This window comes from Pristiophorus japonicus, unplaced genomic scaffold (genome assembly GCF_044704955.1).
Source record: "Pristiophorus japonicus isolate sPriJap1 unplaced genomic scaffold, sPriJap1.hap1 HAP1_SCAFFOLD_467, whole genome shotgun sequence".
NCBI lineage: Eukaryota > Metazoa > Chordata > Chondrichthyes > Pristiophoridae > Pristiophorus > Pristiophorus japonicus.
Window position 1 is genome coordinate 271,351 of NW_027254371.1, and position 72,089 is coordinate 343,439.

At 51.1% G+C, this 72,089-nt stretch overlaps 1 protein-coding gene across 1 annotated transcript; it reads right to left on the reverse strand.

Moving 5' to 3' along the window:
* Window positions 1-40,339: 40,339 nt before the first annotated feature.
* LOC139252422 (probable G-protein coupled receptor 139) lies at window positions 40,340-51,008 on the reverse strand (the record flags this gene model as incomplete). Its single annotated transcript, XM_070873408.1, has 3 exons — window positions 40,340-41,271; window positions 49,399-49,565; window positions 50,968-51,008. Coding segments are annotated over 3 exons (1,140 nt in total), but the record flags the coding sequence as incomplete, so codon positions are not given.
* Window positions 51,009-72,089: the final 21,081 nt, after the last annotated feature.

The following is a 72,089-nucleotide window of genomic DNA, read 5'->3' on the forward strand; positions in this document are numbered from 1 at the left end:
TTCTCTCTCTCTATCGTTCCCTCGCTCGCTGTCTATCTATTTTTCTCTCCCTTTTGCTCTGTCCCTCTCTCTCTCTCTCTCTGTATCTCTCCAGGACTTTATCTCTGCCTTTCCCTCTCTCTCTCAATCAATCTCTCTCTCTCCCTCTCTCTCCCACTCTATATATTTCTCTCTCTATCTCTCTCTCTCTCTCTTTCAGTCTCTGTATATCTCTCCCTCTCTTTCTCTGTCTCTCTGAAGCTCTCCCAGAACCACAGTGACAATGCACACACCGATCTTCAGTCATCCATTTTACATTTGTTAATGGTCGCCATTTTATGTTAACACTGGGAGATTGATTACAGAGACCGACTACTCTCTAATTTAACGTTAGCTGCTTAAAGGTGTACCTGCCCTGGGAGTGTTTGATGGGACAGTGTAGAGGGAGCTTTACTCTGTATCTAACCCCCTGTACCTGCCCTGGGAGTGTTTGATGGGACAATGTAGAGGGAGCTTTACTCTGTATCTAACCCCCTGTACCTGCCCTGGGAGTGTTTGATGGGACAGTGTAGAGGGAGCTTTACTCTGTATCTAACCCCGTGCTGTACCTGCCCTGGGAGTGTTTGATGGGACAGTGTAGAGGGAGCTTTACTCTGTATCTAACCCCGTGCTGTACCTGACCTGGGAGTGTTTGATGGGACAGTGTAGAGGGAGCTTTACTCTGTATCTAACCCCGTGCTGTACCTGACCTTGGAGTTTTGATGGGACAGTGTAGAGGGAGCTTTACTCTATATCTAACCCCGTGCTGTACCTGCCCTGGGAGTGTTTGATGCGAGGATATCTTCGCAGGGCATTAAATGGAGAAGGAAGTTTTGTTGGTTTGAATAAGGTGTAAATTCCATTGTGTCGCCCCCTCACAGATACACAGGATTGAAGGTTATTCCCATCAATCCCAAAACTAATCCCACTGCCTCGCTCTCTCCCCATAGTCCTGTATCAATTCCCAAACTACTCCCACTGCCCCGCTCTCTCCCCATAGTCCTGTATCAATCTCCAAACTAATCCCACTGCCCCACTCTTCCCATGGCCCTGTATCAATCCCCAAACTAATCCCACTGCACCGCTCTCTCCCCATAGTCCTGTATCTATCCCCAAACTAATCCCACTGCCCCGCTCTCTCCCCATAGTCCTGTATCAATCCCCAAACTAATCCCACTGCCCCGCTCTCTCCCCATAGTCCTGTATCAATCCCCAAACTAATCCCACTGCCCCGCCCTCTCCCATTAATCCTGTATCAATCCCCAAACCAATCACACTGCCCCGCTCTCTCCCGATAGTCCTGTACCCATCCCCAAACTAATCCCACTGCCCCGCTCTCTCCACATAGTCCTGTATCAACTCCCCAAACTAATCCCACTGCCCTGCTCTCTCCCCATAGTCATGTATCAATTCCCCAAACTAATCCCACTGCCCCGCTCTCTCCCCATAGTCCTGTATCAATCTCCAAACTAGTCCCACTGCCCCGCTCTCTCCCCATAGTCCTGTATCTATCCCCAATCTAATCCTACTGCCCCGCTCTCTCCCCATAGTCCTGTATCAATCCCCAAACTAATCCCACTGCCACGCTCTCTTCCCATAGTCCTGTATCAATCCCCAAACTAATCCCACTGCCCCGCTCTCTCCCCATAGTCCTGTATCAATCCCCAAACTAATCCCACTGACCCGCTCTCTCCCCATAGTCCTGTATCCATCCCCAAACTAATCCTACTGCCCCGCTCTCTCCCCATAATCCTGTATCAATCCCCAAACTAATCCCACTGCCCCGCTCTCTCCCCATAGCCCTGTATCAATCCACAAACTAACCCTACTGCCCCGCTCTCTCCCCATAGTCCTGTATCAATCCCCAAACTAATTCCACTGCCCCGCTCTCTCCCCATAGTCCTGTATCAATTCCCAAACTAATCCCACTACCTCGCTCTCTCCATAGCCCTGTATCAATCCCCAAAAGTAATCCCACTGCCCCGCTCTATCCCCATAGTCCTGTATCAATCCCCAAACTAATCCCACTGCCCCGCTCTCTCCCCATAGTCCTGTATCCATCCCCAAACTAATCCTACTGGCCAGCTCTCTCCCCATTGTCCTGTATCAATCTCCAAACTAATCCCACTGCCCCGCTCTCTCCCATTAATCCTGTATCAATCCCCAAACTAATCACACTGCCCCGCTCTCTCCCGATAGTCCTGTATCAATTCCCAAACTAATCCCACTACCCCGCTCTCTCCATAGCCCTGTATCAATCCCCAAAAGTAATCCCACTGCCCCGCTCTCTCCCCATAGTCCTGTATCAATCCCCAAACTAATCCCACTGCCCCGCTCTCTCCCCATAGTCCTGTATCCATCCCCAAACTAATCCTACTGCCCCGCTCTCTCCCCATAATCCTGTATCAATCCCCAAACTAATCCCACTGCCCCGCTCTCTCCCCATAGCCCTGTATCAATCCACAAACTAATCCTACTGCCCCGCTCTCTCCCCATAGTCCTGTATCAATCCCCAAACTTATCCCACTGCCCCGCTCTCTCCCCATAGTCCTGTATCAATCTCCAAACTAATCCCACTGCCCCGCTCTCTCCCCATAGTCCTGTGTCAATCCCCAAACTAATCCCACTGCCCCGCTCTCTCCCCATAGTCCTGTATCAATCCCCAAACTAATCCCACTGCCCCGCTCTCTCCCCATAACCCTGTATCAATCCTCAAACTAATCCCACTGCCCCGCTCTCTCCCCATAGTCCTGTATCAATCACCAAACTAGCTCTCTCTCTGTCTCCCCCCCCTCACTCTCTTTCTCTCTCTCTCTCTATCTCTCTCTCTCTTTCTGTCTCTCTGTTTCTCCCTGTCTCTATCAGTCTTTCTCCCCCTCTCTCTCGCTCTCCGTCTTTGTTTCTCTCTTTCTCTCTCTCTGGCTCTCTCCCTCTCTGTCACACTCTCTCTCTCTCCGTCTCTCTCTCTCTCTCTCACTCTCTCTCTGTGTTTCTCTCTCTCTGTCTCTATTTCTGTGTTACTCATTCGCTGTCTCTATTTCAATCTCTCTATCTCTCTGTCTTTCCCTCTCTGTCTCTTTCTCTCTCTCTCTCTCTGTCTCTCTCTCTCTCTCTCTCTCTCTCTCTCTCACTCTCTATCTATGTTTTTCTCTCTCTGTCTCCATTTCTGTGTTACTCATTCTCTGTCTCTATTTCTATCTCTCTATATTTCTGTCTTTCTCCCTCTGTCTCTTTTTCTGTCTCTCTCTCTCTGTCACCCTCTATTTCTGTCTCTCTCTCTCTCTCTGTCACCCTCTCTTTCTGTCACTCTCTCTCTGTCTCGCATTCTCTCTGTATCTCTCCATGTCTTTATCTCTGTCTTTCCCTCTCTCTCTATCAATCTCTCTCTCTATCAATCTCTCTCTCTGTGTCAATCTTTGTCTCTCTCTGTCATTCTCTCTCTCTGTCTCTCTATCTGTCTCTCTCTGTCTCGCTTTCTCTCTCTCTCTATCACTCTCTGTCATCCTCTCTCTCTGTCTTTCTTTCTCTCTCTCTCGCTCTCTGTTTCTCTCTCTCTCTCTCTATTTCTGTCTCTCTCGCGCCCTCTCTCTGTCTATCTGTATCTCTCCCGGTCTTTATCCCCATCCTTCACTCTCTCTATCAATCTCTCGCTCTGTCTCTTTCTCTCAATGTGTCTCTCTCACTCTGTATCTTTCTCTCTCTCTCACGCTGTCGGTCTCTCTCTCTCTCTCTCTCTCTGTCTGTCTCTCTGTCTCTCTCTCTCTCTCTGTTTCACTCTCTCTCTCTCTTTCCCTCTCTGTCCCTCTCTCCCTCTCGCTCTGTCTCTCTCTCTCTCTGTGTCTCTCTATCTGTCTTTCCCTCTCTCTCTCTGTCTCTCTCTCGCTCTGTCGCTCTCTCTGTCTGTCTCTCTGTCTCTCACTCTCTTTCACTCTCTCCCTGTCTCTCTCCCTCTCGCTCTGTCTCTCTCTCTATCTGTCTTTCCCTCTCTCTCTCCGTCTCTCCCTCTCCCTCTGTCTTGCTGTCTGTCTGTATCTCCCCACAATTCTGTCTCTCTGTCTTTCTCTTTCGATCTGCCTATCTCTGTCTCTCTCTCTATCTGTCTGTCGATCTCTCTCAGTCTCTCTCTCTGTCTCTCTCTGTCTCTCTTTCTCTCCATCTTTCCCTCTCTCTCTGTATCTCTCTCTCTTTCTCTCGATCTCTGTTTTTGTTCTTCTCTCAATTTTTCCCTCTCTCTCTCCCTCTCTCACACTCTCGCTCTGTCTCTCTCTCTATGTTTCTGTTTCTCACTCCATCTTTCCCTCTCTCTCTCTCTCACACAGTCTCGCTCTCTCTATCTCGCTCTCTCTGTCTCTCTCTCTGTCTCTCTCTCTGTTTCTGTTTCTCTCTCCATCTTTCCCTCTCTCTCTGTCTCTCTTTCACTCTCGCTCTGTCTTTCTCTCTCTCTGTCTCTCTGTCTCTGTCTTTCCCTCCCTCTCGCTATCTCTCTCTCTCTCTCTCTGTCTTTCTCTCCATCTATCCCTCTCTCTGTATCTCTCTATAATTATGTCTCTCTCATTCACTCTGTCTGTCTGCCTATCTCTGTCTCTCTCTCTGTGTCTCTGTTTCACTCTCTCCCTCTCTCTCTCTCTCTCTCACTCTCTATATCTCTGTCTCTCTCTCTCCGTGTCTCTGTTTCACTCTCTCCCTGTCTCTCTCTGTGTCAATCCCCAAACTAATCCCACTGCCCCGCTCTCTCCTCATAGTCCTGTATCAATCCCCAAACTAATCCCACTTCCTTGCTCTCTCGCCATAGCTCTGTATCAATCCCCAAACTAATCCCACTGCCCCGCTCTCTCCCCATAGTCCTGTATCAATCCCCAAACTAATCCCACTGCCCCGCTCTCTCCCCATATTCCTGTTTCAATCCGCAAACTAATCCCACTGCCCCGCTCTCTCCCCATAGTCCTGTATCAATCCCCAAACTAATCCCACTGCCCCGCTCTCTCCCCATAGCCATGTATCAATCCCCAAACTAATCCCACTGACCCGCTCTCTCCCCATAGTCCTGTGTCAATCTCCAAACTAATCCCACTGCCCCGCTCTCTCCCCATAGCCCTGTATCAATCCCAAACTAATCCCACTGCCCCGCTCTCTCCCCATAGTCCTGTATCAAACCCAGAATCTATACAGAAAGAGAGAGAGAGTAGGGACACACACATTCTCTCTCTCTCTCTATGTATCTCACTCTTTGTCTCGCTCTCTGTCTCTCTCTATGTCTGTCTCTCTCCCTCTCTCTCTCTCCATCTCTGTCTCTGTCTCACTCGATGTCTCTCTCCCTCTCTCTCTCTCCCTCTCTGTCTCTCTCTCTCTATGTCTGTCTACCTCTCTCTCCCTCCCTCTCTTTCTCTTTCTCTCTCGATGTCTCTCTATCTCTCTCTCTCTCCCTCTCTGAGTATCTTTCTGCCCGCATCATCCGTGACCTGACAATGAATTGACACCGCGCGGATAGGGTCAAGAGCAGAGGCCAGAGGTCGGGAGTTAGAAAATGTAATCCCAAATGACACATTGTAAATCCCAGTGAGACTGTAAATAAACGGATACAAATATAAAATGTGAGAAGACTTTAATAAAAAGTAAACGCAGACAGCAGCTCCATCCCCGCCCTTTCTCATCACTGCCCCGCTCCTTTGTATTAAAAAGCAGCAATAAGTTGTGCTCTGAAAGTGAGCACATTGCTCAGGTATCAGCACCACGCACCATTTGTGATGGGTAATAAACAAACTATCTCTCTTCACGGAGACCCGGAGTTTGTAAACCTTCGCTTTAAAGGGCTGAATGTTCACATTTCCTCCGTGCGGGGTGTAAACCTGGAGCCGATCCCCCAACACCCGAGTTGTGGGAGGTAAAAGTGAGAATTCACCCCAGAGTGTTTAACCCTCCCTTGTAGCCCATTGTAGACCACTGACAGTCAGGAGATGGGGATACTGAGCTGGGCAAAGGTCTGTAAAGTTTTACAGTACAATATCACCTGCTGCTGGTGTACATCAGTACTGCAGTAATACCAACATTGGAGAAACATTCGCTTCATTTCACAATTCAGGCAAGGTCTTTCTTCAGAACTGAGAGATAATTGGATCAGAGAGAAGGTAAAATAAACAGGGGCCTGGAAAGCTGTCATTAAATCCCCTCACCTTTCTGAGTACATAACTCACTCAGAGAATTGTGAACCTGCAGAATTCTCTGCCTGACTCCAATGACTGAGTGAATCACTTCCCACACTCAGAGAGGTGAACGGCCTCTCCCCAGTGTGAACTCGCTGGTGTATCAGCAGGTGGGATAACTGAGTGAATCCCTTCCCACACTCAGAGAGGTGAACGGCCTCTCCCCAGTGTGAACTCACTGGTGTATCAGTAGGTGGGATAACTGAGTGAACCCCTTCCCACACTCAGAGAGGTGAACAGTCTCTCCCCAGTGTGACCTCGCTGGTGTATCAGCAGGTGGGATAACTGAGTGAATCCCTTCCCACACTCAGAGGTGTGAACGGCCTCTCCCCAGTGTGAACTCGCTGGTGTATCAACAGGTGGGATAACTGAGTGAATCCCTTCCCACACTCAGAGAGATGAACAGTCTCTCCCCAGTGTGACCTCGCTGGTGTATCAGCAGGTGTGATAACTCAGTGAATCCCTTCCCACACTCAGAGGTGTGAACGGCCTCTCCCCAGTGTGAACTCGCTGGTGTATCACGAGGTGGGATAACTGAGTGAATCCCTTCCCACACTCAGAGAGGTGAACGGCCTCTCCCCAGTGTCAACTCGCTGGTGTATCACAAGGTGGGATTACTGAGGGAATCACTTCCAACACTCAGAGGTGTGAACGTCCTCTCCCCAGTGTGAACTCGCTGGTGTATCAGCAGGTGGGATAACTGAGTGAATCCCTTCCCACACTCAGAGAGGTGAACGGTCTCTCCCCAGTGTGAATTCGCTGGTGTATCAGTAGTTGGGATAACTGAGTGAATCCCTTCCCACACTCAGAGGTGTGAACGGTCTCCCCCCAATGTGAACTGGCTGGTGTATGAGCAGGTGGGATAACTGACTGAATCCCTTCCCACACTCAGAGGTGTGAACGGCCTCTTCCCAGTGTGAACTCGCTGGTGTATCAGCAGGTGAGATAACTGAGTGAATCCCTTCCAACACTCAGAGGTGTGAACGGCCTCTCCCCAGTGTGAACTCACTGGTGTATCAGCAGGTGGGATAACTGAGTGAATCCCTTCCCACACTCAGAGAGGTGAACAGTCTCTCCGCTGTGTGAACTCGCCGATGTGTTTCCAGCTGGGATGGGTAGTTGAAACATTTCCCACAGTCCCCATATTTACAGGTTTTTTCTCCAGTGTGACTGCACTTGTGTCTCTCCAGGTTGGATAATCGGCTGAATCCTTGCCCACACACACAGCACGTGTACAGTTTCTCCCCGCTGTGAACAGTGTTTTTTGCTTCCATGGTCAAAGGCCGAAGATATTCAGGTCCCGATGAATCGAATCACTCCATCAAGTCTGGATGTGATGTTAGGTTCGAGCCTCTGGTCGACAAATCCTCCCCGTTTAATACCCTGTAAAGTGAACTTCTGTAAAGTAAAGTGAAAGAATAACATTAGAACATAAGAAATAGGAGCAGGAGTAGGCCATACGGACACTCGAGCCTGCTCCACCATTCAATAAGATCATGGCTGATCTGATCATGGACTCAGCTCCACTTCGCTGCCCGCTCCCCATAAACCTTTACTCCCATAATCGCTCAAAAATCTGTCTATCCCCGCCTTAAATATATTCAATGTGCCGTCTTCCACAACTCCCTGGGACAGGGAATTCCACAGATTTATAACCCTCTGAGAATAAATTCCTCCTCATCTCAGTTTTAAATGGACGACCCCTTACTCTGAAACTATGCCCCCTCGTTTTAGTTTCCCCTATGAGTTGGAACATCCTCTCTGCATCCACCTTGTCAAGCCCCCTCAGTATCTTTTATGTTTCAATAAGATCACATCTCATTCTTCTTAACTCCAGTGTGCATAGGCCCAGCCTACTCAACCTTTCTTCATAAGTCAACCCCCTCACCTCAGGAATCAACCCTGTGAACCTTCTCTGAACTGCTTCCAATGTAAGTATATCCTTCCTTAAATACAGAGACCAAAACTGCACGCTGTACTCCAGGTGTGGCCTCATCGATACCCTGTACAGTTGTAGCAGGACTTCTCTGCTTTTATACTCTATCCCCCTTGCATTCCCAGCTTCTCCAATCTATCCAGGTAACTGAAGTCCATCATCCCTGGAATCATTCTCGTAAATCTTTCCTGCACCCTCTATAAGGCCTTCATATTCTTCCAAAACTGCGTTGCACAGAGATGGGTCTGGATCACTGGTCCCTGAGGCTGCTGGTCACTCACACACTGAGCCTCACATTCACACACACTTCAGCTGGGTCTGGATCACTGGAACCTGAGACTGGTCCCTCACACACTGAGCCTCACATTCACACACACTTCAGCTGGGTCTGGATCACTGGACCCTCATTCTGCTGGTCCCTCACACACTGAGCCTCACATTCACACACACTCCAGCTGGGTTTGGATCACTGGACCCTGAGGATGGTCCCTCACACACTGAGCCTCACATTCACACACACTTCAGCTGGGTCTGGATCACTGGACCCTGAGACTGGTCCCTCACACATGAGCCACACATTCACGCACACTTCAGCTGGGTCTGGATCACTGGACCCTGAGACTGGTCCCTCACACACAGGGCCTCACATTCACACATACTTCAGCTGGGTCTGGATCACTGGACCCTGAGACTGGTCCCTCACACACTGAGCCACACATTCACACACACTTCAGCTGGGTCACGATCACTGGACCCTGAGACTGGTCCCTCACACACTGAGCCTCACATTCACACACACTTCAGCTGGGTCTGGATCACTGGTCCCTGAGAGTTGTCCCTCACACACTGAGCCTCACATTCACACACACTTCAGCTGGGTCTCGATCACTGGAGCCTGAGACTGGTCCCTCACACACTGAGCCTCACATTCACACACACTTCAGCTGGGTCTGGATCACTGGACCCTGAGAGTAGTCACTCACAAACTGAGCCTCACATTCACACACACTTCAGCTGGGTCTGGTTCACTGGACCCTGAGACTGGTCCCTCACACACTGAGCCTCACATTCACACACACTTCAGCTGGGTCTGGATCACTGGATCCTGAGACTGGTCGCTCACACACTGAGCCTCACATTCACACATACTTTAGCTGGGTCTGGATCACTGGACCCTGAGACTGGTCCCTCATACACTGAGCCTCAAATTCACACATACTTCAGCTGGGTCTGGATCACTGGACCCTGAGACTGGTCCCTCACACACTGAGCCTCACATTCACACACACTTCAGCTGGGTCTGGAACACTGGATCCTGAGACTGGTCCCTCACACACTGAGCCTCACATTCACACACACTTCAGCTGGGTCTGGGTCACTGGACCCTGAGGCTGGTCAATTACAAACTTAGCCTCACATTCACACACACTTCAGCTGGGTCTGGATCACTGGACCCTGAGACTGGTCCCTCACACACACTGAGCCTCAAATTCACACACACTTCAGCTGGGTCTGGATCACTGGACCCTGAGACTGGTCCCTCACACACTGAGCCTCACATTCACACACACTTCAGCTGGGTCTGGATCACTGGACCCTGAGGCTGGTCCCTCACACACTGAGCCTCACATTCACACACACTTCAGCTGGGTCTGGATCACTGGACCCTGAGACTGGTCCATTACACACTGAGCCTCACATTCACACACACTTCAGCTGGGTCTGGATCACTGGATCCTGAGGCTGGTCCCTCACACACTGAGCCTCACATTCACACACACTTCAGCTGGGTCTGGATCACTGGATACTGAGACTGGTCCCTCACAAACTGAGCCTCACATTCACACATACTTCAGCTGGGTCTGGATCACTGGACCCTGAGGCTGGTCCCTCACACACTGAGCCTCACATTCACACACACTTTCAGCTGGGTCTGGATCACTGGAACCTGAGACTGGCCCCTCACAAACTGAGCCTCACATTCACACACACTTCTGCTGGGTTTGGATCACTGGATCCTGAGACTGGTCCCTCACACACTGAACTTCACATTCACACACACTTCAGCTGGGTCTGGATCACTGGACCCTGAGACTGGCCCCTCACACACTGATCCTCACATTCACACACACTTCAGCTGGGTCTGGATCACTGGACCCTGAGGTTGGTCCCTCACACACTGAGCCTCACATGCACACACACTTCATCTAGGTCTGGATCACTGGACCCTGAGACTGGTCCCTCACACACTGAGCCTCACATTCACACACACTTCAGCTGGGTCTGGATCACTAGACCCTGAGGCTGGTCCCTCACACACTGAGCCTCACATTCACACACACTTCAGCTGGGTCTGGATCACTGGACCCTGAGCCTGGTCCCTCACACACTGAGCCTCACATTCACACACACTTCAGCTGGGTCTGGATCACTGGATCCTGAGACTGGTCCCTCACACACTGAGCCTCACATTCACACACACTTCAGCTGGGTCTGGATCACTGGACCCTGAGGCTGGTCCCTCACACACTGAGCCTCACATTCACACACACTTCAGCTGGGTCTGGATCACTGGACCCTGAGCCTGGTCCCTCACACACTGAGCCTCATCTCACACACACTTCAGCTGGCTCTGCATCACTGGACCCTGAGACTGGTCGCTCACACACTGAGCCTCACATTCACACATACTTCAGCTGGCTCTGGATCACTGGACCCTGAGACTGGTCCCTCACACACTGAGCCTCACATTCACACACACTTCAGCTGGGTCTGGATCACTGGATCCTGAGACTGGTCCCTCACACACTGAGCCTCATATTCACACACACTTCAGCTGGGTCTGGATTACTGGACCCTGAGACTGGTCCTTCACACACTGAGCCTCACATTCACACACACTTCAGCTGGGTCTGGATCACTGGACCCTGAGACTGGTCCCTCACACACTGAGCCTCACATTCACACACACTTCAGCTGGTTCTGGATCACTGGACCCTGATACTGGTCCCTCACTCACAGCGCCTCACATTCACACATACTTCAGCTGGGTCTGGATCACTGGACCCTGAGACTGGTCCCTCACACACTGAGCCACACATTCACACACACTTCAGCTGGGTCACGATCACTGGACCCTGAGACTGGACCCTCACACACTGAGCCTCATATACACACACTTCAGCTGGGTCTGGATCACTGGACCCTGAGACTGGTCCCTCACACACTGATCCTCACATTCACACACACTTCAGCTGGGTCTGGATCACTGGACCCTGAGAGTTGTCCCTCACACACTGAGCCTCACATTCACACACACTTCAGCTGGGTCTGGATCACTGGACCCTGAGACTGGTGCCTCACACACTGAGCCTCACATTCACACACACTTCAGCTGGGTCTGGATCACTGGACCCTGAGAGTAGTCCCTCACACACTGAGCCTCACATTCACACACACTTCAGCTGGGTCTGGATCACTGGACCCTGAGACTGGTCCCTCACACACTGAGCCTCACATTCACACACACTTCAGCTGGGTCTGGATCACTGGATCCTGAGACTGGTCGCTCACGCACTGAGCCTCACATTCACACACACTTTGCTGGGTCTGGATCACTGGACCCTGAGACTGGTCCCTCACACACTGAGCCTCACATTCACACACACTTCAGCTGGGTCTGGATCACTGGACCCTGAGACTGGTCCCTCACACACTGAGCCTCACATTCACACACATTTCAGCTGGGTCTGGATCACTGGAGCCTGAGACTGGTCCCTCACACACTGAGCCTCACATTCACACACACTTCAGCTGGTTCTGGATCACTGGACCCTGAGACTGGTCCCTCACACACTGAGCCTCACATTCACACACACTTCAGCTGGGTCTGGATCACTGGACCCTGAGGCTGGTCCCTCACACACTGAGCCTCACATTCACACACACTTCAGCTGGGTCTGGATCACTGGACCCTGAGCCTGGTCCCTCACACACTGAGCCTCATCTCACACACACTTCAGCTGGCTCTGCATCACTGGACCCTGAGACTGGTCGCTCACACACTGAGCCTCACATTCACACATACTTCAGCTGGCTCTGGATCACTGGACCCTGAGACTGGTCCCTCACACACTGAGCCTCACATTCACACACACTTCAGCTGGGTCTGGATCACTGGATCCTGAGACTGGTCCCTCACACACTGAGCCTCATATTCACACACACTTCAGCTGGGTCTGGATTACTGGACCCTGAGACTGGTCCTTCACACACTGAGCCTCACATTCACACACACTTCAGCTGGGTCTGGATCACTGGACCCTGAGACTGGTCCCTCACACACTGAGCCTCACATTCACACACACTTCAGCTGGTTCTGGATCACTGGACCCTGATACTGGTCCCTCACTCACAGCGCCTCACATTCACACATACTTCAGCTGGGTCTGGATCACTGGACCCTGAGACTGGTCCCTCACACACTGAGCCACACATTCACACACACTTCAGCTGGGTCACGATCACTGGACCCTGAGACTGGACCCTCACACACTGAGCCTCATATACACACACTTCAGCTGGGTCTGGATCACTGGACCCTGAGACTGGTCCCTCACACACTGATCCTCACATTCACACACACTTCAGCTGGGTCTGGATCACTGGACCCTGAGAGTTGTCCCTCACACACTGAGCCTCACATTCACACACACTTCAGCTGGGTCTGGATCACTGGACCCTGAGACTGGTGCCTCACACACTGAGCCTCACATTCACACACACTTCAGCTGGGTCTGGATCACTGGACCCTGAGAGTAGTCCCTCACACACTGAGCCTCACATTCACACACACTTCAGCTGGGTCTGGATCACTGGACCCTGAGACTGGTCCCTCACACACTGAGCCTCACATTCACACACACTTCAGCTGGGTCTGGATCACTGGATCCTGAGACTGGTCGCTCACGCACTGAGCCTCACATTCACACACACTTTGCTGGGTCTGGATCACTGGACCCTGAGACTGGTCCCTCACACACTGAGCCTCACATTCACACACACTTCAGCTGGGTCTGGATCACTGGACCCTGAGACTGGTCCCTCACACACTGAGCCTCACATTCACACACATTTCAGCTGGGTCTGGATCACTGGAGCCTGAGACTGGTCCCTCACACAATGAGCCTCACATTCACAAACACTTCAGCTGGTTCTGGATCACTGGACCCTGAGAGTAGTCCCTCACACACTGAGCCTCACATTCACACACACTTCAGCTGGGTCTGGATCACTGGACGCTGAGGCTGGTCCATTACAAGCTTAGCCTCACATTCACACACACTTCAGCTGGGTCTGGATCACTGCACCCTGAGACTGGTCCCTCACAGACTGAGGTACACATTCACAAACACTTCAGCTGGGTCTGGAACACTGGATCCTGAGACTGGTCCCTCACACACTGAGCATCACATTCAACACACACTTCAGCTGGGTCTGGATCACTGGACCCTGAGGCTGGTCCATTACAAACTTAGCCTCACATTCACACACACTTCAGCTGGGTGTGGATCACTGGACCCTGAGACTGGTCCCTCACACATACTGAGCCTCAAATTCATACACACTTCAGCTGGGTCTGGATCACTGGATCCTGAGACTGGTCTCTCACTCACTGAGCCTCACATTCACACAAACTTCAGCTGGGTCTGGATCACTGGATCCTGAGACTGGAACCCTCACACACTGAGCCTCACATTCACACACACTTCAGCTGGGTCTGGATCACTGGACCCTGAGACTGGTCCATTACACATTGAGCCTCACATTCACACACACTTCAGCTGGGTCTGGATCACTGGATCCTGAGGCTGGTCCCTCACACACTGAGCCTCACATTCACACACACTTCAGCTGGGTCTGGATCACTGGATACTGAGACTGGTCCCTCACAAACTGAGCCTCACATTCACACATACTTCAGCTGGGTCTGGATCACTGGACCCTGAGGCTGGTCCCTCACACACTGAGCCTCACATTCACACACACTTTCAGCTGGGTCTGGATCACTGGAACCTGAGACTGGCCCCTCACAAACTGAGCCTCACATTCACACACACTTCTGCTGGGTTTGGATCACTGGATCCTGAGACTGGTCCCTCACACACTGAACTTCACATTCACACACACTTCAGCTGGGTCTGGATCACTGGACCCTGAGACTGGTCCCTCACACACTGATCCTCACATTCACACACACTTCAGCTGGGTCTGGATCACTGGACCCTGAGGTTGGTCCCTCACACACTGAGCCTCACATGCACACACACTTCATCTAGGTCTGGATCACTGGACCCTGAGACTGGTCCCTCACACACTGAGCCTCACATTCACACACACTTCAGCTGGGTCTGGATCACTAGACCCTGAGGCTGGTCCCTCACACACTGAGCCTCACATTCACACACACTTCAGCTGGGTCTGGATCACTGGACCCTGAGCCTGGTCCCTCACACACTGAGCCTCACATTCACACACACTTCAGCTGGGTCTGGATCACTGGATCCTGAGACTGGTCCCTCACACACTGAGCCTCACATTCACACACACTTCAGCTGGGTCTGGATCACTGGACCCTGAGGCTGGTCCCTCACACACTGAGCCTCACATTCACACACACTTCAGCTGGGTCTGGATCACTGGACCCTGAGCCTGGTCCCTCACACACTGAGCCTCATCTCACACACACTTCAGCTGGCTCTGCATCACTGGACCCTGAGACTGGTCGCTCACACACTGAGCCTCACATTCACACATACTTCAGCTGGCTCTGGATCACTGGACCCTGAGACTGGTCCCTCACACACTGAGCCTCACATTCACACACACTTCAGCTGGGTCTGGATCACTGGATCCTGAGACTGGTCCCTCACACACTGAGCCTCATATTCACACACACTTCAGCTGGGTCTGGATTACTGGACCCTGAGACTGGTCCTTCACACACTGAGCCTCACATTCACACACACTTCAGCTGGGTCTGGATCACTGGACCCTGAGACTGGTCCCTCACACACTGAGCCACACATTCACACACACTTCAGCTGGGTCACGTTCACTGGACCCTGAGACTGGTCCCTCACACACTGAGCCTCATATACACACACTTCAGCTGGGTCTGGATCACTGGACCCTGAGACTGGTCCCTCACACACTGATCCTCACATTCACACACACTTCAGCTGGGTCTGGATCACTGGACCCTGAGAGTTGTCCCTCACACACTGAGCCTCACATTCACACACACTTCAGCTGGGTCTGGATCACTGGACCCTGAGACTGGTGCCTCACACACTGAGCCTCACATTCACACACACTTCAGCTGGGTCTGGATCACTGGACCCTGAGAGTAGTCCCTCACACACTGAGCCTCACATTCACACACACTTCAGCTGGGTCTGGATCAATGGACCCTGAGACTGGTCCCTCACACACTGAGCCTCACATTCACACACACTTCAGCTGGGTCTGGATCACTGGATCCTGAGACTGGTCGCTCACGCACTGAGCCTCACATTCACACACACTTTGCTGGGTCTGGATCACTGGACCCTGAGACTGGTCCCTCACACACTGAGCCTCACATTCACACACACTTCAGCTGGGTCTGGATCACTGGACCCTGAGACTGGTCCCTCACACACTGAGCCTCACATTCACACACATTTCAGCTGGGTCTGGATCACTGGAGCCTGAGACTGGTCCCTCACACAATGAGCCTCACATTCACAAACACTTCAGCTGGTTCTGGATCACTGGACCCTGAGAGTAGTCCCTCACACACTGAGCCTCACATTCACACACACTTCAGCTGGGTCTGGATCACTGGACGCTGAGGCTGGTCCATTACAAGCTTAGCCTCACATTCACACACACTTCAGCTGGGTCTGGATCACTGCACCCTGAGACTGGTCCCTCACAGACTGAGGTACACATTCACAAACACTTCAGCTGGGTCTGGAACACTGGATCCTGAGACTGGTCCCTCACACACTGAGCCTCACATTCACACAAACTTCAGCTGGGTCTGGATCACTGGATCCTGAGACTGGAACCCTCACACACTGAGCCTCACATTCACACACACTTCAGCTGGGTCTGGATCACTGGACCCTGAGGCTGGTCCATTACAAACTTAGCCTCACATTCACACACACTTCAGCTGGGTCTGGATCACTGGACCCTGAGACTGGTCCATTACAAACTTAGCCTCACATTCACACACACTTCAGCTGGGTGTGGATCACTGGACCCTGAGACTGGTCCCTCACACATACTGAGCCTCAAATTCATACACACTTCAGCTGGGTCTGGATCACTGGATCCTGAGACTGGTCTCTCACTCACTGAGCCTCACATTCACACAAACTTCAGCTGGGTCTGGATCACTGGATCCTGAGACTGGAACCCTCACACACTGAGCCTCACATTCACACACACTTCAGCTGGGTCTGGATCACTGGACCCTGAGGCTGGTCCATTACAAACTTAGCCTCACATTCACACACACTTCAGCTGGGTCTGGATCACTGGACCCTGAGACTGGTCCCTCACACACACTGAGCCTCAAATTCACACACACATCAGCTGGGTCTGGATCACTGGATCCTGAGACTGGTCTCTCACACACTGAGCCTGACATTCACACACACTTCAGCTGGGCCTGGATTACTGGATCCTGTGACTGGTCCCTCACACACTGAGCCTCACATTCACACACACTTCAGCTGGGTCTGGATCACTGGACCCTGAGGCTGGTCCCTCACACACTGAGCCTCACATTCACACACACTTCAGTTGGGTCTGGATCACTGGACCCTGAGACTGGTCCATTGCACACTGAGCCTCACATTCACACACACTTCAGCTGGGTCTGGATCACTGGATCCTGAGGCTGGTCCCTCACACACTGAGCCTCACATTCACACACACTTCAGCTGGGTCTGGATCACTGGATCCTGAGACTGGTCCCTCACAAACTGAGCCTCACATTCACACATACTTCAGCTGGGTCTGGATCACTGGACCCTGAGTCTGGTCCCTCACACACTGAGCCTCACATTCACACACACTTCAGCTGGGTCTGGATCACTGGAACCTGAGACTGGTCCCTCACACACTGAGCCTCACATTCACGCACACTTCTGCTGGGTCTGGATCACTGGACCCTGAGACTGGTCCCTCACACACTGAGCCTCACATTCACACACACTTCAGCTGGGTCTGGATCACTGGACCCTGAGGTTGGTCCCTCACACACTGAGCCTCACATGCACACACACTTCATCTAGGTCTGGATCACTGGACCCTGAGACTGGTCCCTCACACACTGAGCCTCACATTTACACACACTTCAGCTGGGTCTGGATCACTAGACCCTGAGGCTGGTCCCTCACACACTGAGCCTCACATTCACACACACTTCAGCTGGGTCTGGATCACTGGATCCTGAGACTGGTCCCTCACACACTGAGCCTCACATTCACACACACTTCAGCTGGGTCTGGATCACTGGACCCTGAGGCTGGTCCCTCACACACTGAGCCTCACATTCACACACACTTCAGCTGGGTCTGGATCACTGGACCCTGAGCCTGGTCCCTCACACACTGAGCCTCATCTCACACACACTTCAGCTGGCTCTGCATCACTGGACCCTGAGACTGGTCCCTCACACACTGAGCCTCACATTCACACATACTTCAGCTGGGACTGGATCACTGGACCCTGAGACTGATCCCTCACACACTGAGCCTCACATTCCCACACACTTCAGCTGGGTCTGGATCACTGGATCCTGAGACTGGTCCCTCACACACTGAGCCTCATATTCACACACACTTCAGCTGGGTCTGGATCACTGGACCCTGAGACTGGTCCCTCACACACTGAGCCTCACATTCACACACACTTCAGCTGGGTCTGGATCACTGGACCCTGAGACTGGTCCCTCACACACTGAGCCTCACATTCACACACACTTCAGCTGGGTCTGGATCACTGGAGCCTGAGACTGGTTCCTCACACACTGAGCCTCACATTCACACACACTTCAGCTGGGTCTGGATCACTGGACCCTGAGAGTAGTCCCTCACACACTGAGCCTCACATTCACACACACTTCAGCTGGGTCTGGATCACTGGACCCTGAGACTGGTCCCTCACACACTGAGCCTCACATTCACACACACTTCAGCTGGGTCTGGATCACTGGATCCTGAGACTGGTCGCTCACGCACTGAGCCTCACATTCACACACACTTTAGCTGGGTCTGGATCACTGGACCCTGAGACTGGTCCCTCACATACTGAGCCTCACATTCACACACACTTCAGCTGGGTCTGGATCACTGGACCCTGAGACTGGTCCCGCACACACTGAGCCTCACATTCACACACACTTCAGCTTGGTCTGGATCACTGGAGCCTGAGACTGGTCCCTCACACAATGAGCCTCACATTCACAAACACTTCAGCTGGGTCTGGATCACTGGACCCTGAGAGTAGTCCCTCACACACTGAGCCTCACATTCACACACACTTCAGCTGGGTCTGGATCACTGGACGCTGAGGCTGGTCCATTACAAGCTTAGCCTCACATCACACACACTTCAGCTGGGTCTGGATCACTGCACCCTGAGACTGGTCCCTCACAGACTGAGCCTCACATTCACACACACTTCAGCTGGGTCTGGATCACTGGACCCTGAGACTGGTCCCTCACACACTGAGGTACACATTCACAAACACTTCAGCTGGGTCTGGAACACTGGATCCTGAGACTGGTCCCTCACACACTGAGCCTCACATTCACACACACTTCAGCTGGGTCTGGATCACTGGACCCTGAGGCTGGTCCCTCACACACTGAGCCTCACATTCACACACACTTCAGCTGGGTCTGGATCACTGGACCCTGAGACTGGTCCATTACACACTGAGCCTCACATTCACACACACTTCAGCTGGGTCAGGATCACTGGATCCTGAGGCTGGTCCCTCACACACTGAGTCTCACATTCACACACACTTCAGCTGGGTCTGGATCACTGGATCCTGAGACTGGTCCCTCACACACTGAGCCTCACATTCACACACACTTCAGCTGGGTCTGGATCACTGGACCCTGAGGCTGGTCCCTCACACACTGAGCCTCACATTCACACACACTTCAGCTGGGTCTGGATCACTGGAAATTGAGACTGGTCCCTCACACACTGAGCCTCACATTCACACACACTTCAGCTGGGTCTGGATCACTGCACCCTGAGACTGGTCCCTCACACACTGAGCCTCAAATTCACACACACTTCAGTTGGGTCTGGATCACTGGACCCTGAGACTGGTCCCTCACACACTGAGGTACACATTCACACATACTTCAGCTGGGTCTGGATCACTGGACCCTGAGACTGGTCCCTCACACACTGAGCCTCAAATTCACACACACTTCAGCTGGGTCTGGAACACTGGATCCTGAGACTCGTCCCTCACACACTGAGCCTCACATTCACACACACTTCAGCTGGGTCTGGATCACTGGATCCTGAGACTGGTCTCTCACTCACTGAGCCTCACATTCACACACACTTCAGCTGGGTCTGGATCACTAGACCCTGAGACTGGTCCCTCACACACTGAGCCTCACATTCACACACACTTCAGCTGGGTCTGGATCACTGGAGCCTGAGACTGGTCCCTCACACACTGAGCCTCACATTCACACACACTTCAGCTGGGTCTGGATCACTGGACCCTGAGAGTAGTCCCTCACACACTGAACCTCACATTCACACACACTTCAGCTGGGTCTGGATCACTGGACCCGGAGACTGGTCCTTCACACACTGAGCCTCAAATTCACACACACTTCAGCTGGGTCTGGAACACTGGATCCTGAGACTGGTCCCTCACACACTGAGCCTCACATTCACACACACTTCAGCTGGGTCTGGATCACTGGAGCATGAGACTGGTCCCTCACACACTGAGCCTCATCTCACACACACTTCAGCTGGCTCTGCATCACTGGACCCTGAGACTGGTCCCTCACACACTGAGCCTCACATTCACACACACTTCAGCTGGGTCTGGAACACTGGATCCTGAGACTGGTCCCTCACACACTGAGCCTCACATTCACACACACTTCAGCTGGGTCTGGATCACTGGACCCTGAGGCTGGTCCATTACAAACTTAGCCTCACATTCACACACACTTCAGCTGGGTCTGGATCACTGGACCCTGAGACTGGTCCCTCAAACACTGAGCCTCATCTCACACACACTTCAGCTGGGTCTGGATCACTGGACCCTGACACTGGTCCCTCACACACTGAGCCTCACATTCACACACACTTCAGCTGGGTCTGGATCACTGGACGCTGAGGCTGGTCCATTACAAGCTTAGCCTCACATTCACACACACTTCAGCTGGGTCTGGATCACTGGATCCTGAGACTGGTCCCTCACACACTGAGCCTCACATTCACACACACTTCAGCTGGGTCTGGATCACTGGACCCTGAGACTGGTCCCTCACACACTGAGCCTCAAATTCACACACACTTCAGCTGGGTCTGGATCACTGGATCCTGAGACTGGTCCCTCACACACTGAGCCTCACATTCACACACACTTCAGCTGGGTCTGGATCACTGGACCCTGAGACTGGTCCCTCACACACTGAGCCACACATTCACACACACTTCAGCTGGGTCTGGATCACTGGATCCTGAGACTGGTCCCTCACACACTGAGCCTCACATTCACACACACTTCAGCTGGGTCTGGATCACTGGACCCTGAGCCTGGTCCCTCACACACTGAGCCTCATCTCACACACACTTCAGCTGGCTCTGCATCACTGGACCCTGAGACTGGTCCCTCACACACTGAGCCTCACATTCACACATACTTCAGCTGGGTCTGGATCACTGGACCCTGAGACTGGTCCCTCACACACTGAGCCTCACATTCACACACACTTCAGCTGGGTCTGGATCACTGGATCCTGAGACTGGTCCCTCACACACTGAGCCTCATATTCACACACACTTCAGCTGGGTCTGGATCACTGGACCCTGAGACTGATCCCTCACACACTGAGCCTCACATTCACACACACTTCAGCTTGGTCTGGATCACTGGATCCTGAGACTGGTCCCTCACACACTGAGCCTCACATTCACACACACTTCAGCTTGGTCTGGATCACTGGACCCTGAGGCTGGTCCCTCACACACTGAGCCTCACATTCACACACACTTCAGCTGGGTCTGGATCACTGGACCCTGAGCCTGGTCCCTCACACACTGAGCCTCATCTCACACACACTTCAGCTGGCTCTGCATCACTGGACCCTGAGACTGGTCCCTCACACACTGAGCCTCACATTCACACATACTTCAGCTGGGTCTGGATCACTGGACCCTGAGACTGGTCCCTCACACACTGAGCCTCATATTCACACACACTTCAGCTGGGTCTGGATCACTGGATCCTGAGACTGGTCCCTCACACACTGAGCCTCATATTCACACACACTTCAGCTGGGTCTGGATCACTGGACCCTGAGACTGGTCCCTCACAAACTGAGCCTCACATTCACACACACTTCAGCTGGGTCTGGATCACTGGACCCTGAGACTGGTCCCTCACACACTGAGCCTCACATTCACACACACTTCAGCTGGGTCTGGATCACTGGACCCTGAGGCTGGTCCCTCACACACTGAGCCTCACATTCACACACACTTCAGCTGGGTCTGGATCACTGGACCCTGAGACTGGTCCCTCACACACTGAGCCTCACATTCACACACACTTCAGCTGGGTCTGGATCACTGGACCCTGAGACTATCCCTCACACACAGCGCCTCACATTCACACATACTTCAGCTGGGTCTGGATCACTGGACCCTGAGACTGGTCCCTCACACACTGAGCCACACATTCACACACACTTCAGCTGGGTCACGATCACTGGACCCTGAGACTGGTCCCTCACACACTGAGCCTCATATTCACACACACATCAGCTGGGTCTGGATCACTGGACCCTGAGACTGGTCCCTCACACATTGATCCTCACATTCACACACACTTCAGCTGGGTCTGGATCACTGGATCCTGAGAGTTGTCCCTCACACACTGAGCCTCACATTCACACACACTTCAGCTGGGTCTGGATCACTGGAGCCTGAGACTGGTCCCTCACACACTGAGCCTCACATTCACACACACTTCAGCTGGGTCTGGATCACTGGACCCTGAGAGTAGTCCCTCACACACTGAACCTCACATTCACACACACTTCAGCTGGGTCTGGATCACTGGACCCGGAGACTGGTCCCTCACACACTGAGCCTCACATTCACACACACTTCAGCTGGGTCTGGATCACCGGATCCTGAGACTGGTCGCTCACGCACTGAGCCTCACATTCACACACACTTCAGCTGGGTCTGGATCACTGGAGCCTGAGACTGGTCCCTCAAAAAATGAGCCTCACATTCACAAACACTTCAGCTGGGTCTGGATCACTGGAACCTGTGAGTAGTCCCTCACACACTGAGCCTCACATTCACACACACTTCAGCTGGGTCTGGATCACTGGACGCTGAGGCTGGTCCATTACAAGCTTAGCCTCACATTCACACACACTTCAGCTGGGTCTGGATCACTGCACATTGCGACTGGTCCCTCACAGACTGAGCCTCACATTCACACACACTTCAGCTGGGTCTGGATCACTGGACCCTGAGACTGGTCCCTCACACACTGAGCCTCAAATTCACACACACTTCAGCTGGGTCTGGAACACTGGATCCTGAGACTGGTCCCTCACACACTGAGCCTCACATTCACACACACTTCAGCTGGGTCTGGATCACTGGACCCTGAGGCTGGTCCATTACAAACTTAGCCTCACATTCACACACACTTCAGCTGGGTCTGGATCACTGGACCCTGAGCCTGGTCCCTCAAACACTGAGCCTCATCTCACACACACTTCAGCTGGGTCTGGATCACTGGACCCTGAGACTGGTCCCTCACACACTGAGCCTCACATTCACACACACTTCAGCTGGGTCTGGATCACTGGACGCTGAGGCTGGTCCATTACAAGCTTAGCCTCACATTCACACACACTTCAGCTGGGTCTGGATCACTGCACATTGCGACTTGTCCCTCACAGACTGAGCCTCACATTCACACACACTTCAGCTGGGTCTGGATCACTGGACCCTGAGACTGGTCCCTCACACACTGAGCCTCAAATTCACACACACTTCAGCTGGGTCTGGAACACTGGATCCTGAGACTGGTCCCTCACACACTGAGCCTCACATTCACACACACTTCAGCTGGGTCTGGATCACTGGAGCCTGAGACTGGTCCCTCAAAAAATGAGCCTCACATTCACAAACACTTCAGCTGGGTCTGGATCACTGGACCCTGTGAGTAGTCCCTCACACACTGAGCCTCACATTCACACACACGTCAGCTGGGTCTGGATCACTGGACGCTGAGGCTGGTCCATTACAAGCTTAGCCTCACATTCACACACACATCAGCTGGGTCTGGATCACTGCACATTGCGACTGGTCCCTCACAGACTGAGCCTCACATTCACACACACTTCAGCTGGGTCTGGATCACTGGACCCTGAGACTGGTCTCTCACACACTGAGCCTCAAATTCACACACACTTCAGCTGGGTCTGGAACACTGGATCCTGAGACTGGTCCCTCACACTCTGAGCCTCACATTCACACACACTTCAGCTGGGTCTGGATCACTGGACCCTGAGACTGGTCCCTCACACACTGAGCCTCACATTCACACAAACTTCAGCTGGGTCTGGATCACTGGATCCTGAGACTGGTCCCTCACACACTGAGCCTCATATTCACACACACTTCAGCTGGGTCTGGATCACTGGACCCTGAGACTGGTCCCTCACACACTGAGCCTCACATTCACACACACTTCAGCTGGGTCTGGATCACTGGATCCTGAGACTGGTCCCTCACACACTGAGCCTCACATTCACACACACTTCAGCTGGGTCTGGATCACTGGACCCTGAGACTGGTCCCTCACACACTGAGCCTCACATTCACACATACTTCAGCTGGGTCTGGATCACTGGACCCTGAGACTATCCCTCACACACAGCGCCTCACATTCACACATACTTCAGCTGGGTCTGGATCACTGGACCCTGAGACTGGTCCCTCACACACTGAGCCACACATTCACACACACTTCAGCTGGGTCACGATCACTGGACCCTGAGAGTGGTCCCTCACACACTGAGCCTCATATTCACACACACACTTCAGCTGGGTCTGGATCACTGGACCCTGAGACTGGTCCCTCACACACTGAGCCTCACATTCACACACACTTCAGCTGGGTCTGGATCACTGGACCCTGAGACTGGTCCCTCACACACTGAGCCTCACATTCACACACACTTCAGCTGGGTCTGGATCACTGGATCCTGAGACTGGTCCCTCACACAGTGAGCCTCATATTCACACACACTTCAGCTGGGTCTGGATCACTGGACCCTGAGACTGGTCCCTCACACACTGAGCCTCACATTCACACACACTTCAGCTTGGTCTGGATCACTGGATCCTGAGACTGGTCCCTCACACACTGAGCCTCACATTCACACACACTTCAGCTTGGTCTGGATCACTGGACCCTGAGGCTGGTCCCTCACATACTGAGCCTCACATTCACACACACTTCAGCTGGGTCTGGATCACTGGACCCTGAGCCTGGTCCCTCACACACTGAGCCTCATCTCACACACACTTCAGCTGGCTCTGCATCACTGGACCCTGAGACTGGTCCCTCACACACTGAGCCTCACATTCACACATACTTCAGCTGGGTCTGGATCACTGGACCCTGAGACTGGTCCCTCACACACTGAGCCTCACATTCACACACACTTCAGCTGGGTCTGGATCACTGGACCCTGAGGCTGGTCCCTCACACACTGAGCCTCACATTCACACACACTTCAGCTGGGTCTGGATCACTGGACCCTGAGACTGGTCCCTCACACACTGAGCCTCACATTCACACACACTTCAGCTGGGTCTGGATCACTGGACCCTGAGACTATCCCTCACACACAGCGCCTCACATTCACACATACTTCAGCTGGGTCTGGATCACTGGACCCTGAGACTGGTCCCTCACACACTGAGCCACACATTCACACACACTTCAGCTGGGTCACGATCACTGGACCCTGAGACTGGTCCCTCACACACTGAGCCTCATATTCACACACACATCAGCTGGGTCTGGATCACTGGACCCTGAGACTGGTCCCTCACACACTGATCCTCACATTCACACACACTTCAGCTGGGTCTGGATCACTGGATCCTGAGAGTTGTCCCTCACACACTGAGCCTCACATTCACACACACTTCAGCTGGGTCTGGATCACTGGAGCCTGAGACTGGTCCCTCACACACTGAGCCTCACATTCACACACACTTCAGCTGGGTCTGGATCACTGGACCCTGAGAGTAGTCCCTCACACACTGAACCTCACATTCACACACACTTCAGCTGGGTCTGGATCACTGGACCCGGAGACTGGTCCTTCACACACTGAGCCTCAAATTCACACACACTTCAGCTGGGTCTGGAACACTGGATCCTGAGACTGGTCCCTCACACACTGAGCCTCACATTCACACACACTTCAGCTGGGTCTGGATCACTGGAGCATGAGACTGGTCCCTCAAAAAATGAGCCTCACATTCACAAACACTTCAGCTGGGTCTGGATCACTGGACCCTGTGAGTAGTCCCTCACACACTGAGCCTCACATTCACACACACTTCAGCTGGGTCTGGATCACTGGACGCTGAGGCTGGTCCATTACAAGCTTAGCCTCACATTCACACACACTTCAGCTGGGTCTGGATCACTGCACATTGCGACTGGTCCCTCACAGATTGAGCCTCACATTCACACACACTTCAGCTGGGTCTGGATCACTGGACCCTGAGACTGGTCCCTCACACACTGAGCCTCAAATTCACACACACTTCAGCTGGGTCTGGAACACTGGATCCTGAGACTGGTCCCTCACACACTGAGCCTCACATTCACACACACTTCAGCTGGGTCTGGATCACTGGACCCTGAGGCTGGTCCATTACAAACTTAGCCTCACATTCACACACACTTCAGCTGGGTCTGGATCACTGGACCCTGAGACTGGTCCCTCAAACACTGAGCCTCATCTCACACACACTTCAGCTGGGTCTGGATCACTGGACCCTGACACTGGTCCCTCACACACTGAGCCTCACATTCACACACACTTCAGCTGGGTCTGGATCACTGGACGCTGAGGCTGGTCCATTACAAGCTTAGCCTCACATTCACACACACTTCAGCTGGGTCTGGATCACTGCACATTGCGACTTGTCCCTCACAGACTGAGCCTCACATTCACACACACTTCAGCTGGGTCTGGATCACTGGACCCTGAGACTGGTCCCTCACACACTGAGCCTCAAATTCACACACACTTCAGCTGGGTCTGGAACACTGGATCCTGAGACTGGTCCCTCACACACTGAGCCTCACATTCACACACACTTCAGCTGGGTCTGGATCACTGGAGCCTGAGACTGGTCCCTCAAAAAATGAGCCTCACATTCACAAACACTTCAGCTGGGTCTGGATCACTAGACCCTGTGAGTAGTCCCTCACACACTGAGCCTCACATTCACACACACTTCAGCTGGGTCTGGATCACTGGACGCTGAGGCTGGTCCATTACAAGCTTAGCCTCACATTCACACACACTTCAGCTGGGTCTGGATCACTGCACATTGCGACTGGTCCCTCACAGACTGAGCCTCACATTCACACACACTTCAGCTGGGTCTGGATCACTGGACCCTGAGACTGGTCCCTCACACACTGAGCCTCAAATTCACACACACTTCAGCTGGGTCTGGAACACTGGATCCTGAGACTGGTCCCTCACACTCTGAGCCTCACATTCACACACACTTCAGCTGGGTCTGGATCACTGGACCCTGAGACTGGTCCCTCACACACTGAGCCTCACATTCACACAAACTTCAGCTGGGTCTGGATCACTGGATCCTGAGACTGGTCCCTCACACACTGAGCCTCATATTCACACACACTTCAGCTGGGTCTGGATCACTGGACCCTGAGACTGGTCCCTCACACACTGAGCCTCACATTCACACACACTTCAGCTGGGTCTGGATCACTGGATCCTGAGACTGGTCCCTCACACACTGAGCCTCACATTCACACACACTTCAGCTGGGTCTGGATCACTGGACCCTGAGACTGGTCCCTCACACACTGAGCCTCACATTCACACACACTTCAGCTGGGTCTGGATCACTGGACCCTGAGCCTGGTCCCTCACACACTGAGCCTCATCTCACACACACTTCAGCTGGGTCTGGATCACTGGACCCTGAGACTGGTCCCTCACACACTGAGCCTCACATTCACACACACTTCAGCTGGGTCTGGATCACTGGACCCTGAGACTATCCCTCACACACAGCGCCTCACATTCACACATACTTCAGCTGGGTCTGGATCACTGGACCCTGAGACTGGTCCCTCACACACTGAGCCACACATTCACACACACTTCAGCTGGGTCACGATCACTGGACCCTGAGACTGGTCCCTCACACACTGAGCCTCATATTCACACACACATCAGCTGGGTCTGGATCACTGGTCCCTGAGACTGGTCCCTCACACACTGATCCTCACATTCACACACACTTCAGCTGGGTCTGGATCACTGGACCCTGAGAGTTGTCCCTCACACACTGAGCCTCACATTCACACACACTTCAGCTGGGTCTGGATCACTGGAGCCTGAGACTGGTCCCTCACACACTGAGCCTCACATTCACACACACTTCAGCAGGGTCTGGATCACTGGACCCTGAGAGTAGTCCCTCACACACTGAGCCTCACATTCACACACACTTCAGCTGGGTCTGGATCACTGGACTCTGAGACTGGTCCCTCACACACTGAGCCTCACATTCACACACACTTCAGCTGGGTCTGGATCACCGGATCCTGAGACTGGTCGCTCACGCACTGAGACTCACATTCACACACACTTTAGCTGGGTCTGGATCACTGGACCCTGAGTCTGGTCCCTCACACACTGAGCCTCACATTCACACACACTTCAGCTGGGTCTGGATCACTGGACCCTGAGACTGGTCCCTCACACACTGAGCCTCACATTCACACACACTTCAGCTGGGTCTGGATCACTGGAGCCTGAGACTGTTCCCTCAAAAAATGAGCCTCACATTCACAAACACTTCAGCTTGGTCTGGATCACTGGACCCTGAGAGTAGTCCCTCACACACTGAGCCTCACATTCACACACACTTCAGCTGGGTCTGGATCACTGGATCCTGAGACTGGTCCCTCACACACTGAGCCTCACATTCACACACACTTCAGCTGGGATTGGATCACTGGACCCTGAGACTGGTCTCTCACTCACTGAGCCTCACATTCACACACACTTCAGCTGGGTCTGGATCACTGGATCCTGAGACTGGTCCCTCACACACTGAGCCTCACATTCACACACACTTCAGCTGGGTCTGGATCACTGGACCCTGAGGCTGGTCCCTCACACACTGAGCCTCACATTCACACACACTTCAGCTGCGTCTGGATCACTGGACCCTGAGACTGGTCCATTACACACTGAGCCTCACATTCACACACAGTTCAGCTGGGTCTGGATCACTGGATCCTGAGGCTGGTCCCTCACACACTGAGCCTCACATTCACACAAACTTCAGCTGGGTCTGGATCACTGCACCCTGAGACTGGTCCCTCACACACTGAGCCTCAAATTCACACACACTTCAGCTGGGTCTGGATCACTGGACCCTGAGACTGGTCCCTCACACACTGAGGTACACATTCACACACACTTCAGCTGGGTCTGGATCACTGGACCCTGAGACTGGTCCCTCACACACTGAGCCTCAAATTCACACACACTTCAGCTGGGTCTGGAACACTGGATCCTGAGACTGGTCCCTCACCCACTGAGCCTCACATTCACACACACTTCAGCTGGGTCTGGATCACTGGACCCTGAGGCTGGTCCATTACAAACTTAGCCTCACATTCACACACACTTCAGCTGGGTCTGGATCACTGGACCCTGAGACTGGTCCCTCACACACCCTGAGCCTCAAATTCACACACACTTCAGCTGGGTCTGGATCACTGGATCCTGAGACTGGTCTCTCACTCACTGAGCCTCACATTCACACACACTCCAGCTGGGTCTGGATCACTGGATCCTGAGACTGGTCCCTCACACACTGAGCCTCACATTCACACACACTTCAGCTGGGTCTGGATCACTGGACCCTGAGGCTGGTCCCTCACACACTGAGCCTCACATTCACACACACTTCAGCTGGGTCTGGATCACTGGACCCTGAGACTGGTCCATTACACACTGAGCCTCACATTCACACACACTTCAGCTGGGTCTGGATCACTGGACCCTGAGACTGGTCCCTCACACACTGAGACTCACATTCACACACACTTCAGCTGGGTCTTGATCACTGGACCCTGAGGCTGGTCCCTCACACACTGAGCCTCACATTCACACACACTTCTGCTGGGTCTGGATCACTGGACCCTGAAACTGGTCCCTCACACACTGAACTTCACATTCACATACACTTCAGCTGGGTCTGGATCACTGGACCCTGAGACTGGTCCCTCACACACTGAGCCTCACATTCACACACAATTCAGCTGGGTCTGGATCACTGGACCCTGAGGTTGGTCCCTCACACACTGAGCCTCACATGCACACACATTTCATCTAGGTCTGGATCACTGGATCCTGAGACTGGTCCCTCACACACTGAGCCTCACATTCACACACACTTCAGCTGGGTCTGGATCACTAGACCCTGAGGCTGGTCCCTCACACACTGAGCCTCACATTCACACACACTTCAGCTGGGTCTGGATCACTGGACCCTGAGACTGGTCCGTCACACACTGAGCCTCACATTCTCACACACTTCAGCTGGGTCTGGATCACTGGATCCTGAGACTGGTCCCTCACACACTGAGCCTCACATTCACACACACTTCAGCTGGGTCTGGATCACTAGACCCTGAGGCTGGTCCCTCACACACTGAGCCTCACATTCACACATACTTCAGCTGGGTCTGGATCACTGGTCCCTGAGGCTGGTGCCGCACACACTGAGCCTCACATTCTCACACACTTCAGCTGGGTCTGGATCACTAGACCCTGAGACTGGTCCCTCACACACTGAGCCTCACATTCACACACACTTCAGTTGGATTTGGATCACTGGATCCTGAGGCAGGTCCCTCACACACTGAGCCTTACATTCACACACACTTCAGCTGGGTCTGGATCACTGGACCCTGAGACTGTCCCTCACACACTGAGCCTCACATTCACACACACGTCAGCTGGGTCTGGATCACTGCACCCTGAGACTGGTCCCTCACACACTGAGCCTCACATTCACACACACTTCAGCTGGGTCTGGATCACTGGACCCTGAGACTATCCCTCACACACAGCGCCTCACATTCACACATACTTCAGCTGGGTCTGGATCACTGGACCCTGAGACTGGTCCCTCACACACTGAGCCACACATTCACACATACTTCAGCTGGGTCACGATCACTGGACCCTGAGACTGGTCCCTCACACACTGAGCCTCATATTCACACACACATCAGCTGGGTCTGGATCACTGGACCCTGAGACTGGTCCCTCACACACTGATCCTCACATTCACACACACTTCAGCTGGGTCTGGATCACTGGACCCTGAGAGTTGTCCCTCACACACTGAGCCTCACATTCACACACACTTCAGCTGGGTCTGGATCACTGGAGCCTGAGACTGGTCCCTCAAACACTGAGCCTCACATTCACACACACTTCAGCTGGGTCTGGATCACTGGACACTGAGAGTAGTCCCTCACACACTGAGCCTCACATTCACACACACTTCAGCTGGGTCTGGATCACCGGATCCTGAGACTGGTCGCTCACGCACTGAGCCTCACATTCACACACACTTTAGCTGGGTCTGGATCACTGGACCCTGAGACTGGTCCCTCACACACTGAGCCTCACATTCACACACACTTCAGCTGGGTCTGGATCACTGGACCCTGAGACTGGTCCCTCACACACTGAGCCTCACATTCACACACACTTCAGCTGGGTCTGGATCACTGGAGCCTGAGACTGGTCCCTCAAAAAATGAGCCTCACATTCACAAACACTTCAGCTGGGTCTGGATCACTGGACCCTGAGAGTAGTCCCTCACACACTGAGCCTCACATTCACACACACTTCAGCTGGGTCTGGATCACTGGACGCTGAGACTGGTCCCTCACACACTGAGCTTCACATTCACACACACTTCAGCTGGGTCTGGATCACTAGACCCTGAGGCTGGTCCCTCACACACTGAGCCTCACATTCACACACACTTCAGCTGGGTCTGGATCACTGGACCCTGAGACTGGTCCGTCACACACTGAGCCTCACATTCTCACACACTTCAGCTGGGTCTGGATCACTGGATCCTGAGACTGGTCCCTCACACACTGAGCCTCACATTCACACACACTTCAGCTGGGTCTGGATCACTAGACCCTGAGGATGGTCCCTCACACACTGAGCCTCACATTCACACATACTTCAGCTGGGTCTGGATCACTGGTCCCTGAGGCTGGTGCCGCACACACTGAGCCTCACATTCTCACACACTTCAGCTGGGTCTGGATCACTAGACCCTGAGACTGGTCCCTCACACACTGAGCCTCACATTCACACACACTTCAGCTGGGTTTGGATCACTGGATCCTGAGGCAGGTCCCTCACACACTGAGCCTTACATTCACACACACTTCAGCTGGGTCTGGATCACTGGACCCTGAGACTGGTCCCTCACACACTGAGCCTCACATTCACACACACGTCAGCTGGGTCTGGATCACTGGACACTGAGAGTAGTCCCTCACACACTGAGCCTCACATTCACACACACTTCAGCTGGGTCTGGATCACTGGAGCCTGAGACTGGTCCCTCAAACACTGAGCCTCACATTCACACACACTTCAGCTGGGTCTGGATCACTGGACACTGAGAGTAGTCCCTCACACACTGAGCCTCACATTCACACACACTTCAGCTGGGTCTGGATCACCGGATCCTGAGACTGGTCGCTCACGCACTGAGCCTCACATTCACACACACTTTAGCTGGGTCTGGATCACTGGACCCTGAGACTGGTCCCTCACACACTGAGCCTCACATTCACACACACTTCAGCTGGGTCTGGATCACTGGACCCTGAGACTGGTCCCTCACACACTGAGCCTCACATTCACACACACTTCAGCTGGGTCTGGATCACTGGAGCCTGAGACTGGTCCCTCAAAAAATGAGCCTCACATTCACAAACACTTCAGCTGGGTCTGGATCACTGGACCCTGAGAGTAGTCCCTCACACACTGAGCCTCACATTCACACACACTTCAGCTGGGTCTGGATCACTGGACGCTGAGACTGGTCCCTCACACACTGAGCTTCACATTCACACACACTTCAGCTGGGTCTGGATCACTAGACCCTGAGGCTGGTCCCTCACACACTGAGCCTCACATTCACACACACTTCAGCTGGGTCTGGATCACTGGACCCTGAGACTGGTCCGTCACACACTGAGCCTCACATTCTCACACACTTCAGCTGGGTCTGGATCACTGGATCCTGAGACTGGTCCCTCACACACTGAGCCTCACATTCACACACACTTCAGCTGGGTCTGGATCACTAGACCCTGAGGATGGTCCCTCACACACTGAGCCTCACATTCACACATACTTCAGCTGGGTCTGGATCACTGGTCCCTGAGGCTGGTGCCGCACACACTGAGCCTCACATTCTCACACACTTCAGCTGGGTCTGGATCACTAGACCCTGAGACTGGTCCCTCACACACTGAGCCTCACATTCACACACACTTCAGCTGGGTTTGGATCACTGGATCCTGAGGCAGGTCCCTCACACACTGAGCCTTACATTCACACACACTTCAGCTGGGTCTGGATCACTGGACCCTGAGACTGGTCCCTCACACACTGAGCCTCACATTCACACACACGTCAGCTGGGTCTGGATCACTGGACCCTGAGACTGGTCCCTCACACACTGAGCCTCACATTCACACACACTTCAGCTGGGTCTGGATCACTGGACCCTGAGACTATCCCTCACACACAGCGCCTCACATTCACACATACTTCAGCTGGGTCTGGATCACTGGACCCTGAGACTGGTCCCTCACACACTGAGCCACACATTCACACACACTTCAGCTGGGTCACGATCACTGGACCCTGAGACTGGTCCCTCACACACTGAGCCTCATATTCACACACACATCAGCTGGGTCTGGATCACTGGACCCTGAGACTGGTCCCTCACACACTGATCCTCACATTCACACACACTTCAGCTGGGTCTGGATCACTGGACCCTGAGACTGGTCCCTCAAAAAATGAGCCTCACATTCACAAACACTTCAGCTGGGTCTGGATCACTGGACCCTGAGAGTAGTCCCTCACACACTGAGCCTCACATTCACACACACTTCAGCTGTGTCTGGATCACTGGACGCTGAGACTGGTCCCTCACACACTGAGCCTCACATTCACACACACTTCAGCTGGGTCTGGATCACTAGACCCTGAGGCTGGTCCCTCACACACTGAGCCTCACATTCACACACACTTCAGCTGGGTCTGGATCACTGGACCCTGAGACTGGTCCGTCACACACTGAGCCTCACATTCTCACACACTTCAGCTGGGTCTGGATCACTGGATCCTGAGACTGGTCCCTCACACACTGAGCCTCACATTCACACACACTTCAGCTGGGTCTGGATCACTAGACCCTGAGGCTGGTCCCTCACACACTGAGCCTCACATTCACACATACTTCAGCTGGGTCTGGATCACTGGTCCCTGAGGCTGGTGCCGCACACACTGAGCCTCACATTCTCACACACTTCAGCTGGGTCTGGATCACTAGACCCTGAGACTGGTCCCTCACACACTGAGCCTCACATTCACACACACTTCAGCTGGGTTTGGATCACTGGATCCTGAGGCAGGTCCCTCACACACTGAGCCTTACATTCACACACACTTCAGCTGGGTCTGGATCACTGGACCCTGAGACTGGTCCCTCACACACTGAGCCTCACATTCACACACACGTCAGCTGGGTCTGGATCACTGGACCCTGAGACTGGTCCCTCACACACTGAGCCTCACATTCACACACACTTCAGCTGGGTCTGGATCACTGGACCCTGAGACTATCCCTCACACACAGCGCCTCACATTCACACATACTTCAGCTGGGTCTGGATCACTGGACCCTGAGACTGGTCCCTCACACACTGAGCCACACATTCACACACACTTCAGCTGGGTCACGATCACTGGACCCTGAGACTGGTCCCTCACACACTGAGCCTCATATTCACACACACATCAGCTGGGTCTGGATCACTGGACCCTGAGACTGGTCCCTCACACACTGATCCTCACATTCACACACACTTCAGCTGGGTCTGGATCACTGGACCCTGAGAGTTGTCCCTCACACACTGAGCCTCACATTCACACACACTTCAGCTGGGTCTGGATCACTGGAGCCTGAGACTGGTCCCTCACACACTGAGCCTCACATTCACACACACTTCAGCTGGGTCTGGATCACTGGACCCTGAGAGTAGTCCCTCACACACTGAGCCTCACATTCACACACACTTCAGCTGAGTCTGGATCACTGGACCCTGAGACTGGTCCCTCACACACTGAGCCTCACATTCACACACACTTCAGCTGGGTCTGGATCACCGGATCCTGAGACTGGTCGCTCACGCACTGAGCCTCACATTCACACACACTTTAGCTGGGTCTGGATCACTGGACCCTGAGACTGGTCCCTCACACACTGAGCCTCACATTCACACACACTTCAGCTGGGTCTGGATCACTGGACCCTGAGACAGGTCCCTCACACACTGAGCCTCACATTCACACACACTTCAGCTGGGTCTGGATCACTGGAGCCTGAGACTGGTCCCTCAAAAAATGAGCCTCACATTCACAAACACTTCAGCTGGGTCTGGATCACTGGACCCTGAGAGTAGTCCCTCACACACTGAGCCTCACATTCACACACACTTCAGCTGGGTCTGGATCACTGGACCCTGAGGCTGGTCCATTACAAGCTTAGCCTCACATTCACACACACTTCAGCTGGGTCTGGATCACTGCACCCTGAGACTGGTCCCTCACAGACTGAGCCACACATTCACACACACTTCAGCTGGGTCTGGATCACTGGACCCTGAGACTGGTCCCTCACACACTGAGCCTCAAATTCACACACACTTCAGCTGGGTCTGGAACACTGGATCCTGAGACTGGTCCCTCACACACTGAGCCTCACATTCACACACACTTCAGCTGGGTCTGGATCACTGGACACTGAGGCTGGTCCATTACAAACTTAGCCTCACATTCACACACACTTCAGCTGGGTCTGGATCACTGGACCCTGAGACTGGTCCCTCACACACACTGAGCCTCAAATTCACACACACCTCAGCTGGGTCTGGATCACTGGATCCTGAGACTGGTCTCTCACTCACTGAGCCTCACATTCACACACACTTCAGCTGGGTCTGGATCACTGGATCCTGAGACTGGTCCCTCACACACTGAGCCTCACATTCACACACACTTCAGCTGGGTCTGGATCACTGGACCCTGAGGCTGGTCCCTCACACACTGAGCCTCACATTCACACACACTTCTGCTGGGTCTGGATCACCGGATCCTGAGACTGGTCGCTCACGCACTGAGCCTCACATTCACACACACTTTAGCTGGGTCTGGATCACTGGACCCTGAGACTGGTCCCTCACACACTGAGCCTCACATTCACACACACTTCAGCTGGGTCTGGATCACTGGACCCTGAGACTGGTCCCTCACACACTGAGCCTCACATTCACACACACTTCAGCTGGGTCTGGATCACTGGAGCCTGAGACTGGTCCCTCAAAAAATGAGCCTCACATTCACAAACACTTCAGCTGGGTCTGTATCACTGGACCCTGAGAGTAGTCCCTCACACACTGAGCCTCACATTCACACACACTTCAGCTGGGTCTGGATCACTGGACGCTGAGGCTGGTCCATTACAAGCTTAGCCTCACATTCACACACACTTCAGCTGGGTCTGGATCACTGCACCCTGAGACTGGTCCCTCACAGACTGAGCCTCACATTCACACACACTTCAGCTGGGTCTGGATCACTGGACCCTGAGACTGGTCCCTCACACACTGAGCCTCAAATTCACACACACTTCAGCTGGGTCTGGAACACTGGATCCTGAGACTGGTCCCTCACACACTGAGCCTCACATTCACACACACTTCAGCTGGGTCTGGATCACTGGACACTGAGGCTGGTCCATTACAAACTTAGCCTCACATTCACACACACTTCAGCTGGGTCTGGATCACTGGACCCTGAGACTGGTCCCTCACACACACTGAGCCTCAAATTCACACACACTTCAGCTGGGTCTGGATCACTGGATCCTGAGACTGGTCTCTCACTCACTGAGCCTCACATTCACACACACTTCAGCTGGGTCTGGATCACTGGATCCTGAGACTGGTCCCTCACACACTGAGCCTCATATTCACACACACTTCAGCTGGGTCTGGATCACTGGACCCTGAGGCTGGTCCCTCACACACTGAGCCTCACATTCACACACACTTCAGCTGGGTCTGGATCACTGGACCCTGAGACTGGTCCATTACACACTGAGCCTCACATTCACACACAGTTCAGCTGGGTCTGGATCACTGGATCCTGAGGCTGGTCCCTCACACACTGAGCCTCACATTCACACAAACTTCAGCTGGGTCTGGATCACTGGACCCTGAGACTGGTCCCTCACACACTGAGCCTCAAATTCACACACACTTCAGCTGGGTCTGGATCACTGGACCCTGAGACTGGTCCCTCACACACTGAGGTACACATTCACACACACTTGAGCTGGGTCTGGATCACTGGACCCTGAGACTGGTCGCTCACACACTGAGCCTCAAATTCACACACACTTCAGCTGGGTCTGGAACACTGGATCCTGAGACTGGTCCATCACACACTGAGCCTGACATTCACACACACTTCAGCTGGGTCTGGATCACTGGACCCTGAGGCTGGTCCATTACAAACTTAGCCTCACATTCACACACACTTCAGCTGGGTCTGGATCACTGGACCCTGAGACTGGTCCCTCACACACACTGAGCCTCAAATTCACACACACTTCAGCTGGGTCTGGATCACTGGATCCTGAGACTGGTCTCTCACTCACTGAGCCTCACATTCACACACACTTCAGCTGGGTCTGGATCACTGGATCCTGAGACTGGTCACTCACACACTGAGCCTCACATTCACACACACTTCAGCTGGGTCTGGATCACTGGACCATGAGGCTGGTCCCTCAAACACTGAGCCTCACATTCACACACACTTCAGCTGGGTCTGGATCACTGGACCCTGAGACTGGTCCATTACACACTGAGCCTCACATTCACACACACTTCAGCTGGGTCTGGATCACTGGATCCTGAGACTGGTCCCTCACACACTGAGCCTCACATTCACACACACTTCAGCTGGGTCTGGATCACTGGACCCTGAGGCTGGTCCCTCACACACTGAGCCTCACATTCACACACACTTCAGCTGGGTCTGGATCACTGGACCATGAGGCTGGTCCCTCAAACACTGAGCCTCACATTCACACACACTTCAGCTGGGTCTGGATCACTGGACCCTGAGACTGGTCCATTACACACTGAGCCTCACATTCACACACACTTCAGCTGGGTCTGGATCACTGGATCCTGAGACTGGTCCCTCACACACTGAGCCTCACATTCACACACACTTCAGCTGGGTCTGGATCACTGGACCCTGAGGCTGGTCCCTCACACACTGAGCCTCACATTCACACACACTTCAGCTGGCTCTGGATCACTGGACCCTGAGACTGGTCCCTCACACACTGAGCCTCACATTCACACACACATCTGCTGGGTCTGGATCACTGGACCCTGAAACTGGTCCCTCACACACTGAACTTCACATTCACACACACTTCAGCTGGGTCTGGATCACTGGACCCTGAGACTGGTCCCTCACACACTGAGCCTCACATTCACACACACTTCAGCTGGGTCTGGATCACTAGACCCTGAGGCTGGTCCCTCACACACTGAGCCTCACATTCACACACACTTCAGCTGGGTCTGGATCACTGGACCCTGAGACTGGTCCCTCACACACTGAGCCTCACATTCTCACACACTTCAGCTGGGTCTGGATTACTGGATCCTGAGACTGGTCCCTCACACACTGAGCCTCACATTCTCACACACTTCAGCTGGGTCTGGATCACTAGACCCTGAGACTGGTCCCTCACACACTGAGCCTCACATTCACACACACTTCAGCTGGGTCTGGATCACTGGATCCTGAGACTGGTCCCTCACACACTGAGCCTCACATTCACACACACTTCAGCTGGGTCTGGATCACTGGACCCTGAGACTGGTCCCTCACACACTGAGCCTCACATTCACACACACTTCAGCTGGGTCTGCATCACTGGACCCTGAGACTGGTCCCTCACACACTGAGCCTCACATTCACACATACTTCAGCTGGGTCTGGATCACTGGTCCCTGAGGCTGGTGCCGCACACACTGAGCCTCACATTCACACACACTTCAGCTGGGTCTGGATCACTGGACCCTGAGACAGGTCCCTCACACACTGAGCCTCACATTCACACACACTTCAGCTGGATTTGGATCACTGGATCCTGAGGCAGGTCCCTCACACACTGAGCCTTACATTCACACAAACTTCAGCTGGGTCTGGATCACTGGACCCTGATACCGGATATGCAGCGAATGAGTTCGGACAATGGCGGGGTTTTCCTTCAGAAAGTGAGCCTCAGTATGTTATTGGTGAAGGAGAGCTCGATGAAAGCACCGCTATTTTGCTACTCACAAAGTTAGAATCACATTGCTGTCACAGTGCCCAATCTGACCTGTGGTCACAGATATCTGACAGCAGGCAATGGGCACCTTGGTCATTTCTTCCTGAGAAGAGTCTGCAGCTGCCCACACACCGTGCTACTGGTTCTCATTGCCAGTGGTGTTGTTACTCTGCAAACACCATTGTACATAGACAGTGGGAAAGGGGACTCGCTGCTGGAAACACCACCGTTCACAGACACCAGGACAATGGACTCACGGCCACAATCAACATCACTTCAGTTCCAATAAATTCCACAGAGCCGCAGGTGATGGAGAAGCTGTTCGTGAACTGGAGAATGTAAACTTTCAAAGAAAATACATGCTGATTGATATAATGATCTGTTTATTATTCTCCAGGATTTTCCACACACAAAAACCAATGCAGTTATCATTCACTTTCTGATATTCTTCAGCTATTAAATCGATAGGCGTATTCTCCTTTTACACTCCCCTGGGATAACCCACGTGTTCTGATGTTCATCCGGCAATAAACATTCCATGGTCACAACATCCTAAACCTCAATGCTGGGACTTGTATCTCTCTGTGTCCAGGAGCATGATTTAATCCAATTAAACTGCTACCTCTATTATAACCCACTGTCTACATAATGGTCTTCTACCTTGTTCACAGACACTTACATAGGAAACCACAGGCCTTGTCAGATATTGTCCAGTGTTGTGTCTGAAGAAGCCTGGGCCTGAGTTGTAGCCTGCTGAGGTTCAGGTAAAATATAACTCAGGATACGATATGTGATGTAATGCAAATCTATTGTTGGGAATTGCTCTGAACTTTTCTTTCCTGAACTAAATTAAATATTATTCTCAGAGGATACTTCAACCCATTTTTCAGCTCATCTCTGAATTTAGTCTGGGTTACTGCATAAATACACGTGTTTGTACAGCAGCTCAAAAGCAGCAGCATGTAGCTGGTATAGTCTGCAACAAGCATCGGGTGATTGAAACTTGTATGATAATACTGGTTTGTAATTCGCATTAATAAGAAATATATCACATAGGTTGTCCAGAGCAGTATGAAGTTACCGGATATAGCGAAGAGTAAGATGATGGATTTCCTTCGGTTCTCCATCTCCGGATCATTGTGATTCACATCTTTCTTGCTGTCCCTCAGCCTCCTGCGGACTCTGCTGGCCGCCAAAATGTATCCTACAGTCAGAGCATTGAGCTGCAGTATGAGGAATATTGGGAGCAGAGGGGTAAAACAGCGGTTAATCCAGCCAAATGTTACCCAAGCAGTTACAGTGTAATACTCGGGTTTTTCATGACAGCCCCAGGGTACATTGTCGATTGTATAGTAGGGTACATATATAAAGAACCAGGGGATGTTTTTTATACAGAACAGCAGGCACACGGTTCCTATAACCAGGGATGCAGTTTTCTCGGTGCAATATTTAGCCCTCAGCTTCTGGCAACAAATGGTAACAAAACGATCGAAAGTGAAAGCGATGGTTAACCAGACAGAAATATCGGTGACTGCACGCATCAGCGCTAGGAGGAAAGAACACACAGGTGTGATGTGCAGGAAGGTAGTCGGGATATAATAATCATTAATCCGAACCAGTATCACATCAGTGATAATGACCAGTAGATCAGCCGCTGACATGGCCACCAGGTAGCGAGTTATACATCTGGAGAGACCGCACTTTCCCCGGGACAGGATCACAATCGTCACCACATTAGCTGTAAAAGGGAAACACACAGGAACAGGGAATCAGCCGTCAGGTTACAGCAAGGGAGTCAGTTACCAGGATTTGGTGTGAAATGTACTTTACTGCAGGATCTGGGGACTGGAACTGAACTCTTTACCGCTGCTAGAATTGTCCAGCAGAACAGGATTTTAACATACAATTGCAATGTTAAATATCTGTGAGTGTGGGGTAAAAACGCGAAAATAAACGATTCACAAAGTGTATAGAATAGACAAATAGACTCTGGAAATTTCCTCGGAGCTGTTACCCTTCTGCCACTGCAACTTCGTAGAAAGTGGTGTAGAAATCCACCGGAGATCCGAGTAAACTACTGGCCATTTAAATGTATGAATAAATGGACAGTGTGAGAAGGAGTTATGGATAATTGTGAAAAGTAGCAGTTCAGTGACAGAGGAAGAAATGAACAGAAAACTATTTGAAAATAAGTCATGAATGCTCAATTCTAAATTGGGAGATGATTGCGGAGCGGTGAGAATGACGCCTGACCGAAATGCAGTGAATACTAAAGGGGAACAACCGAGGGTGAGACAAAGTGCGGGATTTGGGTCCGTGGACAGGAAAGGGGAGCGGATACAAGGTGTGGGTACGGAATGGCTCAGAGTTCTCATGTTGTATTCGCAGACTGGAGGCTATGAGTCAAGACCTTTGGACAAACTACTGTCAAACACCACGATAATAGGGGAGTTGGTATGTTTGAACTCAACCAAGTTGCAACAGTTACGTTTATAATCCACCAGATAAACATTTAATATGAACAACTGACTTCGTGGCCAGAAGTCTCAGGTCTTTACATTGGTGTCTTGTACAGTGCAACCCCCATCTGGACAAACTCTAACAATAACCACAAGGGGGAGAAGTTCAGATGTGATCATGAACAAACAATCTTATTTTGCACCTTCTTCTGTAATCCTAGGAAAAATATACATTCCAAAGTACACAATGGCACAAGGGGCATAATCTTCTCCTCGCTTTTGACGCCTCTAATAATGCGGCAAACTTCAGAGGGAGTTGTGGGTGGCGATCTCCCGACCGAAGCAAAGATACAGTACAAGTGACAATAGAGGCTGTAGTCCAGCCCAGGAGATACCTGCCGAGTTTCAGCTTCAGAAAGGCTCTGTGGTAAGGTCTTAGCTCTGAATTGGCAGAATCCATCTTTAATATTAATCCGGCACATAGCAATCTGGAGAATCTGTCTCTGGTGAGAAATACTGGCGGAAAATACATCCCAGCGGATGTGGGACATTATATGTACCTGAGCTTCCAGCACAATCTATCAACAATGTAAGATATGCTCAGAAGTGTTTGATTCGGATTCCTTTGGTGTGCAGGATAGTGTGACATATAGCAGTTGTTCCAACTTGATATACGTAGAGCTCGATGTGTTCATTTGTAAAGAAATAGAGACAGACAGAGAGCGAGAGAGAGACTACATATACAAAAGAAACATCGGCACTGAAAAGATATCCTGAACAAGATAAGGCGGCCGGTGTAGAAATAATTAACTGCATTCCCGTTCAACTTTGTTTAGACAATACAGTCTTAGCTGGGAATTAAATCACATGGGTATATATGATTAATATAGTTAATTATGAGTGTGGGGGGGGGCGTCTGGTTACCATGGATACAGAAGTATAATGAAAATCTAAACAGAAAAATAGACAAAGTAACTCTGAATCAAACACAAGAGATGGGCCGTCCTGTGCTGTTTACAAGTCGGAGGTGGGCCTTCTTGAACGGCTGCAGTCCGTGTGGTGAAGGTGCTCCACAGAGTTGTTAGCTGGTGAGCTGCATGAAATAATGGCGAAGATATGAGGAGATAATATTTTCGACTGGGCTTTGCAAATGGCCAAATTCTGTCAGTACTTTATGTATCTGACGTATAGAGCCTCATAAAAGTTGCTAAAATCATGTCCCCTGTTCAGTATTTGTCAAATCACTGAATTAATTCAATAATTGTAACATTAATACAACAACAACAATAATTTCTACTTATCTCGCGCCTTTATAAAACATCCCGAGGCGCTTCACAGGAGTGTTACAAGACAAAACAAATAAATTTGGCACCGAACCACATAAGAATAAATTACGACAGATGACCAAAAGTTTGGTCAGAGGGAGGTTATAAGCACTGTCTTCAAGGAAGAAAGGGAGGTATAGAGACGGTGAGGATTTAGGGAGGCTGTTCCAGAGCTCAGGGCTCGGACAACTGAAGGAACGGATACCAATGGTTGAGCAGTTATAATCAGGGATGCACAAGAGGGTAGAATTTGAGGAGCGCAGACATATTGGTGGCTTGCGATGTTGAAGCAGATTATAGAGATAACGAGGGACGAGGCCATGGAGGGATTTGTACACCGAAGGATAATTTTGGAATCGAGGTGTTGTTGAACCGGGATCAATGTCGCTCAGCGAGCACAGGTGGGATTTCGTGCGAGATTGGAAATGAACTGGCGAGTTTTGAATTACCTCACGTTTACATAGGGTAGAATGCAGGAGGTCAGCCAGGAGTGTGTTGGAGCTGTACAAACTCGAGGTAATTAAGGCATGGATGGAGGTTTCAGCAGCAGAGGAACTGAGGCAGGGGCGGAGACGGGCAATGTTATGGAGGTGGAAACAGGTGGATTTAGTTATGTTGCAGATATATGGCCAGAAGATTATTTCCCGTTCTCATAGGATAGCTAGATTGCGAACTGTCTGGTTCAGTCACAGACAGAACACGGGAGAGGGATTGAGTCGTTGGTTAGTGAACACAGTTTGTGGCGGGACCCAAAGAAAATGCCATCGGTATTCTCAATATTTAATTGGACAACATTTCTGCTCAACAAGTACTGAATGTCGGACAAGCAGTCTGCCAATTTAGAGACCTTGGAGGCCTCGAGAGAAGTCGGGGTGAGGGAGAGCTAGGTATCAGCAGCCTACATGTGGAAACTGAAGCTGTGTTTTCGGATGATGTCGGCAAGAGGCATCATATAGTGGAGAACAGGAGGGGGCCAATGATAAATTCCTGGGGAACACGATATGCAACGAATTATCGTGAGAATAGAAGCGAATGCAAGTGATGTTCTGGCTACGATTAGGGAGATACGGATGGAACCAGGGATGTACACTCCCACCCATTTGGAGAACCATTGGTGGAAAATGGAGTACTCAACCATATCAAAGGCTGGGACTGGTCGAGAATGATGAGGAGGGAAAGTTTATCATTGTCAATGTCACAAAGGATGCCATTTGTGAGTTTGATAAGAGCAGTTTCGGTAGTGTGGCATGGTGGATACCAGACTGAAGGGTTTCAAACATGGAGTTCCGGGAGGTGACAACATGTTCAAGGACTTTGGAGTGGAAATTAAGGTTGGAGAGGGGGCGATAGCTTGCAAGCCCAGTGTGGTGAAGGGTTGTTTTTTGAGGAGAGGGGTGATGACGGTAGATTTGAAGGAGAGGAGTTTGGTGGGAATAGGGTCAAGATCAAGTGAGCTGGAAGTGGGTCTCATGGATAAGATGAGCATGGAGAGGTCAAGAGGGGCAGATCAGGGAGAGACTAGAGAGAGATGCGACTTCATGGCTAGGGCAGGGTGGAAACTTAGGGGATGTTTGACCTGTTGGGCTCGAGGAAGGAAGAGAAGTGGCAGAGGCAGCTGATTGGATGGTCTCAATCTTTGAGACAAATAATTCCATGAGCTACTCACACTTGTTGTTGGAGGTGAGTGTGGTGGAGACTGGGGAGAGGAGTTTAACAAGAAGGTTAACAGTCGAGAATAGTAGCCGGGGGTTATATTTCCATTCTAGCACGATGTTGGAATAGTGAGCAGTTTTAGCAGACACGAGTAGGGCCCGATAATACTTTATGTGGTCTCGCCAAATCTGGCGTAGAATGGTTAAATCAGTTGTCCGACACATCCGTACAAGTCTGCGGCCCTTGTACTTGAGTGAGCGAGACTGAGGGCTGTACCAGCGGAAAGGCCAGGGTGAGAGAGATTAATTGTTTTAATAGGAAATAGGGCATCAAAGGTGATGGTGAGGGGATATTTGGGGAGATTGATGGCTGTAGAAATGTCATTGCCAATTAATTCATTATCTCCTCGGTTTAAACAGAGTCACAGTTTAAATATTGGTGATACCTGATTAACAAATATTCTCGTAACAAAACGATTTGACAATTATTCTTGTTTCTAATTGCAGCTGCTATATAATGACAGGACAAAAAGGGAAACAATGTCCTTCTCTCACTGAATCCAACCACAACTGTTGCCAGTTCCAATTAAAATATCATTAGTACTGTGTCTTAATGTTTCTATTTTCCAAGCTCTCCATCCCTTCAGTCTCCGGTTCCACTGCCTGTGCAATGTCCCAAATATAATCATTACATGTGTGTATAACTGACTGCAAATGTTTAAAAATGAAATTTGTGGCTACGGACCATAACTGTGCTTGGTGCACGAATTCAGCTCTGAATAAATACATCAACATTATGGTTTCAGGATTTCCTTAAAACACAACCGTATTTGTCAGAAATGGCGTGAAATAAAACACGTGTATTTTACAATCCAACAAAGTTAATATGGCCTTTCACTGTTTGTCAGAAGATGGTTTCTAAAACTTCGTAACATACCTTGCAATGTAACTAAATGTATATATATACTACAGCATGATCCACAAATACAACATCTGGTTGGTAAAGTTGGCTAGGGTTTGCGTTATTCGGAAAAACTGCCATGGGAAAGTCATACGAATGTCAGACTAGATTTTCGACAGGGTATCAAACCCAAAAACTTCTGATTCAGATGGGAGCCCCGGCTGTTACATTTAAAGGCCAGGTCGATAAGTTAACCAGAGCATGCAAAGAGGAGAACATTAGCGAGGGGTTCCTGACGCTGCTAACGATTAACTGAAACAATTTCACACTCTAACGACATCCCACTGTGTGAATACTGGGCTCATTCTCACTTAGAACCGCATTGCTCCGAGACATTCCATGTAAAACAATGTTAGATTTTGAGTTGGAGATTCAAAAACATTGTAACGTCAATAAACATCTCGCAAAGTTTGGAGGGAATGGAGGACAGATATTCTCGGAATTTCCGATAGTGACCCAAGTCTGACAAATAATCACCTCAGGACCGACAGAACAATGACCAGGCCCTCCAGGTATTACAGCGAGACACGGATTTATGCAATCGGTAACCTGTTAAAATGAGTGCTGGAACCTCTATGGGCTGCAATAATATCATCGGACATTTTTTCGTGTAGAACATTCAGATACACTGAAATTGGACCTGCGATTACCGGAAAGCTCATTGCAGAAATCATGACTCTGGTGCCTGACGTATAGGAACGCAGGATTTGATCATTCTGCCCCACAAGCCTTTTCCACCATTCCAGTAGACCATGGGTGATCGGCACCCTCACTCCAATTACCGTCTTGGTTCCATATCCCTTGACACCCTGACCTTAACAAATCTATCGATCAGAGTCAGTAAATTTACAATTGACCATTAATTGACAGGATTTTGGGAGAACGAGTGTAAATTTCGACTAAACTTTGTGTGAGAAAGTGTTTACTGATTTCACTCCTAAACGGCCGAGCTCCAATTTTAGGATAATGCCTTCTGGTTTAGATTAAACCGCCATCGGAAACAGTTTCTGTGCCTACACTATCGAACACTTTATCTATTTAAATAGCTCGGTTATATCACGTTTCACCCTTCTAAACACAATGGAATACAAGGCAAGGTTATGTAACCTTTCCTCATATTTGAATACTTTAAACCGTGGTATCAGTCTGGTTAACTTGCGCTGAAACCCCTCGAAGGCCAATCCATCTATCCTGCGATATGTTGTCCAAAACTGAACGTATATATTCCAAATGAGATCTGACCAAATCTCTGTACAGCGAAAACAGCACGTCCTCAGTTGTAAATATCTTCCCCCTTGTGATAAAAGCCAAAATTCGCTCAACATTCATCCCTATTCTGTGGTTCCTTCCGTGCAACCAACTATCGATCCAAGTCGTAAGATTACAGCTAATTACGTGGGTTCCCATTTTTACGAATAATAACTGAAAAACATTATCAAATCAGGGACTTAACTGACAATGTAATACAATTTGAGACGATGGGAACAGACATTCCAATGCACCGAGTACTGATCATATTTATTGTTAAAATTACCGCAGCTGACACAAGATTGAATGGAAATAACAATTTGGCGCTTTTGCTTCACAAACTAAGCACGTTACCGGGAACACCAATTACCACGCCGAGAACTGGAACACGGCAAATGGTAATACAATAAATCAAACTGTACTGATCTCTGAGAAATGATCGGGACTCTTGGTGCGGCACTTGTTATAACGGACCATGTGAGCTGATATAGTGAGAGATACTCTTAGTAATACAGGGGCGAAACTTGCAGTAGGAGCATTAGGCTGCGTTGATCCTGAGATTTGTGAGAGTCAGCGGGACAGTGAGACAACTCACTTCAATGTGTTCTCATTCAGTAACCTCTTCAAACAGTCTCTGCACATCGTTAAAAACAACAGCCGTAATATTGGACTTTAATGCTGATCATGTTTCGTCAAACACAAACATGCAAGGCAATTTATTAGTACAGGGTGCTGGGAACTCAGGAGACAGGATGTGAGATTTCAGTTTCCCAACTGAAGTGGGAAAGTTAGTCAGTGGTACAATGGGTGATAAAACACACTGGTTCGATACCCTGGGCTCTGCCACATAACCTGTAATTGTGAGATAGAGGAATGTAACACAGACACAGATTACAGGGCGATATGACAGATGTGTTTAAAATTATTGACAGGATGGAAGAAGGTAGATAGAAGCAGACTGATTCCAGTAGATGTGTGTTGCAGAACGAGGCGCTGTAGAAAGTAGATGAAATAGAAGACAATGGAACAGAGAGAAGAGAGAGCGGGAGAAGCTTTTTTATACAGGGATTGGGGAGGAGGTGGAGTTCAGTCACATGGATAGAGGTTGAGGCAGAAACTGTGTCAGAATTCAAAGTAGATTGAGTCCGTGGCTGGAGGAAGAGGCGAGAAAGGGATATGGAGACCGGGTGGGTAAATGTGACTAGAAATTCCTCTATCTCTCAGTATCTGAAGCGAAATTAAAGTGAATGTGTGTGGATCACCGAGCGGACAGACTTACTGAGGGGACAGTCGATGTTCTATCACCCTGCAAGTGTTTGGTCTGAACAATAAAGGGACCATGACCCGGCATGGAGACGGTGCTTTGGTTAAAATGCAGGTATTGAATCTAAAACTGGTTTTTAAATGTGGACAATCCCAGGACAGCTGCATAGAGCGCCGCTGCCTTGTTCCAATCGCTCTCTCACAGCACGGATTCCCGGTCTGACCTGTACCGCTGCAGGAATGGATGTGACAGAAACCAGCTGCCTCCCACCGGCTGAAGGCAGAACAATCTCCGCCGGGAGGGTGAAGGCGAGTCTGAGAACAGGCTGGTCACCGGTCAGTGGAGAAGATGAGGGAGAGAGTCTGTGTTCCTGCATGGAGCACAATCCCACACTCGGCATGGATTGTGATCACCAGGAATAATATCCGGCACTTTGCTGGAACCAGACCGAGAACAGCGGGTAGATTCTGATTAACGGGACTGAACAAATCCCGGTCCTGACTGTCCGAATTCCCAGGTATATGTCCATGATCGGCTGTCAGTGTCTGTCTCCACAGCGGGAGTCAATTGGGCATTTTACAACACGCTGAATGTTCAGTAAAATATAATCTGTCAGATATTACCGATGTTCCGGGAAAGGAGAGCAGGCACGGAAACATGGGATTAAAATAATCCATTGAATCACTCATTGCACGATTCTCAGATAAAACCGAACCAGTTTGAAAGATATTACATGGGGAAATAATCTGAAGCTTTTATGGGGTGTTAAAGAAAATTAGAAAGGCAACAAATGATCATTCACTTAAAAAGGTAGAGCGGGAAATACAGTCACTGACTTTCAGCCATTTAACTGAATTGAGAAGAATAGTTTAAAAATATAATTACTGAAATAAGAGCAGGAATAAAGTTAATCCCAACTTTATTCACGACGTTAGTAACGGAATATAATCACTTACCGGGGATTCCCACGGCTGCTATAATCGGATAGTAAATCATTCCTGCCTGTACAACTGGTGGTAACCAGGAAAATGGATAGTCGACGGCCGGAATTCTCATTCTGTCCGAGAAGTGATGATGACTCTTGGCACTGAACACAGGGCTCCAACTGACTGTGAGATGAGAGCTGAAGAGAAAAACGTAATTATAATTGCGGGAGATTTCCCGTGGGACCATGAAAGATCAGGAGCATTGATATTACTTCCAGTCATTTGGCAGCGCGTCAACACCCTTCACAGTAATGTTTGTGCTGCACTAATTATATCCAAACTAATAATACAAGTGTTTGACGTGAAACCACCCAAAGATTGGAGTGATATTTTGCTGACATTTCTAACTAACTATGTACAGAAAGCCAGGCTCTGCTGCACCACATTTAACAGAAGCAGCTCCAGTTTTCCTCCTGGTATGTGAGACGGTTAAATCCTGTCGATGCACCAACTGAATTCTCCGAATTCTGAAACATGTTTCAATGTTTACACCACTCCGGGCGTCCGTCACTCATCCGTCTCACTGAGGGAGTTCTGGTTGGCAATTGAATCAGAAATATATGTCTTTTGCACGGAAGGGGTCGGGCATTGCACCAGCACCTTGCAGAAAAATGAATCTAAATTATAGTGTAAAAGGTTGCTGAATTAATAGCGCAGAAAATGCAGTATCATACTACAGCTCACTCACTTATTTTACCTGCATATCGTAAAATGGTCAAAATAATGCTTGGTGATGAAGCGGAACAAGAAATTGCAAAAATTCCGCTGTCTGACCATACAATTCGGAGAAGGATAAATGATATGTCATCTAACATTGAAGAAAATGTAGCCCAGAAACTTACAAACTCGAATTTTGTTTTGCAAATGGACGAGTCTGTCGACATTAGTAGTAAAGCACAATTATTATCATTTGTTCACTTCATTAATGAAAACGAGATATTGCACCAATTTCTGTGCTGGAGAGAACTTCCAGAAAATACTAGAGGTCAAGACATGTTTGATTCTGTGAATTCATATTTAGAAGACTTCAAAATTTCATGGGACTCATGTGTTGGAATCTGCACGGACGGTGCTCCATCTGTGGTGGGATGTGTCAAATGATGCATTACCCTCGCAAAAAAAATAATCCAAATATATTATTCACCCATTGCTTTTTGCATAGAGAAGCACTTGTTGCAAAGACATTACCACTAGAATTAAAATCTTGTTAGATCAAGTTGTTAATATTGTAAATTATATAAAATCAAGACCTTCAAAAACTCGCTTGTTTAAACAGCTCTGCAAAGCTATGGATGCACAACACGAATGTTTACTTTTGCAAACAGAGGTAAGATGACTTTCAAAGGGAAATGTCTTATGTCGTGTATTTGAACTAAAAAGAAGAATTCTCAGTATTTTTGAAAGAGAAAGAAACGATACCTTTTGCAAATACCTTAAGAGTGAAATGTGGTGTGCTAAGTTACCATATTTGGTAGGTATATGTAATTGTTTTAACAGTGTTAATACCAGTATGCAAGGGCCAAATGAAAACATTCTCACCTCGACAGACAAGCTATTAGCTGTTCAGGAAAAAATTCTATCTGGAAAAAGAGAGCAACAGAAAACAATCTTGAAATGTTCCCTTTGATACCAAATCACAGTATTAAAAAGGTTGCTCCTATAGTGATAGAGCAGTTGGCATCACTGGAAGAGAACATCAACAAATATTTTCCATCTTTGGATGTAGAGAAGTGTGATTGAGTAAGACATCCATTTTCTCCAATTGGTATGTCAGATTTTGATCTTACATTGCAAGAAGAAGAATTGACTTCGAGTTCTACAGACCGTGGTCTTAAAATGAAACATTCAGATATGTCTCTTGATGCGTTCTGGATTTCTATTGAAGAAGAATATCCTGTAATATCAAAAAAAGCCTTGATAATTCTGATGCAGTTTTCAACATCATATCTCTGTGAATTAGGGTTCTCAAATCTTAGAAACATCAAATGTAGAAAAATGGGAAAAACTTGGTGAACTTGAACACGCAATGAGAGTCGCCTTATCGGTTATACGCCCTAATACTAGTGACATAACTAAAAAAAGTCAGGTTCAAGTATCACATTAAAATTCTCATTAATCTATAATTAACGTGAGGAATTATTATTATATATTATTATGTTATTGTTACTTTCAGAATGAAAAATAATTAATAATATACATGTGTACAATGTTGAATATCTTCATATACTGTGATTAATAAAATGTTTTTTAAATTTTCTGAAACTTGCTTTTATTTAACCTGTGTTCACCTTTTAATCCCTTCACGTGTGCCGCCAAAAATCCTAGTATTCGAAAGTGTGCCGCGAACACAAAAAGGTTGAGAGCCACTGTTCCAGACAGTATCTCTGTTCATAAATAGAAGTATAGAGTACAAAAGTGTGGCTATTATGATGAACCTGCACAAAGCATTGGTTCGGCCTCAACTGGAGCATTATGCCCAATTGTGGGCAACGCAGTTTAGGGAGAATATGAAGGCCTGTGAGAGGGTGCAGGAAAGATTTACGAGAATGATTCCAGGGATGAGGGACTTCAGTTATCTGGATAGATTGGAGAAGCTGGGATTGCAAGGGGAATAGAGTATAAAAGCAGAGAAGTCCTGCTACAACTGGACAGGGTATTGATGAGGCCACACCTGGAGTACTGCGTGCAGTTTTGGTCTCTGTATTTAAGGAAGGATATACTTACATTGGAGGCAGTTCAGAGAAGGTTCACGAGGTTGATTCCTGAGGTGAGGGGGTTGACTTATGAAGACAGGTTTGAGTAGTTTGGGCCTATACACATTGGAGTTACGAAGAATGAGAGGTGATTTTATTGAAACATAAAAGATACTGAGGGGTCTTGACAAGGTGGATGCAGAGAGGATGTTCCCACTCATAGGGGAAACTAAAACCAGGGGGCATAGTGTCAGAGTAAGGGGTCGTCCATTTAAAACTGAGATGAGGAGGGATTTTTTCTCAGAGGGTTGTAAATCTGTGGAATTCTCTGTCCCAGAGAGCTGTGGAAGCCGGGACATTGAATATATTTAAGGCGGAGATAGACAGATTTTTGAGCGATTATGGAAGTAAAGGGTTATGGGGAGCGGGCAGCGAAGTGGAGCTGAGTCCATGATCAGATCAGCTATGATCTTATTGAATGGTGGAGCAGGCTCGAGGGGCCATATGGCCTACTCCTGCTCCTATTATTATGTTCTATTGTTATTCTTTCACATAACTTTACAGAAGTTCACTTTACAGGGTATTAAACGGGGAAGATCTGTCGACCAGAGGCTCGAACCAAACATCACATTCAGATCTGACAGAGTCACTCGTTTCATCGGGACCTGAATATCTTCGGCCTTTGACCATGGAAGCAAAAAACACTGTTCACAGCGGGGAAAAATTGTACACGTGCTGTGTGTGTGGGCAAGGATTTAGCCGATCATCCAACCTGGAGAGACACAAGCGCAGTCACACTGGAGAACAAACCAGTAAATGTGGGGACTGTGGGAAACGTTTCCATGACACGTCCCAGCTGGAAACACATCGGGGAGTTCACACAGCGGAGAAACCGTTCAACTCTCTGAGTGTGGGAAGGGATTCACTCAGTTATCCCAGCTGCTGATACACCAGCGAGTTCACACTGGGGAGAGGCCGTTCACCTCTCTGAGTGTGGGAAGGGATTCACTCAGTTATCCTACCTGCTGATACACCAGCGAGTTCACACAGCGGAGAGACTGTTCACCTCTCTGAGTGTGGGAAGGGATTCACTCAGTTATCCCACCTGCTGATACACCAGCGAGTTCACACAGCGGAGAGGCCGGTCACCTCTCTGAGTGTGGGAAGGGATTCACTCAGTTATCCCACCTGCTGATACACCAGCGAGTTCGCACTGGGGAGAGACCGTTCACCTCTCTTAGTGTGGGAAGGGATTCACTCAGTTATCCCACCTGGTGATACACCAGTGTGTTCACACTGGGGAGAGACCGTTCACCTCTCTGAGTGTGGGAAGGGATTCACTCAGTTATCTCACCTGCTGATACACCAGTGAGTTCACACTGGGGAGAGACCGTTCACCTCTCTGAGTGTGGGAAGGGATTCACTCAGTTATCCCACCTGGTGATACACCAGTGAGTTCACACTGGGGAGAGGCTGTTCACCTCTCTGAGTGTGGGAAGTGATTCACTCAGTTATCTCACCTGCTGATACACCAGCGAGTTCACACTGGGGAGAGACCGTTCACCTCTCTGAGTGTAGGAAGGGATTCACTCAGTTATCCCACCTGCTGATAGACCAGTGAGTTCACACAGCGGAGAGACTGTTCACCTCTCTGAGTGTGGGAAGGGATTCACTCAGTTATCCCACCTGGTGATACACCAGCGAGTTCACACAGCGGAGAGACTGTTCACCTCTCTGAGTGTGGGAAGTGACTCACTCAGTAATCCCACCTGCTGATACACCAGCGAGTTCACACTGGGGAGAGGCCGTTCACCTCTCTGAGTGTGGGAAGGGATTCACTCAGTTATCCCACCTGGTGATACACCAGCGAGTTCACACTGGGGAGAGGCTGTTCACCTCTCTGAGTGTGGGAAGGGATTCACTCAGTTATCCCACCTGGTGATACACCAGTGAGTTCACACTGGGGAGAGGCTGTTCACCTCTCTGAGTGTGGGAAGTGATTCACTCAGTTATCTCACCTGCTGATACACCAGCGAGTTCACACTGGGGAGAGACCGTTCACCTCTCTGAGTGTGGGAAGGGATTCACTCAGTTTTCCCACCTGCTGATACACCAGTGAGTTCACACAGCGGAGAGCCTGTTCACCTCTCTGAGTGTGGGAAGGGATTCACTCAGTTATCCCACCTGGTGATACACCAGCGAGTTCACACAGCGGAGATACTGTTCATCTTTCTGAGTGTGGGAAGGGATTCACTCAGTTATCCCACCTGCTGATACACCAGCGAGTTCACACAGCGGAGAGACTGTTCACCTCTCTGAGTGTGGGAAGGGATTCACTCAGTTATCCCACCTGCTGATACAACAGTGAGTTCACACAGCGGAGAGACTGTTCACCTCTCTGAGTGTGGGAAGGGATTCACTCAGTTATCCCACCTGGTGATACACCAGTGAGTTCACACTGGGGAGAGGCCGTTCACACCTCTCTGAGTGTGGGAAGGGATTCACTCAGTTATCCTACCTGCTGATACACCAGAGTTCACACTGAGGAGAGACCGTTCACCTCTCTGAGTGTGAGAAGGGATTCACTCAGTTATCCCACCTGCTGATACACCAGTGAGTTCACACAGCGGAGAGACCGTTCACCTCTCTGAGTGTGAGAAGGGATTCACTCAGTTATCCCACCTGCTGATACACCAGTGAGTTCACACAGCGGAGAGGCTGTTCACCTCTTAGTGTGGGAAGGGATTCACTCAGTTATCCCAGCTCGTGATACACCAGTGAGTTCTCACTGGGGAGAGACCGTTCATCTATCTGAGTGTGGGAAGGGATTCACTCAGTTATCCCACCTGCTGATGCACCAGTGAGTTCACACTGGGGAGAGGCCGTTCACCTCTCTGAGTGTGGGAAGGGATTCACTCAGTTATCCTACCTGCTGATACACCAGTGAATTCACACTGCGGAGAGACCCTTCACCTCTCTGATTGTGAGAAGGGATTCACTCAGTTATCCCACCTACTGATACACCAGCGAGTTCACACAGCGGAGAGACTGTTCACCTCTCTGATTGTGAGAAGCGATTCACTCAGTTAACCCACCTGCTGATACACCAGTGAGTTATCACTGGGGAGAGACCGTTCACCTCTCTGAGTGTGGGAAGGGATCCACTCAGTTATCCTACCTGCTGATACACCAGCGAGTTCACATTGGGGAGACACCGTTCACCTCTCTGAGTGTGGGAAGACATTCACTCAGTTATCCCACCTGCTGATACACCAGCGAGTTCACACTGGGGAGAGGCCGTTCACCTCTCTGAGTCTGGGAAGGGATTCACTCAGTTATCCCACCTGCTGATACACCAGCGAGTTCACACAGCGGAGAGACTGTTCACCTCTCTGAGTGTGAGAAGGGATTCACTCAGTTATCCCACCTGCTGATACACCAGCGAGTTCAAACTGGGGAGAGGCCGTTCACCTTCTGAGTGTGGGAAGGGATCCACTCAGTTATCCCAACTGGTGATACACCAGCGAGTTCACACTGGGGAGAGGCTGTTCACCTCTCTGAGTGTGGGAAGGGATTCACTCAGTTATCCCACCTACTGATACACCAGTGAGTTCACACTGGGGAGAGACCGTTCACCTCTCTGAGTGTGGGAAGGGATTCACTCAGTTATCCCACCTGGAGATACACCAGCGAGTTCACACTGGGGAGAGGCCGTTCACCTCTCTGAGTGTGGGAAGGGATTCACTCAGTTATCCCACCTGCTGATACACCAGTGAGTTCACACTGGGGAGAGGCCGTTCACCTCTCTGAGTGTGGGAAGGGATTCCCCCAGTTATCCCACCTGGTGATACACCAGCGAGTTCACACTGGGGAGAGGCCGTTCACCTCCCTGAGTGGGGGAAGGGATTCCCTCAGTTATCCCACCTGGTGATACACCAGCGAGTTCACACAGCGGAGAGACTGTTCACCTCTCTGAGTGTAGGAAGGGATTCACGCAGTTATCCCACCTGCTGATACACCAGCGAGTTCACACTGGGGAGAGACCGTTCACCTCTCTGAGTGTGGGAAGGGATCCACTCAGTTATCCCACCTGCTGATACACCAGCGAGTTCACACTGGGGAGAGACCGTTCACCTCTCTGAGTGTGGGAAGGGATTCCTTAGTTATCCCACCTGCTGATACACCAGTGAGTTCACACAGCGGAGAGACTGTTCACCTCTCTGAGTGTGGGAAGGGATTCACTCAGTTATCCTACCTGCTGATACAGCAGCGAGTTCACACAGCGGAGAGACTGTTCACCTCTCTGAGTGTGGGAAGGGATTCACTCAGTTATCCCACCTGCTGATACACCAGTGAGTTCACACAGCGGAGAGACTGTTCACCTCTCTGAGTGTGGGAAGGGATTCACTCAGTTATCCCACCTGGTGATACACCAGTGAGTTCACACTGGGGAGAGGCCGTTCACACCTCTCTGAGTGTGGGAAGGGATTCACTCAGTTATCCTACCTGCTGATACACCAGTGAGTTCACACTGGGGAGAGACCGTTCACCTCTCTGAGTGTGAGAAGGGATTCACTCAGTTATCCCACCTGCTGATACAGCAGTGAATTCACACAGCGGAGAGGCTGTTCACCTCTCTGAGTGTGGGAAGGGATTCACTCAGTTATCCCACCTGGTGATACAGCAGTGAGTTCACACTGGGGAGAGGCCGTTCACCTCTCTGAGTGTGGGAAGCGATTCACTCAGTTATCCCACCTGCTGATACACCAGTGAGTTCACACAGCGGAGAGACTGTTCACCTCTCTGAGTGTGAGAAGGGATTCACTCAGTTATCCCACCTGCTGATACACCAGCGAGTTCACACTGGGGAGAGGCCGTTCACCTCTCTGAGTGTGGGAAGGGATCCACTCAGTTATCCCACCTGGTGATACACCAGAGAGTTCACACTGGGGAGAGGCTGTTCACCTCTCTGAGTGTGGGAAGGGATTCACTCAGTTATCCCACCTACTGATACACCAGTGAGTTCACACTGGGGAGAGACCGTTCACCTCTCTGAGTGTGGGAAGGGATTCACTCAGTTATCCCACCTGGTGATACACCAGCGAGTTCACACTGGGGAGAGGCCGTTCACCTCTCTGAGTGTGGGAAGGGATTCACTCAGTTATCCCACCTGCTGATACACCAGTGAGTTCACACTGGGGAGAGGCCGTTCACCTCTCTGAGTGTGGGAAGGGATTCCCCCAGTTATCCCACCTGGTGATGCACCAGCGAGTTCACACTGGTGAGAGTCCGTTCACCTCCCTGAGTGGGGGAAGGGATTCCCTCAGTTATCCCACCTGGTGATACACCAGCGAGTTCACACAGCGGAGAGGCTGTTCACCTCTCTGAGTGTGGGAAGGGATTCACTCAGTTATCCCACCTGCTGATACACCAGCGAGTTCACACTGGGGAGAGACCGTTCACCTCTCTGAGTGTGGGAAGGGATCCACTCAGTTATCCCACCTGCTGATACACCAGAGGGTTCACACAGCGGAGAGACTGTTCACCTCTCTGAGTGTGGGAAGGGATTCACTCAGTTATCCCACCTGGTGAAACACCAGTGAGTTCACACTGGGGAGAGGCCGTTCACACCTCTCTGAGTGTGGGAAGGGATTCACTCAGTTATCCTACCTGCTGATACACCAGTGAGTTCACACTGGGGAGAGACCGTTCACCTCTCTGAGTGTGAGAAGGGATTCACTCAGTTATCCCACCTGCTGATACAGCAGTGAATTCACACAGCGGAGAGGCTGTTCACCTCTCTGAGTGTGGGAAGGGATTCACTCAGTTATCCCACCTGGTGATACACCAGTGAGTTCACACTGGGGAGAGGCCGTTCACCTCTCTGAGTGTGGGAAGGGATTCACTCAGTTATCCTACCTGCTGATACACCAGCGAGTTCACACTGGGGAGAGGCTGTTCACCTCTCTGAGTGTGGGATAGGATTCACTTAGTTATCCTACCGGCTGATACACCAGTGCGTTCACACTGGGGAGAGGCCGTTCACCTCTCTGAGTGTGGGAAGGGATTCACTCAGTTATCCCACCTGCTGATACAGCAGTGAATTCACATAGCGGAGAGGCTGTTCACCTCTCTGAGTGTGGGAAGGGATTCACTCAGTTATCCCACCTGGTGATACACTAGTGAGTTCACACTGGGGAGAGGCCGTTCACCTCTCTGAGTGTGGGAAGGGATTCACTCAGTTATCCCACCTGCTGATACACCAGCGAGTTCACACTGGGGAGAGACCGTTCACCTCTCTGAGTGTGGGAAGGGATCCACTCAGTTATCCCACTTGCTGATACACCAGCGAGTTCACACTGGGGAGAGACCGTTCACCTCTCTGAGTGTGGGAAGGGATTCACTCAGTTATCCCACCTGCTGATACACCAGTGAGTTCACACAGCGGAGAGACTGTTCACCTCTCTGAGTGTGGGAAGGGATTCACTCAGTTATCCTACCTGCTGATACAGCAGCGAGATCACACAGCGGAGAGACTGTTCACCTCTCTGAGTGTGGGAAGGGATTCACTCAGTTATCCCACCTGGTGATACACCAGAGAGTTCACACTGGGGAGAGGCTGTTCACCTCTCTGAGTGTGGGAAGGGATTCACTCAGTTATCCCACCTACTGATACACCAGTGAGTTCACACTGGGGAGAGACCGTTCACCTCTCTGAGTGTGGGAAGGGATTCACTCAGTTATCCCACCTGGTGATACACCAGCGAGTTCACACTGGGGAGAGGCCGTTCACCTCTCTGAGTGTGGGAAGGGATTCACTCAGTTATCCCACCTGCTGATACACCAGTGAGTTCACACTGGGGAGAGGCCGTTCACCTCTCTGAGTGTGGGAAGGGATTCCCCCAGTTATCCCACCTGGTGATGCACCAGCGAGTTCACACTGGTGAGAGACCGTTCACCTCTCTGAGTGTGGGAAGGGATCCACTCAGTTATCCCACTTGCTGATACACCAGCGAGTTCACACTGGGGAGAGGCCGTTCACCTCTCTGAGTGTGGGAAGGGATTCACTCAGTTATCCCACCTGGTGATACACCATTGAGTTCACACTGCGGAGAGACTGTTCACCTCTGTGAGTGTGGGAAGGGATTCACCCAGTTATCCCATCTGCTGATACACCAGCGAGTTCACACTGGGGAGAGACCGTTCACCTCTCTGAGTGTGGGAAGGGATCCACTCAGTTATCCCACTTGCTGATACACCAGTGTGTTCACACTGGGGAAAGACCGTTCACCTCTCTGAGTGTGAGAAGGGATTCACTCAGTTATCCCACCTGCTGATACAGCAGTGAATTCACACAGCGGAGAGGCTGTTCACCTCTCTGAGTGTGGGAAGGGATTCACTCAGTTATCCCACCTGGTGATACACCAGCGAGTTCACACTGGGGAGAGACCGTTCACCTCTCTGGGAGTGGGAAGGGATTCACTCAGTTATCCCACCTACTGATACACCAGTGAGTTCACACTGGGGAGAGTCCGTTTACCTCTCTGAGTGTGGGAAGGGATTCACTCAGTTATCCCACCTGCTGATACATCAGTGAGTTCACACTGGGGAGAGACTGTTCACCTCTTGAGTGTGGGAAGGGATTCACTCAGTTATCCCACCCACTGATACACCAGTGAGTTCACACAGCGGAGAGACTGTTCACCTCTCTGAGTGTGGGAAGGGATTCACTCAGTTATCCTACCTGTAAACACACCAGTGAGTTCACACAGCGGAGAGACCGTTCACCTCTCTGAGTGTGGGAAGGGATTCACTCAGTTATCCCACCTGCTGATACACCAGCGGGGTCACACTGGGGAGAGACCGTTCACCTCTCTCAGTGTGGGAAGACATTCACTCAGTTATCCCACCTGCTGATAGACCAGCGAGTTCACACTGGGGAGAGACCGTTCACCTCTCTGAGTGTGGGAAGGGATTCACTCAGTTATCCCACCTGCTGATACACCAGCGAGTTCACACAGCGGAGAGACTGTTCACCTCTCTGAGTGTGGGAAGGGATTCACTCAATTATCCCACCTGCTGATACACCAGTGAGTTCAACAGTGGAGAGACTGTTCACCTCTCTGAGTGTGGGAAGGGATTCACTCAGTTATCCCACCTTGTGATACACCAGTGTGATCACACTGGGGAGAGGCCGTTCACACCTCTCTGAGTGTGGGAAGACATTCACTCAGTTATCCCACCTGCTGATAGACCAGCGAGTTCACACTGGGGAGAGACCGTTCACCTCTCTGAGTGTGGGAAGGGATTCACTCAGTTATCCCACCTGCTGATACACCAGCGAGTTCACACAGCGGAGAGACTGTTCACCTCTCTGAGTGTGGGAAGGGATTCACTCAATTATCCCACCTGCTGATACACCAGTGAGTTCACACAGTGGAGAGACTGTTCACCTCTCTGAGTGTGGGAAGGGATTCACTCAGTTATCCCACCTGGTGATACACCAGTGAGATCACACTGGGGAGAGGCCGTTCACACCTCTCTGAGTGTGGGAAGGGATTCACTCAGTTATCCTACCTGCTGTTACACCAGTGAGTTCACACTGGGGAGAGACCGTTCACCTCTCTGAGTGCGGGAAGGGATTCACTCAGTTATCCCACCTGCTGATACACCAGTGAGTTCACACAGCGGAGAGACCGTTCAACTCTCTGAGTGTGGGAAGGGATTCACTCAGTTATCTCACATGCTGATACACCAGCGAGTTCACATTGGGGAGACACCGTTCACCTCTCTGAGTGTGGGAAGACATTCACTCAGTTATCCCACCTGGTGCTACACCAGCGAGTTCACACAGCGGAGAGACTGTTCACCTCTCTGAGTGTGGGAAGGGATTCACTCAGTTATCCCACCTGCTGATACACCAGTGAGTTCACACAGCGGAGAGACTGTTCACCTCTCTGAGTGTGGAAAGGGATTCACTCAGTTATCCCACCTGCTGATATACCAGTGAGTTCACACTGGGGAGAGGCCGTTCACCTCTCTGAGTGTGGGAAGGGATTCACTCAGTTATCCTACCTGCTGATACACCAGCGAGTTCACACTGGGAAGAGACCGTTCACCTCTCTGAGTGTGAGAAGGGATTCACTCAGTTATCCCACCTGCTGATACAGCAGTGAATTCACACAGCGGAGAGGCTGTTCACCTCTCTGTTTGTGGGAAGGGATTCACTCAGTTATCCCAACTGCTGATACACCAGTGAGTTCACACAGCGGAGAGGATGTTCACCTCTCTGAGTGTGGGAAGGGGTTCACTCAGTTATCCTACCTGCTGATACACCAGCGAATTCACACTGGGGAGAGGCCGTTCACCTCTCTGAGTGTGGGAAGGGAGTCACTCATTTATCCCACCTGCTGATACACCAGCGAGTTCACACAGCGGAGAGGCCGTTCACCTCTCTGAGTGTGGGAAGGGATTCACTCAGTTATCCCACCTGCTGATACACCAGTGAGTTCACACTGGGGAGAGGCCGTTCACCTCTCTGAGTGTGGGAAGGGATTCACTCAGTTATCCTACCTGCTGATAAACCAGTGAGTTCACACTGGGGAGAGACCGTTCACCTCTCTGAGTGTGGGAAGGGATTCACTCAGTTATCCCACCTGCTGATACACCAGTGAGTTCACACAGCGGAGAGACTGTTCACCTCTCTGAGTGTGGAAAGGGATTCACTCAGTTATCCCACCTGCTGATGCACCAGTGAGTTCACACTGGGGAGAGGCCGTTCACCTCTCTGAGTGTGGGAAGGGATTCACTCAGTTATCCTACCTGCTGATACACCAGCGAGTTCACACTGGGAAGAGACCGTTCACCTCTCTGAGTGTGAGAAGGGATTCACTCAGTTATCCCACCTGCTGATACAGCAGTGAATTCACACAGCGGAGAGGCTGTTCACCTCTCTGTTTGTGGGAAGGGATTCACTCAGTTATCCCAACTGCTGATACACCAGTGAGTTCACACAGCGGAGAGGATGTTCACCTCTCTGAGTGTGGGAAGGGGTTCACTCAGTTATCCTACCTGCTGATACACCAGCGAATTCACACTGGGGAGAGGCCGTTCACCTCTCTGAGTGTGGGAAGGGAGTCACTCAGTTATCCCACCTGCTGATACAGCAGTGAATTCACACAGCGGAGAGGCTGTTCACCTCTCTGAGTGTGGGAAGGGATTCACTCAGTTATCCCACCTGGTGATACACAAGTGAGTTCACACTGGGGAGAGGCCGTTCACCTCTCTGAGTGTGGGAAGCGATTCACTCAGTTATCCCACCTGCTGATACACCAGTGAGTTCACACAGCGGAGAGACTGTTCACCTCTCTGAGTGTGAGAAGGGATTCACTCAGTTATCCCACCTGCTGATACACCAGTGAGTTCACACTGGGGAGAGGCCGTTCACCTCTCTGAGTGTGGGAAGGGATTCCCCCAGTTATCCCACCTGGTGATGCACCAGCGAGTTCACACTGTTGAGAGGCCGTTCACCTCCCTGAGTGGGGGAAGGGATTCCCTCAGTTATCCCACCTGGTGATACACCAGCGAGTTCACACAGCGGAGAGGCTGTTCACCTCTCTGAGTGTGGGAAGGGATTCACTCAGTTATCGCACCTGCTGATACACCAGCGAGTTCACACTGGGGAGAGACCGTTCACCTCTCTGAGTGTGGGAAGGGATCCACTCAGTTATCCCACCTGCTGATACACCAGAGGGTTCACACAGCGGAGAGACTGTTCACCTCTCTGAGTGTGGGAAGGGATTCACTCAGTTATCCCACCTGGTGATACACCAGTGAGTTCACACTGGGGAGAGGCCGTTCACACCTCTCTGAGTGTGGGAAGGGATTCACTCAGATATCCTACCTGCTGATACACCAGTGAGTTCACACTGGGGAGAGACCGTTCACCTCTCTGAGTGTGAGAAGGGATTCACTCAGTTATCCCACCTGCTGATACAGCAGTGAATTCACACAGCGGAGAGGCTGTTCACCTCTCTGAGTGTGGGAAGGGATTCACTCAGTTATCCCACCTGGTGATACACCAGTGAGTTCACACTGGGGAGAGGCCGTTCACCTCTGTGAGTGTGGGAAGGGATTCACTCAGTTATCCTACCTGCTGATACACCAGCGAGTTCACACTGGGGAGAGGCTGTTCACCTCTCTGAGTGTGGGATAGGATTCACTTAGTTATCCTACCGGCTGATACACCAGTGCGTTCACACTGGGGAGAGGCCGTTCACCTCTCTGAGTGTGGGAAGGGATTCACTCAGTTATCCCACCTGCTGATACACCAGCGAGTTCACACTGGGGAGAGACCGTTCACCTCTCTGAGTGTGGGAAGGGATCCACTCAGTTATCCCACTTGCTGATACACCAGCGAGTTCACACTGGGGAGAGACCGTTCACCTCTCTGAGTGTGGGAAGGGATTCACTCAGTTATCCCACCTGCTGATACACCAGTGAGTTCACACAGCGGAGAGACTGTTCACCTCTCTGAGTGTGGGAAGGGATTCACTCAGTTATCCTACCTGCTGATACAGCAGCGAGTTCACACAGCGGAGAGACTGTTCACCTCTCTGAGTGTGGGAAGGGATTCACTCAGTTATCCCACCTGGTGATGCACCATTTAGTTCACACTGCGGAGAGACTGTTCACCTCTCTGAGTGTGGGAAGGGATTCACCCAGTTATCCCATCTGCTGATACGCCAGCGAGTTCACACAGCGGAGAGACTGTTCACCTCTCTGAGTGTGGGAAGGGATTCACTCAGTTATCCCACCTGCTGATACACCAGTGAGTTCACACAGCGGAGAGACTGTTCACCTCTCTGAGTGTGGGAAGGGATTCACTCAGTTATCCTCCCTGCTGATACACCAGTGAGTTCACACTGGGGAGAGACCGTTCACCTCTCTGAGTGTGAGAAGGGATTCACTCAGTTATCCCACCTGCTGATACAGCAGTGAATTCACACAGCGGAGAGGCTGTTCACGTCTCTGAGTGTGGGAAGGGATTCACTCAGTTATCCCACCTGGTGATACACCAGCGAGTTCACACTGGGGAGAGACCGTTCACCTCTCTGGGAGTGGGAAGGGATTCACTCAGTTATCCCACCTACTGATACACCAGTGAGTTCACACTGGGGAGAGTCCGTTTACCTCTCTGAGTGTGGGAAGGGATTCACTCAGTTATCCCACCCACTGATACACCAGTGAGTTCACACAGCGGAGAGACTGTTCACCTCTCTGAGTGTGGGAAGGGATTCACTCAGTTATCCTACCTGTAAACACACCAGTGAGTTCACACAGCGGAGAGACCGTTCACCTCTCTGAGTGTGGGAAGGGATTCACTCAGTTATCCCACCAGCTGATACACCAGCGGGGTCACACTGGGGAGAGACCGTTCACCTCTCTCAGTGTGGGAAGACATTCACTCAGTTATCCCACCTGCTGAAAGACCAGCGAGTTCACACTGGGGAGAGACCGTTCACCTCTCTGAGTGTGGGAAGGGATTCACTCAGTTATCCCACCTGCTGATACACCAGCGAGTTCACACAGCGGAGAGACTGTTCACCTCTCTGAGTGTGGGAAGGGATTCACTCAATTATCCCACCTGCTGATACACCAGTGAGTTCAACAGTGGAGAGACTGTTCACCTCTCTGAGTGTGGGAAGGGATTCACTCAGTTATCCCACCTTGTGATACACCAGTGAGATCACACTGGGGAGAGGCCGTTCACACCTCTCTGAGTGTGGGAAGACATTCACTCAGTTATCCCACCTGCTGATAGACCAGCGAGTTCACACTGGGGAGAGACCGTTCACCTCTCTGAGTGTGGGAAGGGATTCACTCAGTTATCCCACCTGCTGATACACCAGCGAGTTCACACAGCGGAGAGACTGTTCACCTCTCTGAGTGTGGGAAGGGATTCACTCAATTATCCCACCTGCTGATACACCAGTGAGTTCACACAGTGGAGAGACTGTTCACCTCTCTGAGTGTGGGAAGGGATTCACTCAGTTATCCCACCTGGTGATACACCAGTGAGATCACACTGGGGAGAGGCCGTTCACACCTCTCTGAGTGTGGGAAGGGATTCACTCAGTTATCCTACCTGCTGTTACACCAGTGAGTTCACACTGGGGAGAGACCGTTCACCTCTCTGAGTGCGGGAAGGGATTCACTCAGTTATCCCACCTGCTGATACACCAGTGAGTTCACACAGCGGAGAGGCTGTTCACCTCTCTGAGTGTGGGAAGGGATTCACTCAGTTATCCCACCTGGTGATACACCAGTGAGTTCACACTGGGGAGAGACCGTTCATCTATCTGAGAGTGGGAAGGGATTCACTCAGTTATCCCACCTGCTGATACACCAGCGAGTTCACACAGCGGAGAGGCCGTTCACCTCTCTGAGTGTGGGAAGGGATTCACTCAGTTATCCCACCTGCTGATACACCAGTGAGTTCACACTGGGGAGAGGCCGTTCACCTCTCTGAGTGTGGGAAGGGATTCACTCAGTTATCCTACCTGCTGATAAACCAGTGAGTTCACACTGGGGAGAGACCGTTCACCTCTCTGAGTGTGGGAAGGGATTCACTCAGTTATCCCACCTGCTGATACACCAGAGTTCACACAGCGGAGAGGCCGTTCAACTCTCTGAATGTGGGAAGGGATTCACTCAGTTATCCTACCTGCTGATACACCAGTGAGTTCACACTGGGGAGAGACCGTCCACCTCTCTGAGTGTGGGAAGTGATTCACTCAGTTATCCCACCTGGTGATACACCAGTCTGTTCACACTGGGGAGAGGCCGTTCACCTCTCCTAGTGAGGGAAGGGATTCACTCAGTTATCCCACCTGCTGATACACCAGTGAGTTCACACTGGGGAGAGGCCGTTCACCTCTCTGAGTGTGGGAAGGGATTCACTCAGTTATCCCACCTGGTGATACAGCAGCGAGTTCACACTGGGGAGAGGCCGTTCACCTCTCTGAGTGGGGGAAGGGATTCACTCAGTTATCCCACCTGCTGATACACCAGTGAGTTCACACTGGGGAGAGGCCGTTCACCTCCCTGAGTGTGGGAAGGGATTCACTCAGTTATCCCACCTGCTGATACACCAGCGAGTTCACACAGCGGAGAGACCGTTCAACTCTCTGAGTGTGGGAAGGGATTCACTCAGTTATCCTACCTGCTGATACACCAGCGAGTTCACACTGGGGAGAGACCGTTCACCTCTCTCAGTGTGGGAAGACATTAACTCAGTTATCCTACCTGCTGATACACCAGCGAGTTCACATTGGGGAGGCACCGTTCACCTCTCTGAGTGTGGGAAGACATTCACTCAGTTATCCCACCTGGTGCTACACCAGCGAGTTCACACAGCGGAGAGACTGTTCACCTCTCTGAGTGTGGGAAGGGATTCACTCAGTTATCCCACCTGCTGATACACCAGTGAGTTCACACAGCGGAGAGACTGTTCACCTCTCTGAGTGTGGAAAGGGATTCACTCAGTTATCCCACCTGCTGATACACCAGTGAGTTCACACTGGGGAGAGGCCGTTCACCTCTCTGAGTGTGGGAAGGGATTCACTCAGTTATCCTACCTGCTGATACACCAGCGAGTTCACTCTGGGAAGAGACAGTTCACCTCTCTGAGTGTGAGAAGGGATTCACTCAGTTATCCCACCTGCTGATACAGCAGTGAATTCACACAGCGGAGAGGCTGTTCACCTCTCTGTTTGTGGGAAGGGATTCACTCAGTTATCCCAACTGCTGATACACCAGTGAGTTCACACAGCGGAGAGGATGCTCACCTCTCTGAGTGTGGGAAGGGGTTCACTCAGTTATCCTACCTGCTGATACACCAGCGAATTCACACTGGGGAGAGGCCGTTCACCTCTCTGAGTGTGGGAAGGGAGTCACTCAGTTATCCCACCTGCTGATACAGCAGTGAATTCACACAGCGGAGAGGCTGTTCACCTCTCTGAGTGTGGGAACGGATTCACTCAGTTATCCCACCTGGTGATACACCAGTGAGTTCACACTGGGGAGAGGCCGTTCACCTCTCTGAGTGTGGGAAGCGATTCACTCAGTTATCCCACTGCTGATACACCAGTGAGTTCACACAGCGGAGAGACTGTTCACCTCTCTGAGTGTGAGAAGGGATTCACTCAGTTATCCCACCTGCTGATACACCAGCGAGTTCACACTGGGGAGAGGCCGTTCACCTCTCTGAGTGTGGGAAGGGATCCACTCAGTTATCCCACCTGGTGATACACCAGAGAGTTCACACTGGGGAGAGGCTGTTCACCTCTCTGAATGTGGGAAGGGATTCACTCAGTTATCCCACCTACTGATACACCAGTGAGTTCACACTGGAGAGAGACCGTTCACCTCTCTGAGTGTGGGAAGGGATTCACTCAGTTATCCCACCTGGTGATACACCAGCGAGTTCACACTGGGGAGAGGCCGTTCACCTCTCTGAATGTGGGAAGGGATTCACTCAGTTATCCCACCTGCTGATACACCAGTGAGTTCACACTGGGGAGAGGCCGTTCACCTCTCTGAGTGTGGGAAGGGATTCCCCCAGTTATCCCACCTGGTGATGCACCAGCGAGTTCACACTGGTGAGAGGCCGTTCACCTCCCTGAGTGGGGGAAGGGATTCCCTCAGTTATCCCACCTGGTGATACACCAGCGAGTTCACACAGCGGAGAGGCTGTTCACCTCTCTGAGTGTGGGAAGGGATTCACTCAGTTATCCCACCTGCTGATACACCAGCGAGTTCACACTGGGGAGAGACCGTTCACCTCTCTGAGTGTGGGAAGGGATCCACTCAGTTATCCCACCTGCTGATACACCAGAGGGTTCATACAGCGGAGAGACTGTTCACCTCTCTGAGTGTGGGAAGGGATTCACTCAGTTATCCCACCTGGTGATATACCAGTGAGTTCACACTGGGGAGAGGCCGTTCACACCTCTCTGAGTGTGGGAAGGGATTCACTCAGTTATCCTACCTGCTGATACACCAGTGAGTTCACACTGGGGAGAGACCGTTCACCTCTCTGAGTGTGAGAAGGGATTCACTCAGTTATCCCACCTGCTGATACAGCAGTGAATTCACACAGCGGAGAGGCTGTTCACCTCTCTGAGTGTGGGAAGGGATTCACTCAGTTATCCCACCTGGTGATACACCAGTGAGTTCACACTGGGGAGAGGCCGTTCACCTCTCTGAGTGTGGGAAGGGATTCACTCAGTTATCCTACCTGCTGATACACCAGCGAGTTCACACTGGGGAGAGGCTGTTCACCTCTCTGAGTGTGGGATAGGATTCACTTAGTTACCCTACCGGCTGATACACCAGTGCGTTCACACTGGGGAGAGGCCGTTCACCTCTCTGAGTGTGGGAAGGGATTCACTCAGTTATCCCACCTGCTGATACACCAGCGAGTTCACACTGGGGAGAGACCGTTCACCTCTCTGAGTGTGGGAAGGGATCCACTCAGTTATCCCACTTGCTGATACACCAGCGAGTTCACACTGGGGAGAGACCGTTCACCTCTCTGAGTGTGGGAAGGGATTCACTCAGTTATCCCACCTGCTGATACACCAGTGAGTTCACACAGCGGAGAGACTGTTCACCTCTCTGAGTGTGGGAAGGGATTCACTCAGTTATCCTACCTGCTGATACAGCAGCGAGTTCACACAGCGGAGAGACTGTTCACCTCTCTGAGTGTGGGAAGGGATTCACTCAGTTATCCCACCTGGTGATACACCATTGAGTTCACACTGCGGAGAGACTGTTCACCTCTCTGAGTGTGGGAAGGGATTCACCCAGTTATCCCATCTGCTGATACACCAGCGAGTTCACACAGCGGAGAGACTGTTCACCTCTCTGAGTGTGGGAAGGGATTCACTCAGTTATCCTCCCTGCTGATACACCAGTGAGTTCACACTGGGGAGAGACCGTTCACCTCTCTGAGTGTGAGAAGGGATTCACTCAGTTATCCCACCTGCTGATACAGCAGTGAATTCACACAGCGGAGAGGCTGTTCACCTCTCTGAGTGTGGGAAGGGATTCACTCAGTTATCCCACCTGGTGATACACCAGCGAGTTCACACTGGGGAGAGACCGTTCACCTCTCTGGGAGTGGGAAGGGATTCACTCAGTTATCCCACCTACTGATACACCAGTGAGTTCACACTGGGGAGAGTCCGTTTACCTCTCTGAGTGTGGGAAGGGATTCACTCAGTTATCCCACCTGCTGATACATCAGTGAGTTCACACTGGGGAGAGACTGTTCACCTCTCTGAGTGTGGGAAGGGATTCACTCAGTTATCCCACCCACTGATACACCAGTGAGTTCACACAGCGGAGAGACTGTTCACCTCTCTGAGTGTGGGAAGGGATTCACTCAGTTATCCTACCTGTAAACACACCAGTGAGTTCACACAGCGGAGAGACCGTTCACCTCTCTGAGTGTGGGAAGGGATTCACTCAGTTATCCCACCTGCTGATACACCAGCGCGGTCACACTGGGGAGAGACCGTTCACCTCTCTCAGTGTGGGAAGACATTCACTCAGTTATCCCACCTGCTGATAGACCAGCGAGTTCACACTGGGGAGAGACCGTTCACCTCTCTGAGTGTGGGAAGGGATTCACTCAGTTATCCCACCTGCTGATACACCAGCGAGTTCACACAGCGGAGAGACTGTTCACCTCTCTGAGTGTGGGAAGGGATTCACTCAATTATCCCACCTGCTGATACACCAGTGAGTTCAACAGTGGAGAGACTGTTCACCTCTCTGAGTGTGGGAAGGGATTCACTCAGTTATCCCACCTTGTGATACACCAGTGAGATCACACTGGGGAGAGGCCGTTCACACCTCTCTGAGTGTGGGAAGACATTCACTCAGTTATCCCACCTGCTGATAGACCAGCGAGTTCACACTGGGGAGAGACCGTTCACCTCTCTGAGTGTGGGAAGGGATTCACTCAGTTATCCCACCTGCTGATACACCAGCGAGTTCACACAGCGGAGAGACTGTTCACCTCTCTGAGTGTGGAAAGGGATTCACTCAATTATCCCACCTGCTGATACACCAGTGAGTTCACACAGTGGAGAGACTGTTCACCTCTCTGAGTGTGGGAAGGGATTCACTCAGTTATCCCACCTGGTGATACACCAGTGAGATCACACTGGGGAGAGGCCGTTCACACCTCTCTGAGTGTGGGAAGGGATTCACTCAGTTATCCTACCTGCTGTTACACCAGTGAGATCACACTGGGGAGAGACCGTTCACCTCTCTGAGTGCGGGAAGGGATTCACTCAGTTATCCCACCTGCTGATACACCAGTGAGTTCACACAGCGGAGAGGCTGTTCACCTCTCTGAGTGTGGGAAGGGATTCACTCAGTTATCCCACCTGGTGATACACCAGTGAGTTCACACTGGGGAGAGACCGTTCATCTATCTGAGAGTGGGAAGGGATTCACTCAGTTATCCCACCTGCTGATACACCAGCGAGTTCACACAGCGGAGAGGCCGTTCACCTCTCTGAGTGTGGGAAGGGATTCACTCAGTTATCCCACCTGCTGATACACCAGTGAGTTCACACTGGGGAGAGGCCGTTCACCTCTCTGAGTGTGGGAAGGGATTCACTCAGTTATCCTACCTGCTGATAAACCAGTGAGTTCACACTGGGGAGAGACCGTTCACCTCTCTGAGTGTGGGAAGGGATTCACTCAGTTATCCCATCTGCTGATACACCAGAGTTCACACAGCGGAGAGGCCGTTCAACTCTCTGAGTGTGGGAAGGGATTCACTCAGTTATCCTACCTGCTGATACACCAGTGAGTTCACACTAGGGAGAGACCGTCCACCTCTCTGAGTGTGGGAAGTGATTCACTCAGTTATCCCACCTGGTGATACACCAGTGAGTTCACACTGGGGAGAGGCCGTTCACCTCTCCTAGTGAGGGAAGGGATTCACTCAGTTATCCCACCTGCTGATACACCAGTGAGTTCACACTGGGGAGAGGCCGTTCACCTCTCTGAGTGTGGGAAGGGATTCACTCAGTTATCCCACCTGGTGATACAGCAGCGAGTTCACACTGGGGAGAGGCCGTTCACTCTCTGAGTGTGGGAAGGGATTCACTCAGTTATCCCACCTTGTGATACACCAGTGAGATCACACTGGGGAGAGGCCGTTCACACCTCTCTGAGTGTGGGAAGACATTCACTCAGTTATCCCACCTGCTGATAGACCAGCGAGTTCACACTGGGGAGAGACCGTTCACCTCTCTGAGTGTGGGAAGGGATTCACTCAGTTATCCCACCTGCTGATACACCAGCGAGTTCACACAGCGGAGAGACTGTTCACCTCTCTGAGTGTGGGAAGGGATTCACTCAATTATCCCACCTGCTGATACACCAGTGAGTTCACACAGTGGAGAGACTGTTCACCTCTCTGAGTGTGGGAAGGGATTCACTCAGTTATCGCACCTGGTGATACACCAGTGAGATCACACTGGGGAGAGGCCGTTCACACCTCTCTGAGTGTGGGAAGGGATTCACTCAGTTATCCTACCTGCTGTTACACCAGTGAGTTCACAATGGGGAGAGACAGTTCACCTCTCTGAGTGCGGGAAGGGATTCACTCAGTTATCCCACCTGCTGATACACCAGTGAGTTCACACAGCGGAGAGGCTGTTCACCTCTCTGAGTGTGGGAAGGGATTCACTCAGTTATCCCACCTGGTGATACACCAGTGAGTTGACACTGGGGAGAGACCGTTCATCTATCTGAGAGTGGGAAGGGATTCACTCAGTTATCCCACCTGCTGATACACCAGCGAGTTCACACAGCGGAGAGGCCGTTCACCTCTCTGAGTGTGGGAAGGGATTCACTCAGTTATCCCACCTGCTGATACAC